This window comes from Syngnathus scovelli, unplaced genomic scaffold, assembly GCF_024217435.2.
Source record: "Syngnathus scovelli strain Florida unplaced genomic scaffold, RoL_Ssco_1.2 HiC_scaffold_30, whole genome shotgun sequence".
In the NCBI taxonomy this organism is placed as follows: Eukaryota; Metazoa; Chordata; class Actinopteri; order Syngnathiformes; family Syngnathidae; genus Syngnathus; species Syngnathus scovelli.
The window spans coordinates 921,343-993,431 of record NW_026061392.1 but is presented as its reverse complement, the minus strand read 5'-3'; the positions used below and the strand labels follow the sequence as shown (position 1 = coordinate 993,431).

Sequence of the window (72,089 nt, the reverse complement as noted above, 5' to 3'; positions counted from 1 at the left end):
TGGTGTTGTTCATTTCGGCATAATGTTGTTCAGTGCGGCATAATGTTGTTTAGTGCGGCATGGTGTTGTTCAGTGCGGGATGGTGTTGTTCAGTGCGTTATAATGTTGTTCAGTGCGGCATGGTGTTGTTCAGTGCGGCATGGTGTTGTTCAGTGCGGCATGGTGTTGTTCAGTGCGGCATAATGTTGTTCAGTGCGGCATAATGTTGTTCAGTGCGGGATGGTGTTGTTCAGTGCGGGATGGTGTTGTTCAGTGCGGCATGGTGTTCAATGCGGAATGGTGTTGTTCAGTGCAGGATGGTGTTGTTCAGTGCGGCATGGTGTTGTTCAGTGCGGCATAATGTTGTTCAGTGCGGCATGGTGTTGTTCAGTGCGGCATGGTGTTGTTCAGTGCGGCATGGTGTTGTTCAGTGCGGCATGGTGTTGTTCAGTGCGGCATGGTGTTGTTCAGTGCGGCATGGTGTTGTTCAGTGCGGCATGGTGTTGTTCAGTGCGGCATAATGTTCAGTGCGGCATAATGTTGTTCAGTGCGGCATAATGTTGTTCAGTGCGGCATGGTGTTGTTCAGTGCGGGATGGTGTTGTTCAGTGCGGGATGGTGTTGTTCAGTGCAGGATGGTGTTGTTCAGTGCGGCATGGTGTCTTTCAGTGCGGCATGGTGTCGTTCAGTGCGGCATGGTGTCTTTCAGTGCGGCATGGTGTCGTTCAGTGAGGCATGGTGTTGTTCAGTGCGGCATGCATGGTGTTGTTTAGTGCGGCATGGTGTTGTTCAGTGCGGGATGGTGTTGTTCAGTGTGGCATGGTGTTCAGTGCGGCATGGTGTTGTTCAGTGCGGTATCGTGTTGTTCAGTGCGGTATCGTGTTTCTCAGTGCGGTATCGTGTTGTTCAGTGCAGTATCGTTGTGTTGTTCGTATTGTGTTGTGTTGTTCGTAATGTGTTGTGTTGTTCGTATTGTGTTGTGTTGTTCGTATTGTGTTGTGTTGTTCGTATTGTGTTGTGTTGTTCATATTGTGTTGTTCATATTGTGTTGAGTTGTTCGTATTGTGTTGTGTTGTTCGTATTGTGTTGCCTTTAACACTTAGCCTCTAACACTTAGCCTCTAACACTTAGCCTCTAGCATCTAGAAGGTAAATAAATAGGAAGGAAGGACTCACCGGTGACGTCTTCGCCCACGTCCAAGCGTTGTACTTTGTATTTTCATCCTTCTGACAGTGGAAAACATAGCCAACAAACACCGTGGAACCTAAACGAATGAAAGAAAACTATCATTTGGCCACAACCAACATTCACAGATACAACACAATATGACGTGCGGGGTTGAGGTTAAAGGTTGAGTGAAGGGCCCTCGTTTTAAACTACTTTTTTGAAAAGGATTGGGAACAAGTAAGACGTATTTAATTTATTTAATGGGAAGTAGTAAGAGCTATTGAATTTAATCTATGTATTATATTCTATTGTATTGTATTCTGTTGTATTCTTTTGGATTGTATTCACACTAACCCCACTAAAACTTCAGCCCACAAAAACTCACCTCTGGCGCCTAGCCTCTGGCACTTAGCCTCTAACACTTAGCCTTTAACACTTAGCCTTTAACACTTAGCCTTTAACACTTAGCCTTTAACACTTAGCCTTTAACACTTAGCCTAGAAGGTGAATAAATAGGGTTAAAGGTTGAGTGAAGGGCCCTCGTTTTAAACTACTGTTTTGAAAAGGAGTGGGAACAAGTAAGACGTATTTAATTTATTTAATGGGAAGTAGTAAGACTTATTAAATTTATTTAATCTACTTTTCTTCCCAGGCAAAATTTGATGTGCTGCAATTCCAAATTTCCAAAGTGAATGAAGGAATGAAGTCCTTTAAATTATGATTTTGTATAAATACTAGGCATTAACACAAAATCAACGGCACAAAATGGGCAGACTTTACTTGTTTGAAAAGGACTGGTTACAAGACAGACTTTTTTAATTTATTTAATGGGAAGAAGACTTAGTTTAATTGATCTATTTTTGTTCCCTGGCAAAATTCGATTTGCTGCAATTCCAAATTTCCAAAGTGAATGAAGGCAAGAAGTCGTTTAAATTATGATTTTGTTTAAATACTAGGCATGGACACAAAATCTACGGCACAAAATGGGCAGACTTTACTTGTTTGAAGAGGACTGGTTACAAGACAGACTTTTCTGATTTATTTATTGGGAAGAAGACTTATTTAGTTTATTTAATCTATTTTTGTTCCCTGGCAAAATTGGATTTGCTGAAACTGTATTTTGCCAAATCTTGCCTTGAGACCTGATAGGAAGTATTAAACGCTTAGTTAAATCAATACAAGTTGGTAGTAAGAGCGAGTAATGTTGGTTGAACCGATGAATGAAGGTTGAAAGCAATTTAAATTATGACTTTGTATAAATACTAGATATTAACAGAACATCTACTGCGCGAAATGGGCAGAGTTTACTTGTTTGAGAAGGAGTGGCTTATTCAAAACTAAGATTTATTTAATCTGTTTGTTCCCAGGCAAAATTGGATGTGATGCAATTCCAAATTTCACCACATGACGGTGCCCAATTTCGACTTCATAGGACATATTAAACACTTAGCTTGTTATTATGTTCAAGGTAATCAGATTTGTTTATTATTCTAATGGCCTCTTCAAAACTATTCTGGATTACTACTTTGGATCTATTCTACATTACTTGGCAACAACATACTCTGTAACAGATTAGGCAGTATAATCATATATGTTAACTTGAGAGTGCCCACACTCAATCTACTTATTGTGATGTGTTAAATCAATTACTGTTAGACATTATTTGTCTGATAATCTACCAAATCTTTGAATTGAAGAATTTGTGATTTAATTAATAGCTTGTTGTTATGTTCAGGGTAATCAGACTTGTATATAATTCTAATGGCCTTCTTTTGAAAACTATTCTGAATTACAACTTTGGATCTTATATTACTTTGCAACAATCTACTCGGTGACAGATTAGGCAGTATAATCACATATGTTAACTTCAGTGCCCACACTGTATTTATTTATGGTTATTTGTTAAATCAAGTACTGTTAGACATGAAATAGGAAGTGTTTAACATAAATGTTATGGCTACTCACCATTGTAGCTCGCTCCTGGTCAATGATACGAGCCTCTTCTTGCAGTGGAAAACTTGCAGCCAACAAACACCGTGGAACCTAAAGGAATGAAATTAAACATTAACATTTCGCCTCGACCAATTTTCACACGTACAACGCAACGCGGCTACACTTCTGCTATTACAAACGTAAATCTCCTTAAACACAATGAGTGTTACTTACCGTGTACGCTCTAGACGGTCCAGTTGCAAGCAGAAAATAAAGATATTTCTGTTGATAATCGTCGCTGCTCAGTGGCTCACGGCCATCGCGCCAACAGATTTGAATTTTGGCGGAGGTTCCGGCAATTACGTCATATCCGCGGCACATGACTGCGACGTAATACCCGCTTATCTGAAACGGCAGTTAAAAGTAGAGTTACATCAAGTTTTCTTGGAACCTAAACGAATGAAAGAAAACTATCATTTGGCCACAACCAACATTCACAGATACAACACAACGTGCGGGGTTGAGGTTAAAGATTGAGTGAAGGGCCCTCGTTTTAAACTACTGTTTTGAAAAGGAGTGGAAACAAGTAAGACGTATTTAATTTATTTAATGGGAAGTAGTAAGACTTATTAAATTTATTTAATCTACTTTTCTTCCCAGGCAAAATTTGATGTGCTGCAATTCCAAATTTCCAAAGTGAATGAAGGAATGAAGTCCTTTAAATTATGATTTTGTATAAATACTAGGCATAAACACAAAATCGACGGCACAAAATGGGCAGACTTTACTTGTTTGAAAAGGACTGGTTACAAGACAGACTTTTTTAATTTATTTAATGGGAAGAAGACTTATTTAGTTTAATTGATCTATTTTTGTTCCCTGGCAAAATTCGATTTGCTGCAATTCCAAATTTCCAAAGTGAATGAAGGAAAGAAGTCGTTTAAATTATGATTTTGTTTAAATACTAGGCATAGACACAAAATCTACGGCACAAAATGGGCAGACTTTACTTGTTTGAAGAGGACTGGTTACAAGACAGACTTTTCTGATTTATTTAATGGGAAGAGGACTTATTTAGTTTATTTAATCTATTTTTGTTCCCTGGCAAAATTGGATTTGCTGAAATTGTATTTTGCCAAATCTCGATTTGAGACCTGATAGGAAGTATTAAACGCTTAGTTAAATCAATACAAGTTGGTAATAAGAGCGAGTAATGTTGGTTGAACCGATGAATGAAGGTTGAAAGCAATTTAAATTATGACTTTGTATAAATACTAGATATTAACAGAACATCTACTGCGCAAAATGGGCAGAGTTTACTTGTTTGAGAAGGAGTGGTTTATTCAAAACTAAGATTTATGTAATCTGTTTGTTCCCAGGCAAAATTGGATGTGATGCAATTCCAAATTTCACCACATGATGGTGCCCAATTTTGACTTCATAGGACATATTAAACACTTAGCTTGTTATTATGTTCAAGGTAATCAGATTTGTTTATCATTCTAATGGCCTCTTCAAAACTATTCTGGATTACTACTTTGGATCTATTCTACATTACTTGGCAACAACATACTCTGTAACAGATTAGGCAGTATAATCACATATGTTAACTTGAGAGTGCCCACACTCAATCTACTTATCGTGATGTGTTAAATCAATTACTGTTAGACATTATTTGTCTGATAATCTACCAAATCTTTGAATTGAAGAATTTGTGATTTAATTAATAGCTTGTTCAGGGTAATCAGACTTGTATATAATTCTAATGGCCTTCTTTTGAAAACTATTCTGAATTACAACTTTGGATCTTATATTACTTTGCAACAATCTACTCGGTGACAGATTAGGCAGTATAATCACATATGTTAACTTCAGTGCCCACACTGTATTTATTTATGGTTATTTGTTAAATCAAGTACTGTTAGACATGAAATAGGAAGTGTTTAACATAAATGTTATGGCTACTCACCATTGTAGCTCGCTCCTGGTCAATGATACGAGCCTCTTCTTGCAGTGGAAAACTTGCAGCCAACAAACACCGTGGAACCTAAAGGAATGAAATTAAACATTAACATTTCGCCTCGACCAATTTTCACACGTACAACGCAACGCGGCTACACTTCTGCTATTACAAACGTAAATCTCCTTAAACACAATGAGTGTTACTTACCGTGTACGCTCTAGGCAAAATTGGATGTGATGCAATTCCAAATCTATCTGAAACGGCAGTTAAAAGTAGAGTTACATCAAGTTTTCTTTTTTAATCAACACAATCATTTACAACCGTTGACCAGAAAGAATCGTCGAAATTCGACGTCCCCCACAAACGCCACGCTCACTCGCTTTTCAGGGCAACAAAAGTACTTCTTTTTAAAAACGATGAGTTGTACTTACCGTGTACGCTCTGGACGGTCCAGTTGCAAGCAGAAAATAAAAATATTTCTCTTGTTAGTCGTATGTTACCATCCGCTGTGTCTTTGTCAACATCGCCGCCGTTTTCCTACTTCCTGCTGCGAGCCACGCCCACGGATTTAAATTTGGGCGGAAGCTCTTTCCATTGGCGTCGTTTTCGCGTATAGCAAATCCGATTGGTTGGGAAGGGGGCACGGTTATGCAGCCGAGGGGTCCTGTGATCGGTGGGATGTAAAGTAGGCGTCGACGTCACGTCCGCGTCACGTGACCACGACGTGGCAGACGTCATATAGCAACCGCTGTTTTGTTTAGTAGACTTACAGTTGTTATGCATTGACATAATGGCGCACACACCAAATAGATTTAAATAAATTAAATAATTCTTCTGCCCACTCTCTTTTAAACAAGTTAACTCTCCCCGCGGATTTGAATTCCGGCGAAAGTTACGCCCATCGACGTCACGTATGTCACGTGACCACGACGTGGCAGATGTCATATAGCAACCGCTGTTTTGTTTAGTAGATTTACAGTTGTTATGCATTGGCATAATGGTGTGCACTCAAAATAGATTTAAATAAATTAAATATTTCTTCTGCCCACTCCCTTTTAAACAAGTTAACTCTGCCCACGTCCATTGACGATTGTCTGCTCAATCCCACCTGAGCAGACAAAATAGCTACATTCTTCAGTCACTCATCCGTCTGGCATTACTGGACCAACCCCCCCCCCCCCCCCCCCCCGAACGTGGCTGGGAAAATGCGGAGAAAAGCAAATGTCATTTTCCAGTCAACCAAAGAATTTGTGGATGAAAATGACACAACATTCCAAAGCTGTCCACGCGTTTGTCTCTTCTAGAATGTCAAGTGGGTGGAGGAGAAGCAGCTGCTGCGTCAGAGCAATCAGCAGTTGGCCGAAAAGGTGACGGAAAGAAAGGCGCTGGGCGGAGTCGCTTGGCGTCACACCTGTCGGGAAGCCCCGCAGATGAGGTCTGACTGTCTTTTCAGGTCAGGCGGATGGAGGCGGAAGAAGCGCGTCTGAAAGAGCACATCCAGGATATCCGAGACCAAAACGAACTGCTTGAGTTCCGCATCCTGGAGCTGGAGGTGGGAAGACTCGCACAAGCGTGTTGAGGCCAGAGATGTGACGGACGGACGGACGGACGGACGGACGGATGCATGCCTCTGCCTTTCAGGAGAGGGAGTGGCGCTCCCCCGTCTTGAAGTTTCTGCAAGTCCGTTTCCCAGACGGCCTCAGCCCTTTGCAGATCTACTGCGAGGCCGAGGGCGTGAGCGTACTGTTAGGTTACGGATTCTAGTTATTGATCTGACTCCAAATTGCGATCAACACTTAACACATAAATTGCTATGTCCTAATCCACACACTGGCGCACCTAACAATTTTGCGAGTTCGTTCTGTCAAAGAGAAGACCAGTAGATCAATCAGACCAAATTTACCAATTATTTATTCCTGACAGAGCGCACTAATACAGGCCTGGGTCCCGGGTCCCTCACACTAAAACTCGTGCGTTTTTGTGACCACCAAAAGACGACACATTCTTCCGGGTTGCCCAGTTTTAAAGAAACACAATATGAATATTAAAGCATGCAAAATATTGTGAGATGATTGGTCGATGGCCATCTCCTCCCCGGTCCAGGTGTCGCTGAGGTCAGACAGTTGGGTTTTTCCCTCGTAGGCCGGTCTCATAGACGTGCTGTTGTTCTTGTTCCTAACCGACCTTGAGATGATCTCCTCCGGTACTCCCTATCCGGGCCTATTCCACAACACTTTGAAGAAAACAAGTTCATGCAGTTTGTCTGCACATTCCTCGCCCCCCACCAATCCACACGTGCACTCTAATACTAGATATTATATTAATATGATTATAAGTTTAACACAAACTTAAAAAATATGTTTGCAAACTCCCAAAAGCACATTTCCCTTTATTCCCTCTCATGACCTCATTTATGAGGTCATCACCCGTTACCCTAGCAAACAGCTACCAGCGCGCTGTCGATCCTTCCTTCCCCCCGCTGCTCATGTTGAGTCACCAGGGCATATTGGCCCATCGGTGGCAACGGGCCAACGGTTTTCTCGATCAACCGGACAGTGAGTGACCTAATACATGGAATACAACAACAATCGCATAAAATCATAATTGTAATAAAAATAGCTACAGCAACAAGCACAGACATGATGAGGCCTTTCCAGCTTCCGAACGTTTTCATCCAATCAGACCAAATATCGGTGTGTACGCCTGAATGATCTTTCATCTTTTTGTTCAGTGTCCTTAGTCCTTCCAACGCCCTGGTCAGTCGGCCTCCTGGTGCCGTGTTGTTTGGGATGAAAGTACAACATGCATCACCAAACATTCCACACACACCATGTTCCTTAGCCAATAGCATGTCCAACGCAATTCTATTTTGGAACGCCATTAACGACGTTGCAGCCAATTGTTCATGAACTGCGGCAAATGATTCAGCTGTATAATTACCCAGTCGTTGGACATTGTAATGAACGTAATTAATACGGTCTACATTTTTACTGGGGGTGATCCATAGGAAGATACTTTCGAATCCCGAGGACACTTGATTAGCGAGTTTATACTTATCTGGCACACCCCGGGGCACTCCTATAGTGCCAATATATGTTGGATGGTCGTCGCTCAACCACGGGGGCAAAATGTCTCTTTTGGCTCGCTTCAGGAGCCCCGCCAGTGGGGACTCCAGGTTCCAATTGAGATTCTGTATTTCAATGGGGACAACCACCACAGGCATTATCAACGACACGAGGGCACAGATACCTGATGCATTCTTCGGCAAGCGATCCTATAATTTGTCATCTCCACACCACAACCAGATGTCACTGGTCTTCCTCTGCTCCTTCCATCATTGCTGGGTGAATTCTGGCATGTCCTGTTAAAGCTTGAAAGCAAGTGAATTTGGAAAAAAACTTTGTATATCACAATTACAAATTGAAACCTACTCACCCATTTCTATTTTACCACTCCCCCCTTTTGACACATTCACCCAATGTGTCATTACGTAGCAAAAGGAACCTGCAAAGCGTCCCCTCTCATCACCACACTCATTGTAGCCAGGCCTGCGGAACCTCTAGTTACCATCTGGGCCCCGGGACCATCACCCCAAGTCCTTGAAACTTGACTGTCCACCACACACACTCGGCAACACAAACAAAAATCATCGCACTGCTGTCAGTGAGCTTATAGCCCGGCTGACAGCGGACATTTGTACACACAAAAACAGACATCAAGTATCAAAATAAAAACAGTCATAAAATGAATCCTGGCGCCCGCGGATCATGTCCTGAAAACCACGTCATCAACAAGTTCATCATAAAAACCAAAAGGGCAAGGGTTAACATATTCTTGTAAATCCAACACAAACTTTCCACGAATGCAATCGACAACCTGCAAGAATGAAAACAAGTTACGCAAGCAACGCGCAATCCGCTCCTTGGCTGGTGGCTGATGCTGCAAAAAAAAAAAAAAAAAAAAAAAAAAAAAAAAAATCAAGTCACACAGAAAAACAAAGCAGAGCGTGCTATTGTCGCAAACACGTTCAAGCGTCAAACAATTGGTCACTGTCCACCTAGTCCGTCACCCCGTCGGGTGAGCTCAAAGTCGTCACACGTCAAATCGTCCAAAGTCTTGCTGTTCGATACTAGTTCTGTCTTGTCTGACCATATCACTGAAATGGGCCTTCTCCATCACATCGTTTTGTTGTCGATGGTGCCCCTGATTTGATCATTGAGCCATGGTTCCGGTCAGAACTCATCATTTACCAGTTCCAGACCCTCCAGTCTGTACCACCCCTTCAGGTGAGAGGAATTTTATCCTCAATTGCAAACACATCACCCCAACTTCAGACCTCTCTGGCCAATCATACTGCGCACACACAGTCATAGATGATCACATGCGCACACACCCATCCACACACTCGCAGACACACACATCCGTCTCTATCACTCAGCTCTCCTCCCACACTAAGCAAAGTTAGTATGTTAGTGTGCAGGCAAACATTGACTCCTAATAGTAACTCTTCACATTTGGACATACTTGTCAACATGACCTATTGTAAAATCTCCAATTCAATTTTCCATAAACTCGCCCATCAGATTCATCGCAAATTGTCATATATGTCTATCTGGGGGGGAGACGACTGTGGGACCCGCGTGTCAGGGGAGCCTCCATAACCTCAGATTGCTCCTACAAACTCGATCTCTATTAATTATCCTAATTAAATTCAATAAAGATGGGTCCGACTATTCCCTCTGGATTTTTACATCATCATTTGGCTCTCCCCCTTTTTCCTGTTGTCTAGCTCAAATATGTTTCTCAGTCTGCTTCTCTTTATTGCCCCTCTTGGCGAGTCTAACTCGCCCCTTTTTCTCTTCCTAAAAATCCTGCCTGTCACACCATCCAGCACCTCTCCCTAGAATGGGCAGTTTTTAATGTAATTTACGTCATTGCTGTCCAGATCTTCTATCCTCAATCTCCCTTGCTGTCAATCCCTGTTAAAATGCCAAAATGCCCCTGTTCCTCTTGACCGAATCCACTTTAGTCCAAATGTCCTATTCTAAAATGTATCTAACTCGACTTCTACTTCTTAAGCCTGACGAGCCAAAATATCAGATCTCGCTCTTGTTTCTTACCGTTTTAGCCTATTTGTTTTATCCAAATCTGTTCAATCTCTGACTATGATGCTTTTCTCTGTAGCTCTACGCATTATTCAATTTTTATCAAATCTCCTCAGTTCTGTCAAACTCAGTGCACAATGAAGCTCCTGTCCACCTTGACCCGAGCTCCACCCAGTTTGGTAACGCCACAGCAAGGAGTGCGATTTGGCCGTCGGACACTTCCAACACCCCTGCGTCCCAGAGGCCACACAGAGTGTCTTCCATGCCTTGGTCCGCCTCTTTCGGCCAACGATATTGAGGCCGTTTGATAGGCTGCGTCTCATCCATTTGGAGATCAATAGGGGCCACCGAATGACAAAACCCGACATCAAATGGACCCTGGGACCACAGTGTGTCGGGCAAGGCCGCCAGCATTACTTCAGCGTCCTCATGATCAGTAAACTCCCTACCGTGTGTGCGGGACACCATAATCTCCTCCAGCAATCCTGTGTCTGCCATGGGTTGTTTAATTTGGTATGCATTCTGAGACTCAGACCAGTACAAATTAGGAATGTGAGTTTTCCGCCAATCAGTCTGTTGCAACAACTGCTTGACCATTGAGCCCAATTGTCTGGCCTCGTGTCCTGGGGCAAGAGCCAGCGAAATGTGTGGCACCCCTTTCTCTGTCATTTTGAACCACTGCATTTGTTCATATGTCAATTCAGTTGCCGCTGCGACTCCCTCTTTACCAATCAAAATGCACGATGAAGTTAAATCCCACATGTGCCCTTCAATTTCTTCAAACAAATCCCGATATACATCATCACTTTTTCGGTCATAAAATAGAGTGCAATGCAAAGGATCAACAGGTGGGTGGTATGGCGCCAGTGAGCAGATCCAGGCTTCCACAGTAGGTAGGTCGAGAACACACCGCCACCAGCAGGGGTCTCTGGCTCCAGCCTGGCCCAGTAGATGGTTGCAGTTTCTGCTTCTGCCGGTAGGGGCGCCATCAGCCACTGACCATGTTGTTGTAGCTGCTGTGAGCACTGGATGCTGATGCCATCTGGAAATTGAATAATCACTCCCTCTGGCCCACACAGAATTCTGGCTTGAACGGCTGACAGCAAGTCCCTTCCCATCAAATTGATCGGAGTGTCTGTGGAATGGATGTATTTGTACCACAGTCTACACCCTGTCCGGGTGATCACAGTTTCAAGTGGTTTGGTAAAAGGCAGAGTACGTGGTTGTCCCGAGAAGCCGACTAAAGTTGTTGTTTTCTTTGACAGTGAGGATACAGGAAGGGCAGTGTTTATTGATGAATAAGTTGCTCCTGTGTCCACCGGCATCTTCACAGGTTTTTCTTTCCACTGTCACATGAAGCATTGGCTCCGCCGGGCCACTGCTTTCCTGGCTCCCTGGGCAGCCCTATTCAAATTCTCCACACCAGAGATCATCATGTTGGTAGTACTGACCTCCGTGCGTTTGTGGGCGGGTGGCTCCGCGCGGTCGATACTGTGGGCATTCTTTTGCCCAGTGGTCGGTTTCGCCGCAGATGAAACATGCGTTGGGCGAATGGGGTTTGTATGCTGCCCTCCCCGGGTAAGCAGGTGCACTCCCTCTGTATCCGCCCCGGAACTGGCCCCTTCCGCGCCCCACCACCTGAAGAGCCTGTGACATTTGCATTTCCTTTTTCTGTGATTTAGACTGTTTAGCTTCACCATGCATTTTTGCCAACTGTAATTTCAACAACTGTTTAGATAATGCGTCTGTCTCGTTTTCAACTTTAGCTTGTGACTCAGTGAACATTCTGCAGTGATGCAAAACATGACGTTTAAATCGTTCTTCGGCACAAACCAGAATGTCAGGGTCTGACATTAGCTGCTTCTTCACATCTGGCGGAAGTCCATCCAGCAGCGCCGTTCGGAAGAGCACCTCTGCCTCGTGCGTGAGAGCCGGATGTCGACCTGTGGTTTCAATCCAACTCTCCACACATGTTACATAATGTTGTGCAGGTGACATTTTCACATCATAAGGAAACAGATCGGTGGGTTGTGGGAAAGTCAATTTAATGTTTTCAAACAGGGGCGCTGCTACTTGTGGCAAGGGCACCTCCCTCCCCAGTCTCGCTGTGCCTGCTGCTTCCTCAATTGCCTGCAGTTGCACCGGGGAGCATGCTCCTGCCAACATCTGGCGCATGTCACCGAGTGTACAGCTCTGCCCACTCATCAGAGCCAAAAATTTGTTCAGCCACACCTTGCCTCCTCTGTGAAGTGGGGGCATATTTTCCATTATCGCGGTCACATCACGGAGCACCATGGGCTCGTAGTGCTGACCGCCCGATGTGGTCACCAGCGGACACATCAATTCATTTTTCTGCACCTCGGCCTGTGTCATCTGTCCCTGACCACTCCGCAAATTATATTTTCTCCGTGTCTCTCTCTCTCTCTCTCTCTGTTGCCCATTTTAACATCTGCGCTTCCTGTCTACGCTGCTCATCGGCTTGATCAATTTTCTTTTTTAGCTCCTCATTCTCGGCAGTAAGTCTATGCCAGCTTTCTCCTTTCGTCACATTGGACGGTTGAAGGCTCAGACCGGGGGTGGAGGTGTCCACGCGGGATGTGTCCACGCGGGATGTGTCCCCCTCCCGGGCCCGTCGCCTCTCTTTATTTACTGCTTGTTCAATCAATTGTACAATACTCTGATCCGCCCTTTCGCCTTCGCCCTCGACATCCACTACCATCCTGCCACCCAGCGTCACCACCGGAACCATTACTCCGGGGTCGCCGTACGGCAGCGGTCCAACATAGCTCACTCCGAGTTTTGGGGCACTCGGGTGTGTCACATCATGCAAAGATGGATAAATGCCCTTGTATTTATTTCTTTCCTTGTCTATTTTCACCGCTTTCTCTACCCTTCTTTCTCATGCTCTTGTTAGCCTGCCATTGTCCAAATCAAAAATGTTTTTTTCTTTTAACTGTCTTTCTTTTGAACCTCTAAATCGCTCGTGTTGCTAACCTAACCTAACCTTAAAGAAAGGACAAACAGATTACTCCCAATAGCTCCTCATTATTTGCGAGTTAGCCCCCCTTTCTTGAACATTCTCTGATCCATGCCGTCTTCCTCCTCACACTGTGTGGATGCAGCACACAGGGTGTGCACATAAACGCACACACCGAGCGCGCACACAACCGCACGTACACACACACACACACACACACACACACACGCATACGCACGCACGCACGCACGCACGCACGCACAATCCATCTCTCATGTAGCTTCTTTGCCACTTTCTATCGGTCAATACCACTCACAATTTGCGCTTCCACATCAGCATATACATTCCTTCAATCTCACTGCTTCAAACATTCACTGAGAAACTCACACTGTCCCTGCCCCGCCCGGGCTATAGCACCCCCCGTGCGAGGGGGTCGCGGCATCAATGTTGACCGGTTACAGGCTGGCCATTTCCTGCAACAATCATGATGCCGGCCCACCGCCCGCACGAGCATAGCACAGGCCCACGCGCACAGCCCAGACCCGCGACTACGCGCGAGTGCAGGCACGCTCATCAGTCGCAACCTCTCAAAGGGCAGGCCAACTTTGCTGTTGCGCCCTTCATCATGTTCACATTCGACATCTTTCAATGTCTTCTACACAACATTTGTTGTCTCTTATTCTCATCCTATCAAGCCACCGTTCTAGTAACTTTCTGTCACACACCTTATTTTCTCTACTGCCACACCTTGCTCATCTTAGTTTCTCTAACCAACTTAACTTAAACACACCATTCTTCCATAGAACACACATCACTCACACACACTCATATACACACCCACTCATGAGGATCCTCTGCGCGCACACTCTCTCTCCCCCCAATTTGGTTCATTTTGGATGTTTTAGCGGTCTGATCTCTCACAGGAGGAACTGTTACCACCGGATATTTTTTGAGGAGGCCTCACTTCCCCTCGGGGATCTCTTTATTAACCCCAGCTATTTGAATACGATCGTCACCGCACCCTTGTCCGCCACGACGAAGCACTAGGTCCCTGACCTATCCTTAGTACGCGTAAGTCCCTGACTTTACCGTACACGTTACACACGTAAGTTCCAAACTTATTCACCGTATGTATCTTAACTTCATGCACACCTTATTTGATCTGAACGACAGTCTCCTCTTAAATTTCCTCTTTCAATTTGCAGCATTTTGACTTATAGTAACAGGTATTCTGCTTACCTTATCGGTGATGAGCTCAGGGTTTAGGAGACGTCGTACCAGCTCAACGTTGTGCGCTTATTCCAAACGGTTCGCCGACCGGGAGACAGTGTCCCTGACACTGTCCGGTGTCTTGGCTAAAGACCACGAGTTGTCAATTACCCTTCTCTTGACATCACGTCCGCGGTCACCAAGAAATTGTTAGGTTACGGATTCTAGTTATTGATCTGACTCCAAATTGCGATCAACACTTAACACATAAATTGCTATGTCCTAATCCACACACTGGCGCACCTAACAATTTTGCGAGTTCGTTCTGTCAAAGAGAAGACCAGTAGATCAATCAGACCAAATTTACCAATTATTTATTCCTGACAGAGCGCACTAATACAGGCCTGGGTCCCGGGTCCCTCACACTAAAACTCGTGCGTTTTTGTGACCACCAAAAGACGACACATTCTTCCGGGTTGCCCAGTTTTAAAGAAACACAATATGAATATTAAAGCATGCAAAATATTGTGAGATGATTGGTCGATGGCCATCTCCTCCCCGGTCCAGGTGTCGCTGAGGTCAGACAGTTGGGTTTTTCCCTCGTAGGCCGGTCTCATAGACGTGCTGTTGTTCTTGTTCCTAACCGACCTTGAGATGATCTCCTCCGGTACTCCCTATCCGGGCCTATTCCACAACACTTTGAAGAAAACAAGTTCATGCAGTTTGTCTGCACATTCCTCGCCCCCCACCAATCCACACGTGCACTCTAATACTAGATATTATATTAATATGATTATAAGTTTAACACAAACTTAAAAAATATGTTTGCAAACTCCCAAAAGCACATTTCCCTTTATTACGTAAGGCGTCCCTCGCAACCCTAACCTTAACCCGAGGTCCCAGAACACCTTACATTGCTCCTTGCGCCTTTCCCCCGGACATCGTCATCAGTGATCTGATGAAGAAGCTGGACATCCTGGGCTATAACGCCGTAAGTGTATGTCGAACTCCTTATGTTCGCACTCCACGAGACTCGGCGGCTCAAATGTGACTTTTGGAAGGCTTTGCGCTGAAAGAAGCTTGTTGACGCTGTGCCTTTGGGCTCTTGCAGAATCTCACCAACGAGGAGCAGGTGGTCGTGATTCACGCCAGGACCCTTCTCACCCTAGCCGAGCAGGTAACGCGCACGTCCACGCACGCTCTCGCATTCTGCTTATGTGACAGCAGCCTTTCCTCAGTGGTTAGAATACATCAAAGTGACCAAGTCAGCACTTCAACAGAAGATGTTGGACATTGAAAGTGAGAAGGTAGACAGACACGCGACATCAGCCAAGGGGAACTCCGGCAATGTGCCCCAACAATTCTGACCTTGAGCTGTGCTAGGATATGTTCTGCAAGCAGAAGGGCTACCTGGATGAAGAGTTGGACTTCAGGAAGTGTTCCATGGACCAGGCTCATAAGGTAAGCCGCCCTCAAATCTCCCGCCGGACCACTGATGGACGAGGATTGCGGCCCAGAGGATCCTGGAGCTGGAGGCCATGTTGTACGAGGCGCTACCGCAGCGGGACTGCCCCGCCACGGACGGCGAAAAAGCCAGCCACGCTGGCGTGAATGACGTGCTGACGGCGGATCAGAGAGAAGAGCTTAGGAGCGCCGTGGACCAATGGAAGCGAGCCCTGATGTGCGAGTTGAGGGAGCGCGACGCTTGCATCCTCCAAGAGAGAATGGATCTGCTGCACAGCGCGCAACAGGTAAGGGCCCAAAGCCAGCCCGGCACTTACTTGCACGCTTACTGGCTTTTGAATGCCACTTTCCATTTGTCCGTCCTAGAGGAACAAAGAGCTGAAAGAATTCATCGAAGCTCAGAAGAGACAAATCAAACAATTGGAGGAGAAGTTTCTGTTTCTCTTTCTATTCTTCTCCTTGGCCTTCATTCTGTGGCCCTAACACCAGCTGGTGAGTGAGCTCCAGCGGCACCGCACTCGACACCTCCGATACACTGCCAGCCGGTCTCAGACGTTGGCAGACGCTCCGATGCCAACGTATACCCCCCGCCACGGTGACAGAGGCACCGCGTCACACCGGCGCTCATCCAATCAGAAGGCAGGAAAAGCAAATTCACATGCAGGGCACTTTTGAACCAGAAGAGAGCGCCACAAAAAACGGTTGTTGCCCCAAACGCGCACTAAAAAGGGTCAGAATAACAAGAGTCCCACTGGCCAGCCGGGGCCACCCGTCCAGCTGTTTCTTCAGGGGGGAAAAAAATTGGAGTCACCGGTGAGTACATTTTGCATTTAGCTCTGCTTTTCTGCTTCTGTCTTCAAGTGTGTGGCATCCTGCGATCAAAGATTCAGCCAACCCCAAAGCGGTTGACCTCAACGTCCCACCACCATGCCTACCAGAGCAGGTGACGTGATGCTTTGGACATCCTTCCGTCTCAGATGCCCAAAAGTACTCTTTGCCACATCTGCGGCAATACGGTGTCTTTTCAAAGGTGCAAATAAATCCAGCGTGGGCGGAACACGCACGTCTTCGGTTTTTCCCGCTTTGTTTGTGTGACAGCTGTTGTGAAAATTTTATACAAATAAAGTTGTATAGTACAGGTTTGGCCAAGCCGCAACTCCCGAACCGCATGCGGCTCTTTTATGTTCATATCAACATTTGTGTGTGTGTGGGGGGTTGTGCGTGTTGGCTTCACTTGAGTTCAATTTGGTATTTTGGTCAAAAGCGCATGTGGTGAAATTCCACAAAGTAGGATGGGCAAACACATTTCTTTAAACTATGAGTGTCAATTGGGCTCTCGAAATGGCAGGGAAAAGATGCACAGCAAAACGAAAATACGTAGATGAACACAGGACGTTTTAATCAGAGTGGGAAAGTTTCTATTTTTTGTTGAACGTGATGGCAAACCATTCTGCCTGATACGTCAGACCTCAGCGCATTTCAAAGATTCAAATCTTCAGCGCCATGCACTTCAGCTCACTCCATGCTAACATTGATCAGGCGTCGAACCCGCAACATCATGCTTAAGAGGTGGCCATGCTAACCAGTGCGCCATTATGTCAACGCATAATAACTAAGTCTACTGATCAAAACAGCGGTTACTATATGACGTCACTACGTCGTGGTCACGTGACGCAGACAAGACGTCAATGGACGTGGGCAGAGTTAACTTGTTTAAAAGGGAGTGGGCAGAAGAAATATTTAATTTATTTAAATCTATTTTGAGTGCACACCATTATGCCAATGCATAACAACTGTAAATCTACTAAACAAAACAGCGGTTGCTATATGACATCTGCCACGTCGTGGTCACGTGACATACGTGACGTCGATGGGCGTAACTTTCGCCGGAATTCAAATCCGCGGGGAGAGTTAACTTGTTTAAAAGAGAGTGGGCAGAAGAATTATTTAATTTATTTAAATCTATTTGGTGTGTGCGCCATTATGTCAATGCATAACAACTGTAAGTCTACTAAACAAAACAGCGGTTGCTATATGACGTCTGCCACGTCGTGGTCACGTGACGCGGACGTGACGTCGACGCCTACTTTACATCCCACCGATCACAGGACCCCTCGGCTGCATAACCGTGCCCCCTTCCCAACCAATCGGATTTGCTATACGCGAAAACGACGCCAATGGAAAGAGCTTCCGCCCAAATTTAAATCCGTGGGCGTGGCTCGCAGCAGGAAGTAGGAAAATGGCGGCGATGTTGACAAAGACACAGCGGATGGTAACATACGACTAACAAGAGAAATATTTTTATTTTCTGCTTGCAACTGGACCGTCCAGAGCGTACACGGTAAGTACAACTCATCGTTTTTAAAAAGAAGTACTTTTGTTGCCCTGAAAAGCGAGTGAGCGTGGCGTTTGTGGGGGACGTCGAATTTCGACGATTCTTTCTGGTCAACGGTTGTAAATGATTGTGTTGATTAAAAAAGAAAACTTGATGTAACTCTACTTTTAACTGCCGTTTCAGATAGATTTGGAATTGCATCACATCCAATTTTGCCTAGAGCGTACACGGTAAGTAACACTCGTTGTGTTTAAGGAGATTTACGTTTGTAATAGCAGAAGTGTAGCCGCGTTGCGTTGTACGTGTGAATGTTGGTCCAGGCGAAATGTTAATGTTTAATTTCATTCCTTTAGGTTCCACGGTGTTTGTTGGCTGCAAGTTTTCCACTGCAAGAAGAGGCTCATATCATTGACCAGGAGCGAGCTACAATGGTGAGTAGCCATAACATTTATGTTAAACACTTCCTATTTCATGTCTAACAGTACTTGATTTAACAAATAACCATAAATAAATACAGTGTGGGCACTGAAGTTAACATATGTGATTATACTGCCTAATCTGTCACCGAGTAGATTGTTGCAAAGTAATATAAGATCCAAAGTTGTAATTCAGAATAGTTTTCAAAAGAAGGCCATTAGAATTATATACAAGTCTGATTACCCTGAACAAGCTATTAATTAAATCACAAATTCTTCAATTCAAAGATTTGGTAGATTATCAGACAAATAATGTCTAACAGTAATTGATTTAACACATCACGATAAGTAGATTGAGTGTGGGCACTCTCAAGTTAACATATATGATTATACTGCCTAATCTGTTACAGAGTATGTTGTTGCCAAGTAATGTAGAATAGATCCAAAGTAGTAATCCAGAATAGTTTTGAAGAGGCCATTAGAATAATAAACAAATCTGATTACCTTGAACATAATAACAAGCTAAGGCGGCTCGGTGGCGCACTGGGTAGCACGTCCGCCTCACAGTTAGGAGGGTGCGGGTTCGATTCCACCTCCGGCCCTCCCTGTGTGGAGTTTGCATGTTCTCCCCGGGCCCGCGTGGGTTTTCTCCGGGCACTCCGGTTTCCTCCCACATTCCAAAAACATGCTTGGTAGGCCGATTGAAGACTCCAAATTGTCCCTAGGTGTGAGTGCGAGTGTGATTGGTTGTCTGTCTCTGTGTGCCCTGCGATTGGCTGGCAACCAGTTCAGGGTGTCCCCCGCCTACTGCCCGATGACTGCTGGGATAGGCTCCAGCACGCCCGCGACCCCCGTGGGGACTAAGCGGTTCAGAAAATGGATGGATGGATGGATAATAACAAGCTAAGTGTTTAATATGTCCTATGAAGTCGAAATTGGGCACCGTCATGTGGTGAAATTTGGAATTGCATCACATCCAATTTTGCCTGGGAACAAACAGATTAAATAAATCTTAGTTTTGAATAAGCCACTCCTTCTCAAACAAGTAAACTCTGCCCATTTCGCGCAGTAGATGTTCTGTTAATATCTAGTATTTATACAAAGTCATAATTTAAATTGCTTTCAACCTTCATTCATCGGTTCAACCAACATTACTCGCTCTTACTACCAACTTGTATTGATTTAACTAAGCGTTTAATACTTCCTATCAGGTCTCAAGGCAAGATTTGGCAAAATACAGTTTCAGCAAATCCAATTTTGCCAGGGAACAAAAATAGATTAAATAAACTAAATAAGTCTTCTTCCCAATAAATAAATCAGAAAAGTCTGTCTTGTAACCAGTCCTCTTCAAACAAGTAAAGTCTGCCCATTTTGTGCCGTAGATTTTGTGTCCATGCCTAGTATTTAAACAAAATCATAATTTAAACGACTTCTTGCCTTCATTCACTTTGGAAATTTGGAATTGCAGCAAATCGAATTTTGCCAGGGAACAAAAATAGATCAATTAAACTAAGTCTTCTTCCCATTAAATAAATTAAAAAAGTCTGTCTTGTAACCAGTCCTTTTCAAACAAGTAAAGTCTGCCCATTTTGTGCCGTCGATTTTGTGTTAATGCCTAGTATTTATACAAAATCATAATTTAAAGGACTTCATTCCTTCATTCACTTTGGAAATTTGGAATTGCAGCACATCAAATTTTGCCTGGGAAGAAAAGTAGATTAAATAAATTTAATAAGTCTTACTACTTCCCATTAAATAAATTAAATACGTCTTACTTGTTCCCACTCCTTTTCAAAACAGTAGTTTAAAACGAGGGCCCTTCACTCAACCTTTAACCCTATTTATTCACCTTCTAGGCTAAGTGTTAAAGGCTAAGTGTTAAAGGCTAAGTGTTAAAGGCTAAGTGTTAAAGGCTAAGTGTTAAAGGCTAAGTGTTAGAGGCTAAGTGCCAGAGGCTAGGCGCCAGAGGCGAGTTTTTGTGGGCTGAAGTTTTAGTGGGGTTAGTGTGAATACAATCCAAAAGAATACAACAGAATACAATACAATAGAATATAATACATAGATTAAATTCAATAGCTCTTACTACTTCCCATTAAATAAATTAAATACGTCTTACTTGTTCCCAATCCTTTTCAAAAAAGTAGTTTAAAACGAGGGCCCTTCACTCAACCTTTAACCTCAACCCCGCACGTCACATTGTGTTGTATCTGTGAATGTTGGTTGTGGCCAAATGATAGTTTTCTTTCATTCGTTTAGGTTCCACGGTGTTTGTTGGCTATGTTTTCCACTGTCAGAAGGATGAAAATACAAAGTACAACGCTTGGACGTGGGCGAAGACGTCACCGGTGAGTCCTTCCTTCCTATTTATTTACCTTCTAGATGCTAGAGGCTAAGTGTTAGAGGCTAAGTGTTAGAGGCTAAGTGTTAAAGGCAACACAATACGAACAACACAACACAATACGAACAACTCAACACAATATGAACAACACAATATGAACAACACAACACAATACGAACAACACAACACAATACGAACAACACAACACAATACGAACAACACAACACATTACGAACAACACAACACAATACGAACAACACAACGATACTGCACTGAACAACACGATACCGCACTGAGAAACACGATACCGCACTGAACAACACGATACCGCACTGAACAACACCATGCCGCACTGAACACCATCCCGCACTGAACAACACCATGCCGCACTAAACAACACCATGCCGCACTGAACAACACCATGCCTCACTGAACGACACCATGCCGCACTGAAAGACACCATGCCGCACTGAACGACACCATGCCGCACTGAAAGACACCATCCCGCACTGAACACCATGCCGCACTGAACAACACCATCCTGCACTGAACAACACCATCCCGCACTGAACAACACCATGCCGCACTGAACAACATTATGCCGCACTGAACAACATTATGCCTCACTGAACATTATGCCGCACTGAACAACACCATGCCGCACTGAACAACACCATGCCGCACTGAACAACACCATGCCGCACTGAACAACACCATGCCGCACTGAACAACACCATGCCGCACTGAACAACACCATGCCGCACTGAACAACATTATGCCGCACTGAACAACACCATGCCGCACTGAACAACACCATCCTGCACTGAACAACACCATTCCGCATTGAACACCATGCCGCACTGAACAACACCATCCCGCACTGAACAACACCATCCCGCACTGAACAACATTATGCCGCACTGAACAACATTATGCCGCACTGAACAACACCATGCCGCACTGAACAACACCATGCCGCACTGAACAACATTATAACGCACTGAACAACACCATCCCGCACTGAACAACACCATGGCGCACTAAACAACATTATGCCGCACTGAACAACATTATGCCGAAATGAACAACACCATGCCGCACTAAACAACACCATGCCGCACTGAACAACACCATGCCGCACTGAACAACACCATGCCGCACTGAACAACACGATCCCGCATTGAACACCATCCCGCACTGAACAACACCATGCCGCACTGAACAACACCATGCCGCACTGAACAACACCATGCCGCACTGAACAACACCATGCCGCACTGAACAACACCATTCCGCACTGAACAACACCATGCCGCACTGAACAACATTATGCCGCACTGAACAACACCATGCCGCACTGAACAACAACATGCCGCACTGAAAAACATTATGCCGCACTGAACAACACCATGCCGCACTGAACAACACCATCCCGAACTGAACAACACCATGCCGCATTGAACAACACCATGCCGCACTGAACAACACCATCCTGCACTGAACAACACCATCCCGCACTGAACAACACCATGCCGCACTGAACAACACCATGCCGCACTGAACAACACCATGCCGCAATGAACAACATTATGCCGCACTGAACAACATTATGCCGCACTGAACAACATTATGCCGCACTGAACAACATTATGCCGCACTGAACAACATTATGCCGCACTGAACAACATTATGCCGCACTGAACAACATTATGCCGCACTGAACAACACCATGCCGCACTGAACAACACCATGCCGCACTGAACAACACCATGCCGCACTGAACAACACCATGCCGCACTGAACAACACGATCCCGCATTGAACAACACCATGCCGCACTGAACAACACCATCCTGCACTGAACAACACCATCCCGCACTGAACAACACCATGCCGCACTGAACAACATTATGGCGCACTGAACAACATTATGCCGCACTGAACAACACCATGCCACACTGAACAACACCATGCCGCACTGAACAACACCATGCCGCACTGAACAACACCATGCCGCACTGAACAACACCATCCCGCACTGAACAACACCATGCCGCACTGAGCAACACCATGCCGCACTGAACAACACCATCCCGCACTGAACAACACCATGCCGCACTGAACAACACCATTCCGCACTGAACAACACCATGCCGCACTGAACAACATTACGCTGCACTGAACAACACCATGCCGCACTGAACAACACCATGCCGCACTGAACAACACCATGCCGCATTGAACAACACCATGCCGCATTGAACAACACCATGCCGCACTGAACAACACCATCCTGCACTGAACAACACCATGCCGCATTGAACAACACCATGCCGCACTGAACAACACCATCCTGCACTGAACAACACCATCCCGCACTGAACAACACCATCCCGCATTGAACAACACCATCCTGCACTGAACAACACCATGCCGCACTGAACAACACCATGCCGCACTGAACAACACCATTCCGCACTGAACAACACCATGCCGCACTGAACAACACCATCCTGCACTGAACAACACCATCCCGCACTGAACAACACCATGCCGCATTGAACAACACCATCCTGCACTGAACAACACCATCCTGCACTGAACAACACCATGCCGCACTGAACAACACCATGCCGCACTGAACAACACCATGCCGCACTGAACAACACCATGCCGCACTGAACAACATTATGCCGCACTGAACAACATTATGTCGCACTGAACAACACCATGCCGCACTGAACAACACCATGCTGCACTGAACAACATTATGCCGCACTGAAAAACACCATGCCGCACTGAACAACACCATCCCGCACTGAACAACACCATGCCGCATTGAACAACACCATGCCGCACTGAACAACACCATGCTGCACTGAACAACACGATCCTGCATTGAACAACACCATGCCGCACTGAACAACACCATCCTGCACTGAACAACACCATCCTGCACTGAACAACACCACCCCGTACTGAACAACACGATCCCGCATTGAACAACACCATCCCACACTGAACAACACCATGCCGCACTGAACAACACCATTCCGCACTGAACAACACCATGCCGCACTGAACAACACCATGCCGCACTGAACAACACCATGCCGCACTGAACAACACCATGCCGCATTGAACAACACCATGCCGCACTGAACAACACCATCCTGCACTGAACAACACCATCCCGCACTGAACAACACCATGCCGCATTGAACAACACCATGCCGCACTGAACAACACCATCCTGCACTGAACAACACCATCCCGCACTGAACAACACCATGCCGCACTGAACAACATTATGGCTTACTGAACAACATTATGCCGCACTGAACAACACCATGCCGCACTGAACAACACCATGCCGCACTGAACAACACCATGCCGCACTGAACAACATTATGCCGCACTGAACAACACCATGCCGCACTGAACAACACCATGCCGCACTGAACAACACCATGCCGCACTGAACAACACCATGCCGCACTGAACAACACAACGTCGCACTGAACAACACGACGCCGCACAGAACAACACGACGCCGCACAGAATAACACAATACCGCACAGAACAACACAATACCACACAAACAGTTTTAGATAATATTACGTCGCAGTCATGTCACGCGGACATGACGTCAATAGGCGGAACTCACGGCAAAATTATAATCCGTGGGCGTGGCTTGCAACAGGAAGTAGGAAAGCGGCAATTCTGGCAAACAAGACACAGCGGTTAGTAACACGATGACTTACAAGGCAAATATTTTTGTTTTCAGCTTGCAACTTGACCGTCTAGAGCGTACAAGGTAATTACAACTGTTTTTTTTTAGCCCTGAAAAGCGAGGGAGTGTGGCGTTTGGGAGGAATGTCGAACTCGGCGTCTGCTTCCAGCCACAGACGCCAAATTTCGACGATTATTTCGACTGGTCAACGGTTGTAAATTATTGCGTTGACTAAAAACTTTATTTAACTCTACTCTTAACTTTGCCGTTTCAGATATGCGGGTATTACACCGCGGAAATGACGTCAATAGGCTGAACTCTCGCCAAAATTCAAATCTGTGGGCGCAATGGCCTTGAGCGAGACACCGGATACAAACACGACGATTATCAACAGAAATATCTTTATTTTCTGCTTGCAAGTGGACCGTCTAGAGCGTACACGGTAAGTACAACTCATTGTGTTTAAAAAGATTTACGTTTGTGTAGTTTGCGTTGCGTTGTATCTGTGAATGTTGGTTGAGGCTAAATGTTAATGTTTAATTTCATTCCTTTAGGTTCCACGGTGTTTGTTGGCTGTATGTTTTCCACTGCAAGAAGAGGCTCGTATCATTGACCAGCAGGAGCTACAATGGTGAGTACCCCTTTCGTCTTCCATTTATGTTAAACACTTCCTATTTCATGTCTAACAGTACTCGATTTAACAAATAACCATAAATAAATACAGTGTGGGCAGTCACGTTAACATATGTGATTATCCTGCCTAATATGTCTATCACAAATATGTCACTAATCACTAATATGTTTATTTGTTTATCACAACACCTTTGGACCTTCAGCAATCGATTATTTCCCTTCATCTACATAGAGACAGAACGATGGTGTCTTAAACATCTCATTCATTTCACCAAATAACTTCACGCAGGTGGATAACGGCCGTCTCGGTCACGCTATGTTGCGTGATGCAGTTTTGAAGAACCAAATGCATTTATTCAATGAATAAGTCAAGCTAGTTCTATGTTTATGATGTTGTAAGTTACGGTACCGATTGAAGTTGAGTTCGAAGCCAGTGGAAAACAGCGCTGCGTTTGTGCTCTCCAGGTACAAATGTTGTGATCTCTGACTGACGACCGGGCGAGACTCGAGTAAGAGATGTCCAAACGAGCTCCGGCAGGGCGGGCCAAGGCGGAGCGAACGGACGCCCTTCAGGCCGCCAATGACGAGCTGAGAACCAAACTGATGGACGTCCAGTTAGAACTTCAGCAGGAGAAGAACAAGGTGAAAACCTCAACAGACAGACACTGCCTGCCTCCCTGCCTGCCTCCCTGCCTGCCTCCCTGCCTGCCTCCCTCCCTCCCAGTTTTCCCGATGTAGATTAGACATGCGTGTGCCATGACTGTGTCAGCCTACATCAACAAATGCACCGAGGACGTCAGCACCACTAAGAATATCATCACCCGGGGCAACCAACGACCCTGGATGACTGAGGAGGTACGTCAAACGCTACGAGCGCGGAACTCTGCCTTCAAGTCTGGCGACAAGGAGACACTGAGGACAGCGAGAGCCAACTTGAACCGTGCCATCAGGATAGCGAAGCGAGACCGCAGTCGAAAATTTCAGGATCGTTTCCACGACGTCAAAAACATCAGGAGTATGTGGCAAGGCATACGGGCGATTACAGACGACAACTCACCCTCCCCCCCCGGTGGGTGTAGTTGATGCTGACTTTCTAAATGGTCTAAATAACTTCTTTGGGAGGTTCGAGGCACTAAACGGCACTCCAGCAGTTAAAACTGTCCCCCATCAGGAAGAGGAGGTACTCTGCCTTGACTCCGCCGATGTGTTGAAGACCCTGAGGAGAGTCAACCCCTGTAAGGCCCCTGGCCCGGACAACATTCCTGGGCGTGTGTTCAGGGAATGTGCAAGTCATCTGGCTGGGGTCATCACAGACATTTTTAACACCTCGCTGGGCCAAGCCACAGTGCCGGCGTGCTTTAAGACTGCCTCCATCATTCCGGTGCCGAAGAAACCTCAAATCACCTCATTTAATGATTACCGGCCTGTTGCACTGACTCCGGTTATGATGAAGTGCTTCGAAAGGCTGCTTAAAGGTCACATCGTTTCCAGACTCCCCCTATTATTTGACCCGTTCCAGTTTGCCGACCGGCAAAACCGCTCCACTCAGGAAGCCATCTCCTCCGTTCTTCACCTGAGCCTGGCTCACCTGGAGGAGAAGAACACCCATGTGCGGAGGCTGTTCCTGGACTTCAGCTCAGCGTTTAACACCATCATCCCACAGCATCTGGTAGGAAAATTGGAACACCTGGGCTTCAACACCCCCCTTCGCAACTGGCTGCTAGACTTCCTCACCAACAGACCTCAGTCAGTCCGGGTCGGACAGAACACCTCTGATGTCATCACCCTCAGCACAGGCTCCCTTCAGGGCTGCGTCCTGAGCCCCCTGCTGTGCACCCTGATGACACACGACTGCGTCCTCAGGTTCACCACCAATCACATCGTGAAGTCAGCAGACGACACAACGGTGGTGGGGCTCATCAGAGACAACAACGACCTGGACTACAGAGAGGAGGTGGAGCAGCTGGTGGGCTGGTGCAGAGAAAACAGCCTGATCCTGAATGAGGAGAAGATGAAGGAGATCATCGTCGACTTCAGGAAAAAACAGCCTCACCACGCTCCACTGATCATCAACAGCTCAGCTGTGGAGGTGGTCAGCAGCACCAAATTCCTGGGGGTCCACATCACAGAAGACCTCACCTGGACTATGAACACTACGGCACTGGTCAAGAGGGCACAGAAGCGCTTGTACTTCCTGCGGAGGATGAGGAGAGCCCACCTGCCCCCACCCATCATGAGGACGTTCTACAGGAGCACCATAGAGAGCATTCTGACAAGCTGTCTCTCTGTGTGGTGTGGAGGCTGCACCGCCTCCGATTGGAAGAACGTGAGGAGAGTGGTGAGGACAGCAGAGAGGATCATAGGGGCTCCTCTTCCCTCCATTCAGGACATTTCATCATTTCATTCATCTTTATACTTATTTTTAATATATATATATATATATATATATATATATATATATATATATATATATATATATATATATATATATATATATATATATATATATAGTATATGTATATATATATATATATATATATATTTTCATAGGATATGTTACTTCTATTCAACTGCAATATCACTACTTTGTTGTAAGACGTATGCAACGGAATTTCGTTTTGTATGCACCATGTGCAGACAAGATGACAATAAAGTTTGTCTAAGTCTAAGTCTAAGTCATGTCAGGTCAGCTGTCTGGAGAGAGAGAGAAGTCAGGACCTGCGGGCGGAGCACCACCGTGCCACCGCCGCCATGACGGAACTCAAAAGCAAACTCCATGAGGAGAAGCAGAAAGAGTTAGCCATTACCAGGGAGACATTACTGCGGCAGCATGAAATGGAGCTGATGAGAGTGATCAAAATCAAAGATGGAGAGATCCAGCGACTGAATGCCTTGGTCCTCAGCCTGAGGGACGGCTCCATGGACAAGGTGATCCGCTCTATCCGTGTCTGACTATCCGCACGCCACGTCGGGCTTCGATGCGGCCGCTACCGTATTGTGTAGCTTGTCCCCAGTAAGCGTCGCGGCGCTCCGTTGCGGTCTCAACGGCCCGGTGTGGCGCAATGTCTGCTCAGGTGAGGAGGGGGGGCGCTTTGCTGGCGGAGGTGGAGGAGACGCGGCGGTGTCGGGAGACCGAGCGGTGTCGCCTCCACCAGGAGCGCGGAAGAAGCCCTGGCAGCGGCCCAGCAGGCCTGGCAGTCCCGAGCGGCCGAGCTCCGATCGGCTCATCACCAGCATCGGGAGGAGATGAGCCGAACCAAGAGAGACTGCGAGAGGGAGATCCGCCGACTGGTAGGACTGATCAGATGCGCGGTGCGTGGCTATGTTCCCAATTTCGTTGTACACCTGCAGTGCAATGACACCTAAGGCATTCTATTCTATTCTATTTCACAAGAAGAAAATGTCCGGTTGCTCGCTTCGCTTTTGTCACAGCAAAGGTGTTCTAGTCGATTCAAGAAAAAAATTGGCCGGTTGCTCTCTTTGTTTTTGTCACAATTCTGGCAAATGAGTTTGCCCGCCTGCCTGAGCGCTCCCCGTTTGTACATCCAGACGGATGAGATCAAGCTGAAAGACAGAGCGGTTAGTGTTTTGGATGAAGCCCTGGGGCCGGCCACGTCCACCGCCTTCAGCTGCAGACTCAGGCTGCCGAGCAGCAGATCGCTGCCCTGAGGGATTCCCAAAGGGCGGGCCTAAACTACCCTGGAAGTGGGGTCAACGCCGCTACTAGCAATCCTCTTCATTGCATAAGCCACCTCATCACACACTTGCAGTACGCATGACTTAGTTCGTTGCTGGAGGAAGGTAGCACAAAAACAGTTTTGAACTTTGAACGAGTGCTTGTGTGTGTGTGTTGCGGGGCGTTTTCAGTCTCAGGAGGCTCGGGACACGCGACGGTTTCATCTGAAAATCGCTGAGCTCAGCGCAGTCATCAGGAAACTGGAGGATCGAAACGCCCTGCTTTCTGAAGAGCGCAATGAACTGGTAATTTATTGACGGCACGCTTGAAGGTTTGCGCTACGTTTGATGCGCGCCATCCAGCGAGGCACCCATTGCGCTTGCTTATTAGTTGAGCGGCGCGGCGAGTCGGTTGCCTGGTAGATGTCTTTTATTGGGAGCCAAAGCCACGATTCCGTTCAAACCGATGCAAAAGGAATGGATACGTTCTGGCCCGCGTGTTGTGCGTCTTTCACATCCCGCACTTCATGCTTGCAGCTAAAGCGACTGAGAGAAACAGAAAGCCAGTTTCTGCCACTCCTGTACAAAAACAAACGCCTGAGCAGGAAGAATGAAGAACTCTCGCTGGTGCTGTGTCGCCTTGAAAACAAAGTGCGCTTTGTCACCCAGGAGAACGAGGAGATGGCAAGCTTGGTAAGTCGACGCGGACAACGGCGGCGTGCCAACAGAGTCCACTGCATTTGTGTTCCACAGAGAAGGCCTAGTTCGCTCAATGACCTGGACCGCGGTTGCGGCCAGCAGGACGGTGAAATGGAGTTCCTTCAAGTTGTGGAGCAGCGGCACATCATCGACGACTTGTCCAAGGTCTTCAGGCAGGCGACTCGGTGCACGTACGGCAGCGCCGCGCTCGCTCGCTGTCGCCAGGAAACCTTTTCCGTCCAAAGCTTGGCCGGCGGCCGCCATCCAAAAAATTGGCCCCTTAAATTCCGACCTTTCAAGCAGGAGCATTGTGCGCACGCGTTTGAACACGCTTTAGACTTGTTTTGCCGTTTTCAGCAGCTCAAAGCTCCCGTTTTGTCAGCGCCTTTGCCACTCGCTGTGCGCTGAAAACGACGGACTTGCCCGGCTGCTCAGCCCGTCAACCATGAGCCGCGAGCGCGACGTCATTGTCCGTAGGCAGCTAGTGGCAAAATGCACCCTGTTAGAGTTGCGCTCGCTCCAACTTATTTTGCAAGAACCACACGGGAGACAAGTAAGTTCTTTTGGACACCTGCAGGTGGAGAGTCCATCCGTTGTACGAATGAAGTCTGACTCTCGGCTCCTGCACGAGCATTTTAATTAAGAGAAACAGGGTGGGTGTAAGAGTGGATTGAATAGAGGAAGCCCTTGACCTCTAGTCAAAACATAGCAAGGGGTGTTTTACGACTTTGTGTAGGAAGGGATAAGCGATAGGGATAAATAAGGGATAAATAATATTATTTATTACAGGTCGCAGTCAAAGTCAAAGCAACACAATGATACGATAAAGATAATCTGGAAAACCCTGACACACCCTGTAGTTGTCACTTTTGGAAAAGACGAGCGTCCCTCCAATCATCGCCGTTGACGTGTTTTTCAGGCTCTGGAGACAGGAGCTCATGTCAGAAATGTCATTGTGAGTCGCGTTTGTTTCTGCGCCGGAGCCGTTCGTTCCCTTTGCATCCAAAGAATCTCAAAGGCGGATTATTTGTGTCGACAGGAGAGAGATTTGCTGCTACGATACCGACGTCGAGAATCTCTGAGGAGGAACAAAGCGTGAGGTCCTGCAAGGTGAGTCTGTTTGTTTGCGGCTGCTTGGTGTTGCGCAAGATGAAATGGCCTTTTTCTCGCTATCGTTCCTCTCGTCGATTCATCGTGAGGTGTCGCTTCAGTTTGTTCAGAGAGATGTTTGCTTCCGCGCCCGCAGGTCATCGAAACATTTTACGGCTACGACGAAGACGTGTTGGTGGACCCGGACGGATCGTCCTTGTCTTTTCACACCGACAGAACCCCCGACACGGAACCCGAAGAGGTAGCCCGCCATTTCTGCCAGCGTATTGGCACCAAACATTCCTCTTCAGCCTGGAATCGGACTCGTCTTTGCGTCGCGGGTGCTTTGTCGCCGGTCTGACTGATTCTGGTATTAGTGCTGTGTTGCATTGGTGTGTGCATGAAGAGGCGGAGCTTCGCTACCGCCAGCTGACGCAAGAATATCAAGCGCTGCAACGAGCCTACGCTCTGCTAGCCCAGACCAGCGAAGGGGACTACGACGCCGAGAAGGAGATCAAGGTGGCGCCCCTTCCCGCAACCCCCGGCCGGGTCGCAGCCTCCCCGTTCTCACCCAGCCTCGGGTGTTCTCTGGTCTGAAAGGAGGAGGAGGAGCCTCCCTCCTCCTCCTTTCAGACCAGAGAAAAGCTGATGGTAGAAATGGGTCACTATCAAAGCAGAGTAGCAGATCTGGAGTCAGCGCTGAAGCAACAAGGACAGGTAAGCTCATCAATGAGCACACCTTTTTCTCAGACAAAATAGCTACATTCTTCAGTCACTCATCCGTCTGGCATTACTGGACCAACCCCCCCCCCCCCCCCCCGAACGTGGCTGGGAAAATGCGGAGAAAAGCAAATGTCATTTTCCAGTCAACCAAAGAATTTGTGGATGAAAATGACACAACATTCCAAAGCTGTCCACGCGTTTGTCTCTTCTAGAATGTCAAGTGGGTGGAGGAGAAGCAGCTGCTGCGTCAGAGCAATCAGCAGTTGGCCGAAAAGGTGACGGAAAGAAAGGCGCTGGGCGGAGTCGCTTGGCGTCACACCTGTCGGGAAGCCCCGCAGATGAGGTCTGACTGTCTTTTCAGGTCAGGCGGATGGAGGCGGAAGAAGCGCGTCTGAAAGAGCACATCCAGGATATCCGAGACCAAAACGAACTGCTTGAGTTCCGCATCCTGGAGCTGGAGGTGGGAAGACTCGCACGAGCGTGTTGAGGCCAGAGATGTGACGGACGGACGGACGGACGGACGGACGGACGGATGCATGCCTCTGCCTTTCAGGAGAGGGAGTGGCGCTCCCCCGTCTTGAAGTTTCTGCAAGTCCGTTTCCCAGACGGCCTCAGCCCTTTGCAGATCTACTGCGAGGCCGAGGGCGTGAGCGTACGTAAGGCGTCCCTTGCAACCCTAACCTTAACCCGAGGTCCCAGAACACCTTACATTGCTCCTTGCGCCTTTCCCCCGGACATCGTCATCAGTGATCTGATGAAGAAGCTGGACATCCTGGGCTATAACGCCGTAAGTGTATGTCGAACTCCTTATGTTCGCACTCCACGAGACTCGGCGGCTCAAATGTGACTTTTGGAAGGCTTTGCGCTGAAAGAAGCTTGTTGACGCTGTGCCTTTGGGCTCTTGCAGAATCTCACCAACGAGGAGCAGGTGGTCGTGATTCACGCCAGGACCCTTCTCACCCTAGCCGAGAAGGTAACGCGCACGTCCACGCACGCTCTCGCATTCTGCTTATGTGACAGCAGCCTTTCCTCAGTGGTTAGAATACATCAAAGTGACCAAGTCAGCACTTCAACAGAAGATGTTGGACATTGAAAGTGAGAAGGTAGACAGACACGCGACATCAGCCAAGGGGAACTCCGGCAATGTGCCCCAACAATTCTGACCTTGAGCTGTGCTAGGATATGTTCTGCAAGCAGAAGGGCTACCTGGATGAAGAGTTGGACTTCAGGAAGTGTTCCATGGACCAGGCTCATAAGGTAAGCCGCCCTCAAATCTCCCGCCGGACCACTGATGGACGAGGATTGCGGCCCAGAGGATCCTGGAGCTGGAGGCCATGTTGTACGAGGCGCTACCGCAGCGGGACTGCCCCGCCACGGACGGCGAAAAAGCCAGCCACGCTGGCGTGAATGACGTGCTGACGGCGGATCAGAGAGAAGAGCTTAGGAGCGCCGTGGACCAATGGAAGCGAGCCCTGATGTGCGAGTTGAGGGAGCGCGACGCTTGCAATCTCCAAGAGAGAATGGATCTGCTGCACAGCGCGCAACAGGTAAGGGCCCAAAGCCAGCCCGGCACTTACTTGCACGCTTACTGGCTTTTGAATGCCACTTTCCATTTGTCCGTCCTAGAGGAACAAAGAGCTGAAAGAATTCATCGAAGCTCAGAAGAGACAAATCAAACAATTGGAGGAGAAGTTTCTGTTTCTCTTTCTATTCTTCTCCTTGGCCTCCCTGTGCGTGTTGGCTTCACTTGAGTTCAATTTGGTATTTTGGTCAACTATGAGTGTCAATTGGGCTCTCGAAATGGCAGGGAAAAGATGCACAGCAAAACGAAAATACGTAGATGAACACAGGACGTTTTAATCAGAGTGGGAAAGTTTCTATTTTTTGTTGAACATGATGGCAAACCATTCTGCCTGATATGTCAGACCTCAGCGCATTTCAAAGATTCAAATCTTCAGCGCCATGCACTTCAGCTCACTCCATGCTAACATTGATCAGGCGTCGAACCCGCAACATCATGCTTAAGAGGTGGCCATGCTAACCAGTGCGCCATTATGTCAACGCATAATAACTGTAAGTCTACTGATCAAAACAGCGGTTACTATATGACGTCGCTACGTCGTGGTCACGTGACGCAGACAAGACGTCAATGGACGTGGGCAGAGTTAACTTGTTTAAAAGGGAGTGGGCAGAAGAAATATTTAATTTATTTAAATCTATTTTGAGTGCACACCATTATGCCAATGCATAACAACTGTAAATCTACTAAACAAAACAGCGGTTGCTATATGACATCTGCCACGTCGTGGTCACGTGACATACGTGACGTCGATGGGCGTAACTTTCGCCGGAATTCAAATCCGCGGGGAGAGTTAACTTGTTTAAAAGAGAGTGGGCAGAAGAATTATTTAATTTATTTAAATCTATTTGGTGTGTGCGCCATTATGTCAATGCATAACAACTGTAAGTCTACTAAACAAAACAGCGGTTGCTATATGACGTCTGCCACGTCGTGGTCACGTGACGCGGACGTGACGTCGACGCCTACTTTACATCCCACCGATCACAGGACCCCTCGGCTGCATAACCGTGCCCCCTTCCCAACCAATCGGATTTGCTATACGCGAAAACGACGCCAATGGAAAGAGCTTCCGCCCAAATTTAAATCCGTGGGCGTGGCTCGCAGCAGGAAGTAGGAAAACGGCGGCGATGTTGACAAAGACACAGCGGATGGTAACATACGACTAACAAGAGAAATATTTTTATTTTCTGCTTGCAACTGGACCGTCCAGAGCGTACACGGTAAGTACAACTCATCGTTTTTAAAAAGAAGTACTTTTGTTGCCCTGAAAAGCGAGTGAGCGTGGCGTTTGTGGGGGACGTCGAATTTCGACGATTCTTTCTGGTCAACGGTTGTAAATGATTGTGTTGATTAAAAAAGAAAACTTGATGTAACTCTACTTTTAACTGCCGTTTCAGATAGATTTGGAATTGCATCACATCCAATTTTGCCTAGAGCGTACACGGTAAGTAACACTCGTTGTGTTTAAGGAGATTTACGTTTGTAATAGCAGAAGTGTAGCCGCGTTGCGTTGTACGTGTGAATGTTGGTCCAGGCGAAATGTTAATGTTTAATTTCATTCCTTTAGGTTCCACGGTGTTTGTTGGCTGCAAGTTTTCCACTGCAAGAAGAGGCTCATATCATTGACCAGGAGCGAGCTACAATGGTGAGTAGCCATAACATTTATGTTAAACACTTCCTATTTCATGTCTAACAGTACTTGATTTAACAAATAACCATAAATAAATACAGTGTGGGCACTGAAGTTAACATATGTGATTATACTGCCTAATCTGTCACCGAGTAGATTGTTGCAAAGTAATATAAGATCCAAAGTTGTAATTCAGAATAGTTTTCAAAAGAAGGCCATTAGAATTATATACAAGTCTGATTACCCTGAACAAGCTATTAATTAAATCACAAATTCTTCAATTCAAAGATTTGGTAGATTATCAGACAAATAATGTCTAACAGTAATTGATTTAACACATCACGATAAGTAGATTGAGTGTGGGCACTCTCAAGTTAACATATATGATTATACTGCCTAATCTGTTACAGAGTATGTTGTTGCCAAGTAATGTAGAATAGATCCAAAGTAGTAATCCAGAATAGTTTTGAAGAGGCCATTAGAATAATAAACAAATCTGATTACCTTGAACATAATAACAAGCTAAGTGTTTAATATGTCCTATGAAGTCGAAATTGGGCACCGTCATGTGGTGAAATTTGGAATTGCATCACATCCAATTTTGCCTGGGAACAAACAGATTAAATAAATCTTAGTTTTGAATAAGCCACTCCTTCTCAAACAAGTAAACTCTGCCCATTTCGCGCAGTAGATGTTCTGTTAATATCTAGTATTTATACAAAGTCATAATTTAAATTGCTTTCAACCTTCATTCATCGGTTCAACCAACATTACTCGCTCTTACTACCAACTTGTATTGATTTAACTAAGCGTTTAATACTTCCTATCAGGTCTCAAGGCAAGATTTGGCAAAATACAGTTTCAGCAAATCCAATTTTGCCAGGGAACAAAAATAGATTAAATAAACTAAATAAGTCTTCTTCCCAATAAATAAATCAGAAAAGTCTGTCTTGTAACCAGTCCTCTTCAAACAAGTAAAGTCTGCCCATTTTGTGCCGTAGATTTTGTGTCCATGCCTAGTATTTAAACAAAATCATAATTTAAACGACTTCTTGCCTTCATTCACTTTGGGAAATTTGGAATTGCAGCAAATCGAATTTTGCCAGGGAACAAAAATAGATCAATTAAACTAAGTCTTCTTCCCATTAAATAAATTAAAAAAGTCTGTCTTGTAACCAGTCCTTTTCAAACAAGTAAAGTCTGCCCATTTTGTGCCGTCGATTTTGTGTTAATGCCTAGTATTTATACAAAATCATAATTTAAAGGACTTCATTCCTTCATTCACTTTGGAAATTTGGAATTGCAGCACATCAAATTTTGCCTGGGAAGAAAAGTAGATTAAATAAATTTAATAAGTCTTACTACTTCCCATTAAATAAATTAAATACGTCTTACTTGTTCCCACTCCTTTTCAAAACAGTAGTTTAAAACGAGGGCCCTTCACTCAACCTTTAACCCTATTTATTCACCTTCTAGGCTAAGTGTTAAAGGCTAAGTGTTAAAGGCTAAGTGTTAAAGGCTAAGTGTTAAAGGCTAAGTGTTAAAGGCTAAGTGTTAAAGGCTAAGTGTTAGAGGCTAAGTGCCAGAGGCTAGGCGCCAGAGGCGAGTTTTTGTGGGCTGAAGTTTTAGTGGGGTTAGTGTGAATACAATCCAAAAGAATACAACAGAATACAATACAATAGAATATAATACATAGATTAAATTCAATAGCTCTTACTACTTCCCATTAAATAAATTAAATACGTCTTACTTGTTCCCAATCCTTTTCAAAAAAGTAGTTTAAAACGAGGGCCCTTCACTCAACCTTTAACCTCAACCCCGCACGTCACATTGTGTTGTATCTGTGAATGTTGGTTGTGGCCAAATGATAGTTTTCTTTCATTCGTTTAGGTTCCACGGTGTTTGTTGGCTATGTTTTCCACTGTCAGAAGGATGAAAATACAAAGTACAACGCTTGGACGTGGGCGAAGACGTCACCGGTGAGTCCTTCCTTCCTATTTATTTACCTTCTAGATGCTAGAGGCTAAGTGTTAGAGGCTAAGTGTTAGAGGCTAAGTGTTAAAGGCAACACAATACGAACAACACAACACAATACGAACAACTCAACACAATATGAACAACACAATATGAACAACACAACACAATACGAACAACACAACACAATACGAACAACACAACACAATACGAACAACACAACACATTATGAACAACACAACACAATACGAACAACACAACGATACTGCACTGAACAACACGATACCGCACTGAGAAACACGATACCGCACTGAACAACACGATACCGCACTGAACAACACCATGCCGCACTGAACACCATCCCGCACTGAACAACACCATGCCGCACTAAACAACACCATGCCGCACTGAACAACACCATGCCTCACTGAACGACACCATGCCGCACTGAAAGACACCATGCCGCACTGAACGACACCATGCCGCACTGAAAGACACCATCCCGCACTGAACACCATGCCGCACTGAACAACACCATCCTGCACTGAACAACACCATCCCGCACTGAACAACACCATGCCGCACTGAACAACATTATGCCGCACTGAACAACATTATGCCTCACTGAACATTATGCCGCACTGAACAACACCATGCCGCACTGAACAACACCATGCCGCACTGAACAACACCATGCCGCACTGAACAACACCATGCCGCACTGAACAACACCATGCCGCACTGAACAACACCATGCCGCACTGAACAACATTATGCCGCACTGAACAACACCATGCCGCACTGAACAACACCATCCTGCACTGAACAACACCATTCCGCATTGAACACCATGCCGCACTGAACAACACCATCCCGCACTGAACAACACCATCCCGCACTGAACAACATTATGCCGCACTGAACAACATTATGCCGCACTGAACAACACCATGCCGCACTGAACAACACCATGCCGCACTGAACAACATTATAACGCACTGAACAACACCATCCCGCACTGAACAACACCATGCCGCACTAAACAACATTATGCCGCACTGAACAACATTATGCCGAAATGAACAACACCATGCCGCACTAAACAACACCATGCCGCACTGAACAACACCATGCCGCACTGAACAACACCATGCCGCACTGAACAACACGATCCCGCATTGAACACCATCCCGCACTGAACAACACCATGCCGCACTGAACAACACCATGCCGCACTGAACAACACCATGCCGCACTGAACAACACCATGCCGCACTGAACAACACCATTCCGCACTGAACAACACCATGCCGCACTGAACAACATTATGCTGCACTGAACAACACCATGCCGCACTGAACAACAACATGCCGCACTGAAAAACATTATGCCGCACTGAACAACACCATGCCGCACTGAACAACACCATCCCGAACTGAACAACACCATGCCGCATTGAACAACACCATGCCGCACTGAACAACACCATCCTGCACTGAACAACACCATCCCGCACTGAACAACACCATGCCGCACTGAACAACACCATGCCGCACTGAACAACACCATGCCGCAATGAACAACACCATCCCGCACTGAACAACATTATGCCGCACTGAACAACATTATGCCGCACTGAACAACATTATGCCGCACTGAACAACATTATGCCGCACTGAACAACATTATGCCGCACTGAACAACATTATGCCGCACTGAACAACACCATGCCGCACTGAACAACACCATGCCGCACTGAACAACACCATGCCGCACTGAACAACACCATGCCGCACTGAACAACACGATCCCGCATTGAACAACACCATGCCGCACTGAACAACACCATCCTGCACTGAACAACACCATGCCGCACTGAACAACACCATGCCGCACTGAACAACACCATGCCGCACTGAACAACACCATCCCGCACTGAACAACACCATGCCGCACTGAGCAACACCATGCCGCACTGAACAACACCATCCCGCACTGAACAACACCATGCCGCACTGAACACCATTCCGCACTGAACAACACCATGCCGCACTGAACAACATTACGCTGCACTGAACAACACCATGCCGCACTGAACAACACCATGCCGCACTGAACAACACCATGCCGCATTGAACAACACCATGCCGCATTGAACAACACCATGCCGCACTGAACAACACCATCCTGCACTGAACAACACCATGCCGCATTGAACAACACCATGCCGCACTGAACAACACCATCCTGCACTGAACAACACCATCCCGCACTGAACAACACCATCCCGCATTGAACAACACCATCCTGCACTGAACAACACCATGCCGCACTGAACAACACCATGCCGCACTGAACAACACCATTCCGCACTGAACAACACCATGCCGCACTGAACAACACCATCCTGCACTGAACAACACCATCCCGCACTGAACAACACCATGCCGCATTGAACAACACCATCCTGCACTGAACAACACCATCCTGCACTGAACAACACCATGCCGCACTGAACAACACCATGCCGCACTGAACAACACCATGCCGCACTGAACAACACCATGCCGCACTGAACAACACCATGCCGCACTGAACAACATTATGCCGCACTGAACAACATTATGTCGCACTGAACAACACCATGCCGCACTGAACAACACCATGCTGCACTGAACAACATTATGCCGCACTGAACAACACCATCCCGCACTGAACAACACCATGCCGCATTGAACAACACCATGCCGCACTGAACAACACCATGCTGCACTGAACAACACCATGCTGCACTGAACAACACGATCCTGCATTGAACAACACCATGCCGCACTGAACAACACCATCCTGCACTGAACAACACCATCCTGCACTGAACAACACCACCCCGTACTGAACAACACGATCCCGCATTGAACAACACCATCCCACACTGAACAACACCATGCCGCACTGAACAACACCATTCCGCACTGAACAACACCATGCCGCACTGAACAACACCATGCCACACTGAACAACACCATGCCGCACTGAACAACACCATGCCGCATTGAACAACACCATGCCGCACTGAACAACACCATCCTGCACTGAACAACACCATCCCGCACTGAACAACACCATGCTGCATTGAACAACACCATGCCGCACTGAACAACACCATCCTGCACTGAACAACACCATCCCGCACTGAACAACACCATGCCGCACTGAACAACATTATGGCTTACTGAACAACATTATGCCGCACTGAACAACACCATGCCGCACTGAACAACACCATGCCGCACTGAACAACACCATGCCGCACTGAACAACATTATGCCGCACTGAACAACACCATGCCGCACTGAACAACACCATGCCGCACTGAACAACACCATGCCGCACTGAACAACACCATGCCGCACTGAACAACACAACGTCGCACTGAACAACACGACGCCGCACAGAACAACACGACGCCGCACAGAATAACACAATACCGCACAGAACAACACAATACCACACAAACAGTTTTAGATAATATTACGTCGCAGTCATGTCACGCGGACATGACGTCAATAGGCGGAACTCACGGCAAAATTATAATCCGTGGGCGTGGCTTGCAACAGGAAGTAGGAAAGCGGCAATTCTGGCAAACAAGACACAGCGGTTAGTAACACGATGACTTACAAGGCAAATATTTTTGTTTTCAGCTTGCAACTTGACCGTCTAGAGCGTACAAGGTAATTACAACAGTTTTTTTTTAGCCCTGAAAAGCGAGGGAGTGTGGCGTTTGGGAGGAATGTCGAACTCGGCGTCTGCTTCCAGCCACAGACGCCAAATTTCGACGATTATTTCGACTGGTCAACGGTTGTAAATTATTGCGTTGACTAAAAACTTTATTTAACTCTACTCTTAACTTTGCCCTTTCAGATATGCGGGTATTACACCGCGGAAATGACGTCAATAGGCTGAACTCTCGCCAAAATTCAAATCTGTGGGCGCAATGGCCTTGAGCGAGACACCGGATACAAACACGACGATTATCAACAGAAATATCTTTATTTTCTGCTTGCAAGTGGACCGTCTAGAGCGTACACGGTAAGTACAACTCATTGTGTTTAAAAAGATTTACGTTTGTGTAGTTTGCGTTGCGTTGTATCTGTGAATGTTGGTTGAGGCTAAATGTTAATGTTTAATTTCATTCCTTTAGGTTCCACGGTGTTTGTTGGCTGTATGTTTTCCACTGCAAGAAGAGGCTCGTATCATTGACCAGCAGGAGCTACAATGGTGAGTACCCCTTTCGTCTTCCATTTATGTTAAACACTTCCTATTTCATGTCTAACAGTACTCGATTTAACAAATAACCATAAATAAATACAGTGTGGGCAGTCACGTTAACATATGTGATTATCCTGCCTAATATGTCTATCACAAATATGTCACTAATCACTAATATGTTTATTTGTTTATCACAACACCTTTGGACCTTCAGCAATCGATTATTTCCCTTCATCTACATAGAGACAGAACGATGGTGTCTTAAACATCTCATTCATTTCACCAAATAACTTCACGCAGGTGGATAACGGCCGTCTCGGTCACGCTATGTTGCGTGATGCAGTTTTGAAGAACCAAATGCATTTATTCAATGAATAAGTCAAGCTAGTTCTATGTTTATGATGTTGTAAGTTACGGTACCGATTGAAGTTGAGTTCGAAGCCAGTGGAAAACAGCGCTGCGTTTGTGCTCTCCAGGTACAAATGTTGTGATCTCTGACTGACGACCGGGCGAGACTCGAGTAAGAGATGTCCAAACGAGCTCCGGCAGGGCGGGCCAAGGCGGAGCGAACGGACGCCCTTCAGGCCGCCAATGACGAGCTGAGAACCAAACTGATGGACGTCCAGTTAGAACTTCAGCAGGAGAAGAACAAGGTGAAAACCTCAACAGACAGACACTGCCTGCCTCCCTGCCTGCCTCCCTCCCTCCCAGTTTTCCCGATGTAGATTAGACATGCGTGTGCCATGACTGTGTCAGCCTACATCAACAAATGCACCGAGGACGTCAGCACCACTAAGAATATCATCACCCGGGGCAACCAACGACCCTGGATGACTGAGGAGGTACGTCAAACGCTACGAGCGCGGAACTCTGCCTTCAAGTCTGGCGACAAGGAGACACTGAGGACAGCGAGAGCCAACTTGAACCGTGCCATCAGGATAGCGAAGCGAGACCGCAGTCGAAAATTTCAGGATCGTTTCCACGACGTCAAAAACATCAGGAGTATGTGGCAAGGCATACGGGCGATTACAGACGACAACTCACCCTCCCCCCCCCCGGTGGGTGTAGTTGATGCTGACTTTCTAAATGGTCTAAATAACTTCTTTGGGAGGTTCCAGGCACTAAACGGCACTCCAGCAGTTAAAACTGTCCCCCATCAGGAAGAGGAGGTACTCTGCCTTGACTCCGCCGATGTGTTGAAGACCCTGAGGAGAGTCAACCCCTGTAAGGCCCCTGGCCCGGACAACATTCCTGGGCGTGTGTTCAGGGAATGTGCAAGTCATCTGGCTGGGGTCATCACAGACATTTTTAACACCTCGCTGGGCCAAGCCACAGTGCCGGCGTGCTTTAAGACTGCCTCCATCATTCCGGTGCCGAAGAAACCTCAAATCACCTCATTTAATGATTACCGGCCTGTTGCACTGACTCCGGTTATGATGAAGTGCTTCGAAAGGCTGCTTAAAGGTCACATCGTTTCCAGACTCCCCCTATTATTTGACCCGTTCCAGTTTGCCGACCGGCAAAACCGCTCCACTCAGGAAGCCATCTCCTCCGTTCTTCACCTGAGCCTGGCTCACCTGGAGGAGAAGAACACCCATGTGCGGAGGCTGTTCCTGGACTTCAGCTCAGCGTTTAACACCATCATCCCACAGCATCTGGTAGGAAAATTGGAACACCTGGGCTTCAACACCCCCCTTCGCAACTGGCTGCTAGACTTCCTCACCAACAGACCTCAGTCAGTCCGGGTCGGACAGAACACCTCTGATGTCATCACCCTCAGCACAGGCTCCCTTCAGGGCTGCGTCCTGAGCCCCCTGCTGTGCACCCTGATGACACACGACTGCGTCCTCAGGTTCACCACCAATCACATCGTGAAGTCAGCAGACGACACAACGGTGGTGGGGCTCATCAGAGACAACAACGACCTGGACTACAGAGAGGAGGTGGAGCAGCTGGTGGGCTGGTGCAGAGAAAACAGCCTGATCCTGAATGAGGAGAAGATGAAGGAGATCATCGTCGACTTCAGGAAAAAACAGCCTCACCACGCTCCACTGATCATCAACAGCTCAGCTGTGGAGGTGGTCAGCAGCACCAAATTCCTGGGGGTCCACATCACAGAAGACCTCACCTGGACTATGAACACTACGGCACTGGTCAAGAGGGCACAGAAGCGCTTGTACTTCCTGCGGAGGATGAGGAGAGCCCACCTGCCCCCACCCATCATGAGGACGTTCTACAGGAGCACCATAGAGAGCATTCTGACAAGCTGTCTCTCTGTGTGGTGTGGAGGCTGCACCGCCTCCGATTGGAAGAACGTGAGGAGAGTGGTGAGGACAGCAGAGAGGATCATAGGGGCTCCTCTTCCCTCCATTCAGGACATTTCATCTCAGCGCTGCATGTCCCGTGCCCGTAACATCATCAATGACCCATCACACCCCCACCATGGACTGTTCTCCCTGCTGCCCTCTGGGAAGAGGTTTGCAGCATCCGCTGCAGGTCCACCAGGTTCTGCAACAGCTTTTTCCCTGCTGTCATCAGACTGTTGAACACTAGAACTGTTGAGCTCTAAACTGAACTCTGCATCACACATTCACAGAACTGTACTTTATGACACTACGGACCTCTATCTTGCACTATCTCGCACTACCAACTTTACTGAACTTGTATAAACCCTTTAAATAGAAGTTTAATACATGGTTTAGCATTCCTCTGCACACTCTTGAATACTGTTTTGCCTACTTGCACTATTGCATAATTATCACTGCTGCACTTTATACTTATTTTTAATATATATATATATATATATTTTTTCATAGGATATGTTACTTCTATTCAACTGCAATATCACTACTTTGTTGTAAGACGTATGCAACGGAATTTCGTTTTGTATGCACCATGTGCAGACAAGATGACAATAAAGTTTGTCTAAGTCTAAGTCATGTCAGGTCAGCTGTCTGGAGAGAGAGAGAAGTCAGGACCTGCGGGCGGAGCACCACCGTGCCACCGCCGCCATGACGGAACTCAAAAGCAAACTCCATGAGGAGAAGCAGAAAGAGTTATCCATTACCAGGGAGACATTACTGCGGCAGCATGAAATGGAGCTGATGAGAGTGATCAAAATCAAAGATGGAGAGATCCAGCGACTGAATGCCTTGGTCCTCAGCCTGAGGGACGGCTCCATGGACAAGGTGATCCGCTCTATCCGTGTCTGACTATCCGCACGCCACGTCGGGCTTCGATGCGGCCGCTACCGTATTGTGTAGCTTGTCCCCAGTAAGCGTCGCGGCGCTCCGTTGCGGTCTCAACGGCCCGGTGTGGCGCAATGTCTGCTCAGGTGAGGAGGGGGGGCGCTTTGCTGGCGGAGGTGGAGGAGACGCGGCGGTGTCGGGAGACCGAGCGGTGTCGCCTCCACCAGGAGCGCGGAAGAAGCCCTGGCAGCGGCCCAGCAGGCCTGGCAGTCCCGAGCGGCCGAGCTCCGATCGGCTCATCACCAGCATCGGGAGGAGATGAGCCGAACCAAGAGAGACTGCGAGAGGGAGATCCGCCGACTGGTAGGACTGATCAGATGCGCGGTGCGTGGCTATGTTCCCAATTTCGTTGTATACCTGCAGTGCAATGACACCTAAGGCATTCTATTCTATTCTATTTCACAAGAAGAAAATGTCCGGTTGCTCGCTTCGCTTTTGTCACAGCAAAGGTGTTCTAGTCGATTCAAGAAAAAAATTGGCCGGTTGCTCTCTTTGTTTTTGTCACAATTCTGGCAAATGAGTTTGCCCGCCTGCCTGAGCGCTCCCCGTTTGTACATCCAGACGGATGAGATCAAGCTGAAAGACAGAGCGGTTAGTGTTTTGGATGAAGCCCTGGGGCCGGCCACGTCCACCGCCTTCAGCTGCAGACTCAGGCTGCCGAGCAGCAGATCGCTGCCCTGAGGGATTCCCAAAGGGCGGGCCTAAACTACCCTGGAAGTGGGGTCAACGCCGCTACTAGCAATCCTCTTCATTGCATAAGCCACCTCATCACACACTTGCAGTACGCATGACTTAGTTCGTTGCTGGAGGAAGGTAGCACAAAAACAGTTTTGAACTTTGAACGAGTGCTTGTGTGTGTGTGTTGCGGGGCGTTTTCAGTCTCAGGAGGCTCGGGACACGCGACGGTTTCATCTGAAAATCGCTGAGCTCAGCGCAGTCATCAGGAAACTGGAGGATCGAAACGCCCTGCTTTCTGAAGAGCGCAATGAACTGGTAATTTATTGACGGCACGCTTGAAGGTTTGCGCTACGTTTGATGCGCGCCATCCAGCGAGGCACCCATTGCGCTTGCTTATTAGTTGAGCGGCGCGGCGAGTCGGTTGCCTGGTAGATGTCTTTTATTGGGAGCCAAAGCCACGATTCAGTTCAAACCGATGCAAAAGGAATGGATACGTTCTGGCCCGCGTGTTGTGCGTCTTTCACATCCCGCACTTCATGCTTGCAGCTAAAGCGACTGAGAGAAACAGAAAGCCAGTTTCTGCCACTCCTGTACAAAAACAAACGCCTGAGCAGGAAGAATGAAGAACTCTCGCTGGTGCTGTGTCGCCTTGAAAACAAAGTGCGCTTTGTCACCCAGGAGAACGAGGAGATGGCAAGCTTGGTAAGTCGACGCGGACAACGGCGGCGTGCCAACAGAGTCCACTGCATTTGTGTTCCACAGAGAAGGCCTAGTTCGCTCAATGACCTGGACCGCGGTTGCGGCCAGCAGGACGGTGAAATGGAGTTCCTTCAAGTTGTGGAGCAGCGGCACATCATCGACGACTTGTCCAAGGTCTTCAGGCAGGCGACTCGGTGCACGTACGGCAGCGCCGCGCTCGCTCGCTGTCGCCAGGAAACCTTTTCCGTCCAAAGCTTGGCCGGCGGCCGCCATCCAAAAAATTGGCCCCTTAAATTCCGACCTTTCAAGCAGGAGCATTGTGCGCACGCGTTTGAACACGCTTTAGACTTGTTTTGCCGTTTTCAGCAGCTCAAAGCTCCCGTTTTGTCAGCGCCTTTGCCACTCGCTGTGCGCTGAAAACGACGGACTTGCCCGGCTGCTCAGCCCGTCAACCATGAGCCGCGAGCGCGACGTCATTGTCCGTAGGCAGCTAGTGGCAAAATGCACCCTGTTAGAGTTGCGCTCGCTCCAACTTATTTTGCAAGAACCACACGGGAGACAAGTAAGTTCTTTTGGACACCTGCAGGTGGAGAGTCCATCCGTTGTACGAATGAAGTCTGACTCTCGGCTCCTGCACGAGCATTTTAATTAAGAGAAACAGGGTGGGTGTAAGAGTGGATTGAATAGAGGAAGCCCTTGACCTCTAGTCAAAACATAGCAAGGGGTGTTTTACGACTTTGTGTAGGAAGGGATAAGCGATAGGGATAAATAAGGGATAAATAATATTATTTATTACAGGTCGCAGTCAAAGTCAAAGCAACACAATGATACGATAAAGATAATCTGGAAAACCCTGACACACCCTGTAGTTGTCACTTTTGGAAAAGACGAGCGTCCCTCCAATCATCGCCGGTGACGTGTTTTTCAGGCTCTGGAGACAGGAGCTCATGTCAGAAATGTCATTGTGAGTCGCGTTTGTTTCTGCGCCGGAGCCGTTCGTTCCCTTTGCATCCAAAGAATCTCAAAGGCGGATTATTTGTGTCGACAGGAGAGAGATTTGCTGCTACGATACCGACGTCGAGAATCTCTGAGGAGGAACAAAGCGTGAGGTCCTGCAAGGTGAGTCTGTTTGTTTGCGGCTGCTTGGTGTTGCGCAAGATGAAATGGCCTTTTTCTCGCTATCGTTCCTCTCGTCGATTCATCGTGAGGTGTCGCTTCAGTTTGTTCAGAGAGATGTTTGCTTCCGCGCCCGCAGGTCATCGAAACATTTTACGGCTACGACGAAGACGTGTTGGTGGACCCGGACGGATCGTCCTTGTCTTTTCACACCGACAGAACCCCCGACACGGAACCCGAAGAGGTAGCCCGCCATTTCTGCCAGCGTATTGGCACCAAACATTCCTCTTCAGCCTGGAATCGGACTCGTCTTTGCGTCGCGGGTGCTTTGTCGCCGGTCTGACTGATTCTGGTACTAGTGCTGTGTTGCATTGGTGTGTGCATGAAGAGGCGGAGCTTCGCTACCGCCAGCTGACGCAAGAATATCAAGCGCTGCAACGAGCCTACGCTCTGCTAGCCCAGACCAGCGAAGGGGACTACGACGCCGAGAAGGAGATCAAGGTGGCGCCCCTTCCCGCAACCCCCGGCCGGGTCGCAGCCTCCCCGTTCTCACCCAGCCTCGGGTGTTCTCTGGTCTGAAAGGAGGAGGAGGAGCCTCCCTCCTCCTCCTTTCAGACCAGAGAAAAGCTGATGGTAGAAATGGGTCACTATCAAAGCAGAGTAGCAGATCTGGAGTCAGCGCTGAAGCAACAAGGACAGGTAAGCTCATCAATGAGCACACCTTTTTCTCAGACAAAATAGCTACATTCTTCAGTCACTCATCCGTCTGGCATTACTGGACCAACCCCCCCCCCCCCCGAACGTGGCTGGGAAAATGCGGAGAAAAGCAAATGTCATTTTCCAGTCAACCAAAGAATTTGTGGATGAAAATGACACAACATTCCAAAGCTGTCCACGCGTTTGTCTCTTCTAGAATGTCAAGTGGGTGGAGGAGAAGCAGCTGCTGCGTCAGAGCAATCAGCAGTTGGCCGAAAAGGTGACGGAAAGAAAGGCGCTGGGCGGAGTCGCTTGGCGTCACACCTGTCGGGAAGCCCCGCAGATGAGGTCTGACTGTCTTTTCAGGTCAGGCGGATGGAGGCGGAAGAAGCGCGTCTGAAAGAGCACATCCAGGATATCCGAGACCAAAACGAACTGCTTGAGTTCCGCATCCTGGAGCTGGAGGTGGGAAGACTCGCACAAGCGTGTTGAGGCCAGAGATGTGACGGACGGACGGACGGACGGACGGACGGACGGATGCATGCCTCTGCCTTTCAGGAGAGGGAGTGGCGCTCCCCCGTCTTGAAGTTTCTGCAAGTCCGTTTCCCAGACGGCCTCAGCCCTTTGCAGATCTACTGCGAGGCCGAGGGCGTGAGCGTACGTAAGGCGTCCCTCGCAACCCTAACCTTAACCCGAGGTCCCAGAACACCTTACATTGCTCCTTGCGCCTTTCCCCCGGACATCGTCATCAGTGATCTGATGAAGAAGCTGGACATCCTGGGCTATAACGCCGTAAGTGTATGTCGAACTCCTTATGTTCGCACTCCACGAGACTCGGCGGCTCAAATGTGACTTTTGGAAGGCTTTGCGCTGAAAGAAGCTTGTTGACGCTGTGCCTTTGGGCTCTTGCAGAATCTCACCAACGAGGAGCAGGTGGTCGTGATTCACGCCAGGACCCTTCTCACCCTAGCCGAGAAGGTAACGCGCACGTCCACGCACGCTCTCGCATTCTGCTTATGTGACAGCAGCCTTTCCTCAGTGGTTAGAATACATCAAAGTGACCAAGTCAGCACTTCAACAGAAGATGTTGGACATTGAAAGTGAGAAGGTAGACAGACACGCGACATCAGCCAAGGGGAACTCCGGCAATGTGCCCCAACAATTCTGACCTTGAGCTGTGCTAGGATATGTTCTGCAAGCAGAAGGGCTACCTGGATGAAGAGTTGGACTTCAGGAAGTGTTCCATGGACCAGGCTCATAAGGTAAGCCGCCCTCAAATCTCCCGCCGGACCACTGATGGACGAGGATTGCGGCCCAGAGGATCCTGGAGCTGGAGGCCATGTTGTACGAGGCGCTACCGCAGCGGGACTGCCCCGCCACGGACGGCGAAAAAGCCAGCCACGCTGGCGTGAATGACGTGCTGACGGCGGATCAGAGAGAAGAGCTTAGGAGCGCCGTGGACCAATGGAAGCGAGCCCTGATGTGCGAGTTGAGGGAGCGCGACGCTTGCAATCTCCAAGAGAGAATGGATCTGCTGCACAGCGCGCAACAGGTAAGGGCCCAAAGCCAGCCCGGCACTTACTTGCACGCTTACTGGCTTTTGAATGCCACTTTCCATTTGTCCGTCCTAGAGGAACAAAGAGCTGAAAGAATTCATCGAAGCTCAGAAGAGACAAATCAAACAATTGGAGGAGAAGTTTCTGTTTCTCTTTCTATTCTTCTCCTTGGCCTTCATTCTGTGGCCCTAACACCAGCTGGTGAGTGAGCTCCAGCGGCACCGCACTCGACACCTCCGATACACTGCCAGCCGGTCTCAGACGTTGGCAGACGCTCCGATGCCAACGTATACCCCCCGCCACGGTGACAGAGGCACCGCGTCACACCGGCGCTCATCCAATCAGAAGGCAGGAAAAGCAAATTCACATGCAGGGCACTTTTGAACCAGAAGAGAGCGCCACAAAAAACGGTTGTTGCCCCAAACGCGCACTAAAAAGGGTCAGAATAACAAGAGTCCCACTGGCCAGCCGGGGCCACCCGTCCAGCTGTTTCTTCAGGGGGGAAAAAAATTGGAGTCACCGGTGAGTACATTTTGCATTTAGCTCTGCTTTTCTGCTTCTGTCTTCAAGTGTGTGGCATCCTGCGATCAAAGATTCAGCCAACCCCAAAGCGGTTGACCTCAACGTCCCACCACCATGCCTACCAGAGCAGGTGACGTGATGCTTTGGACATCCTTCCGTCTCAGATGCCCAAAAGTACTCTTTGCCACATCTGCGGCAATACGGTGTCTTTTCAAAGGTGCAAATAAATCCAGCGTGGGCGGAACACGCACGTCTTCGGTTTTTCCCGCTTTGTTTGTGTGACAGCTGTTGTGAAAATTTTATACAAATAAAGTTGTATAGTACAGGTTTGGCCAAGCCGCAACTCCCGAACCGCATGCGGCTCTTTTATGTTCATATCAACATTTGTGTGTGTGTGGGGGGTTGTGCGTGTTGGCTTCACTTGAGTTCAATTTGGTATTTTGGTCAAAAGCGCATGTGGTGAAATTCCACAAAGTAGGATGGGCAAACACATTTCTTTAAACTATGAGTGTCAATTGGGCTCTCGAAATGGCAGGGAAAAGATGCACAGCAAAACGAAAATACGTAGATGAACACAGGACGTTTTAATCAGAGTGGGAAAGTTTCTATTTTTTGTTGAACGTGATGGCAAACCATTCTGCCTGATATGTCAGACCTCAGCGCATTTCAAAGATTCAAATCTTCAGCGCCATGCGCTTCAGCTCACTCCATGCTAACATTGATCAGGCGTCGAACCCGCAACATCATGCTTAAGAGGTGGCCATGCTAACCAGTGCGCCATTATGTCAACGCATAATAACTAAGTCTACTGATCAAAACAGCGGTTACTATATGACGTCACTACGTCGTGGTCACGTGACGCAGACAAGACGTCAATGGACGTGGGCAGAGTTAACTTGTTTAAAAGGGAGTGGGCAGAAGAAATATTTAATTTATTTAAATCTATTTTGAGTGCACACCATTATGCCAATGCATAACAACTGTAAATCTACTAAACAAAACAGCGGTTGCTATATGACATCTGCCACGTCGTGGTCACGTGACATACGTGACGTCGATGGGCGTAACTTTCGCCGGAATTCAAATCCGCGGGGAGAGTTAACTTGTTTAAAAGAGAGTGGGCAGAAGAATTATTTAATTTATTTAAATCTATTTGGTGTGTGCGCCATTATGTCAATGCATAACAACTGTAAGTCTACTAAACAAAACAGCGGTTGCTATATGACGTCTGCCACGTCGTGGTCACGTGACGCGGACGTGACGTCGACGCCTACTTTACATCCCACCGATCACAGGACCCCTCGGCTGCATAACCGTGCCCCCTTCCCAACCAATCGGATTTGCTATACGCGAAAACGACGCCAATGGAAAGAGCTTCCGCCCAAATTTAAATCCGTGGGCGTGGCTCGCAGCAGGAAGTAGGAAAATGGCGGCGATGTTGACAAAGACACAGCGGATGGTAACATACGACTAACAAGAGAAATATTTTTATTTTCTGCTTGCAACTGGACCGTCCAGAGCGTACACGGTAAGTACAACTCATCGTTTTTAAAAAGAAGTACTTTTGTTGCCCTGAAAAGCGAGTGAGCGTGGCGTTTGTGGGGGACGTCGAATTTCGACGATTCTTTCTGGTCAACGGTTGTAAATGATTGTGTTGATTAAAAAAGAAAACTTGATGTAACTCTACTTTTAACTGCCGTTTCAGATAGATTTGGAATTGCATCACATCCAATTTTGCCTAGAGCGTACACGGTAAGTAACACTCGTTGTGTTTAAGGAGATTTACGTTTGTAATAGCAGAAGTGTAGCCGCGTTGCGTTGTACGTGTGAATGTTGGTCCAGGCGAAATGTTAATGTTTAATTTCATTCCTTTAGGTTCCACGGTGTTTGTTGGCTGCAAGTTTTCCACTGCAAGAAGAGGCTCATATCATTGACCAGGAGCGAGCTACAATGGTGAGTAGCCATAACATTTATGTTAAACACTTCCTATTTCATGTCTAACAGTACTTGATTTAACAAATAACCATAAATAAATACAGTGTGGGCACTGAAGTTAACATATGTGATTATACTGCCTAATCTGTCACCGAGTAGATTGTTGCAAAGTAATATAAGATCCAAAGTTGTAATTCAGAATAGTTTTCAAAAGAAGGCCATTAGAATTATATACAAGTCTGATTACCCTGAACAAGCTATTAATTAAATCACAAATTCTTCAATTCAAAGATTTGGTAGATTATCAGACAAATAATGTCTAACAGTAATTGATTTAACACATCACGATAAGTAGATTGAGTGTGGGCACTCTCAAATTAACATATATGATTATACTGCCTAATCTGTTACAGAGTATGTTGTTGCCAAGTAATGTAGAATAGATCCAAAGTAGTAATCCAGAATAGTTTTGAAGAGGCCATTAGAATAATAAACAAATCTGATTACCTTGAACATAATAACAAGCTAAGTGTTTAATATGTCCTATGAAGTCGAAATTGGGCACCGTCATGTGGTGAAATTTGGAATTGCATCACATCCAATTTTGCCTGGGAACAAACAGATTAAATAAATCTTAGTTTTGAATAAGCCACTCCTTCTCAAACAAGTAAACTCTGCCCATTTCGCGCAGTAGATGTTCTGTTAATATCTAGTATTTATACAAAGTCATAATTTAAATTGCTTTCAACCTTCATTCATCGGTTCAACCAACATTACTCGCTCTTACTACCAACTTGTATTGATTTAACTAAGCGTTTAATACTTCCTATCAGGTCTCAAGGCAAGATTTGGCAAAATACAGTTTCAGCAAATCCAATTTTGCCAGGGAACAAAAATAGATTAAATAAACTAAATAAGTCTTCTTCCCAATAAATAAATCAGAAAAGTCTGTCTTGTAACCAGTCCTCTTCAAACAAGTAAAGTCTGCCCATTTTGTGCCGTAGATTTTGTGTCCATGCCTAGTATTTAAACAAAATCATAATTTAAACGACTTCTTGCCTTCATTCACTTTGGATATTTGGAATTGCAGCAAATCGAATTTTGCCAGGGAACAAAAATAGATCAATTAAACTAAGTCTTCTTCCCATTAAATAAATTAAAAAAGTCTGTCTTGTAACCAGTCCTTTTCAAACAAGTAAAGTCTGCCCATTTTGTGCCGTTGATTTTGTGTTAATGCCTAGTATTTATACAAAATCATAATTTAAAGGACTTCATTCCTTCATTCACTTTGGAAATTTGGAATTGCAGCACATCAAATTTTGCCTGGGAAGAAAAGTAGATTAAATAAATTTAATAAGTCTTACTACTTCCCATTAAATAAATTAAATACGTCTTACTTGTTCCCACTCCTTTTCAAAACAGTAGTTTAAAACGAGGGCCCTTCACTCAACCTTTAACCCTATTTATTCACCTTCTAGGCTAAGTGTTAAAGGCTAAGTGTTAAAGGCTAAGTGTTAAAGGCTAAGTGTTAAAGGCTAAGTGTTAAAGGCTAAGTGTTAGAGGCTAAGTGCCAGAGGCTAGGCGCCAGAGGCGAGTTTTTGTGGGCTGAAGTTTTAGTGGGGTTAGTGTGAATACAATCCAAAAGAATACAACAGAATACAATACAATAGAATATAATACATAGATTAAATTCAATAGCTCTTACTACTTCCCATTAAATAAATTAAATACGTCTTACTTGTTCCCAATCCTTTTCAAAAAAGTAGTTTAAAACGAGGGCCCTTCACTCAACCTTTAACCTCAACCCCGCACGTCACATTGTGTTGTATCTGTGAATGTTGGTTGTGGCCAAATGATAGTTTTCTTTCATTCGTTTAGGTTCCACGGTGTTTGTTGGCTATGTTTTCCACTGTCAGAAGGATGAAAATACAAAGTACAACGCTTGGACGTGGGCGAAGACGTCACCGGTGAGTCCTTCCTTCCTATTTATTTACCTTCTAGATGCTAGAGGCTAAGTGTTAGAGGCTAAGTGTTAGAGGCTAAGTGTTAAAGGCAACACAATACGAACAACACAACACAATACGAACAACTCAACACAATATGAACAACACAATATGAACAACACAACACAATACGAACAACACAACACAATACGAACAACACAACACAATACGAACAACACAACACATTACGAACAACACAACACAATACGAACAACACAACGATACTGCACTGAACAACACGATACCGCACTGAGAAACACGATACCGCACTGAACAACACGATACCGCACTGAACAACACCATGCCGCACTGAACACCATGCCACACTGAACAACACCATCCCGCACTGAACAACACCATGCCGCACTAAACAACACCATGCCGCACTGAACAACACCATGCCTCACTGAACGACACCATGCCGCACTGAAAGACACCATGCCGCACTGAACGACACCATGCCGCACTGAAAGACACCATGCCGCACTGAAAGACACCATGCCGCACTGAACAACACCATCCTGCACTGAACAACACCATCCCGCACTGAACAACACCATCCCGCACTGAACAACACCATGCCGCACTGAACAACATTATGCCGCACTGAACAACATTATGCCGCACTGAACATTATGCCGCACTGAACAACACCATGCCGCACTGAACAACACCATGCCGCACTGAACAACACCATGCCGCACTGAACAACACCATGCCGCACTGAACAACACCATGCCGCACTGAACAACACCATGCCGCACTGAACAACACCATGCCGCACTGAACAACATTATGCCGCACTGAACAACACCATGCCGCACTGAACAACACCATCCTGCACTGAACAACACCATTCCGCATTGAACACCATGCCGCACTGAACAACACCATCCCGCACTGAACAACACCATCCCGCACTGAACAACATTATGCCGCACTGAACAACATTATGCCGCACTGAACAACACCATGCCGCACTGAACAACACCATGCCGCACTGAACAACACCATGCCGCACTGAACAACACCATGCCGCACTGAACAACATTATAACGCACTGAACAACACCATCCCGCACTGAACAACACCATGCCGCACTAAACAACATTATGCCGCACTGAACAACATTATGCCGAAATGAACAACACCATGCCGCACTAAACAACACCATGCCGCACTGAACAACACCATGCCGCACTGAACAACACCATGCCGCACTGAACAACACGATCCCGCATTGAACACCATCCCGCACTGAACAACACCATGCCGCACTGAACAACACCATGCCGCACTGAACAACACCATGCCGCACTGAACAACACCATGCCGCACTGAACAACACCATGCCGCACTGAACAACACCATGCCGCACTGAACAACACCATTCCGCACTGAACAACACCATGCCGCACTGAACAACATTATGCTGCACTGAACAACACCATGCCGCACTGAACAACACCATGCCGCACTGAAAAACATTATGCCGCACTGAACAACACCATGCCGCACTGAACAACACCATCCCGAACTGAACAACACCATGCCGCATTGAACAACACCATGCCGCACTGAACAACACCATCCTGCACTGAACAACACCATCCCGCACTGAACAACACCATGCCGCACTGAACAACACCATGCCGCACTGAACAACACCATGCCGCAATGAACAACACCATCCCGCACTGAACAACATTATGCCGCACTGAACAACATTATGCCGCACTGAACAACATTATGCCGCACTGAACAACATTATGCCGCACTGAACAACATTATGCCGCACTGAACAACATTATGCCGCACTGAACAACACCATGCCGCACTGAACAACACCATGCCGCACTGAACAACACCATGCCGCACTGAACAACACCATGCCGCACTGAACAACACGATCCCGCATTGAACAACACCATGCCGCACTGAACAACACCATCCTGCACTGAACAACACCATCCCGCACTGAACAACACCATGCCGCACTGAACAACATTATGGCGCACTGAACAACATTATGCCGCACTGAACAACACCATGCCGCACTGAACAACACCATGCCGCACTGAACAACACCATGCCGCACTGAACAACACCATCCCGCACTGAACAACACCATGCCGCACTGAGCAACACCATGCCGCACTGAACAACACCATCCCGCACTGAACAACACCATGCCGCACTGAACAACACCATTCCGCACTGAACAACACCATGCCGCACTGAACAACATTACGCTGCACTGAACAACACCATGCCGCACTGAACAACACCATGCCGCACTGAACAACACCATGCCGCATTGAACAACACCATGCCGCATTGAACAACACCATGCCGCACTGAACAACACCATCCTGCACTGAACAACACCATGCCGCATTGAACAACACCATGCTGCACTGAACAACACCATCCTGCACTGAACAACACCATCCTGCACTGAACAACACCATCCCGCACTGAACAACACCATCCCGCACTGAACAACACCATCCTGCACTGAACAACACCATGCCGCACTGAACAACACCATGCCGCACTGAACAACACCATGCCGCACTGAACAACACCATTCCGCACTAAACAACACCATGCCGCACTGAACAACACCATCCTGCACTGAACAACACCATCCCGCACTGAACAACACCATGCCGCATTGAACAACACCATCCTGCACTGAACAACACCATCCTGCACTGAACAACACCATGCCGCACTGAACAACACCATGCCGCACTGAACAACACCATGCCGCACTGAAAAACACCATGCCGCACTGAACAACATTATGCCGCACTGAACAACATTATGCCGCACTGAACAACATTATGTCGCACTGAACAAGACCATGCCGCACTGAACAACACCATGCTGCACTGAACAACATTATGCCGCACTGAAAAACACCATGCCGCACTGAACAACACCATCCCGCACTGAACAACACCATGCCGCATTGAACAACACCATGCCGCACTGAACAACACCATGCTGCACTGAACAACACCATGCTGCACTGAACAACACGATCCTGCATTGAACAACATTATGCCGCACTGAACAACATTATGTCGCACTGAACAACACCATGCCGCACTGAACAACACCATGCTGCACTGAACAACATTATGCCGCCCTGAAAAACACCATGCCGCACTGAACAACACCATCCCGCACTGAACAACACCATGCCGCATTGAACAACACCATGCCGCACTGAACAACACCATGCCGCACTGAACAACACCATGCCGCACTGAACAACACCATGCCGCATTGAACAACACCATGCCGCACTGAACAACACCATCCTGCACTGAACAACACCATCCCGCACTGAACAACACCATGCCGCATTGAACAACACCATGCCGCACTGAACAACACCATCCTGCACTGAACAACACCATCCCGCACTGAACAACACCATGCCGCACTGAACAACATTATGGCCTACTGAACAACATTATGCCGCACTGAACAACACCATGCCGCACTGAACAACACCATGCCGCACTGAACAACACCATGCCGCACTGAACAACATTATGCCGCACTGAACAACATTATGCCGCACTGAACAACATTATGCCGCACTGAACAACACCATGCCGCACTGAACAACACCATGCCGCACTGAACAACACCATGCCGCACTGAACAACACGACGTCGCACTGAACAACACGACGCCGCACAGAACAACACGACGCCGCACAGAATAACACAATACCGCACAGAACAACACAATACCGCACAAACAGTTTTAGATAATATTACGTCGCAGTCATGTGACGCGGACATGACGTCAATAGGCGGAACTCACGGCAAAATTATAATCCGTGGGCGTGGCTTGCAACAGGAAGTAGGAAAGCGGCAATTCTGGCAAACAAGACACAGCGGTTAGTAACACGATGACTTACAAGGCAAATATTTTTGTTTTCAGCTTGCAACTTGACCGTCTAGAGCGTACAAGGTAATTACAACTGTTTTTTTTTTGCCCTGAAAAGCAAGGGAGTGTGGCGTTTGGGAGGAATGTCGAACTCGGCGTCTGCTTCCAGCCACAGACGCCAAATTTCGACGATTATTTCGACTGGTCAACGGTTGTAAATTATTGCGTTGACTAAAAACTTTATTTAACTCTACTCTTAACTTTGCCGTTTCAGATATGCGGGTATTACACCGCGGAAATGACGTCAATAGGCTGAACTCTCGCCAAAATTCAAATCTGTGGGCGCAATGGCCTTGAGCGAGACACCGGATACAAACACGACGATTATCAACAGAAATATCTTTATTTTCTGCTTGCAAGTGGACCGTCTAGAGCGTACACGGTAAGTACAACTCATTGTGTTTAAAAAGATTTACGTTTGTGTAGTTTGCGTTGCGTTGTATCTGTGAATGTTGGTTTAGGCTAAATGTTAATGTTTAATTTCATTCCTTTAGGTTCCACGGTGTTTGTTGGCTGTATGTTTTCCACTGCAAGAAGAGGCTCGTATCATTGACCAGCAGGAGCTACAATGGTGAGTACCCCTTTCGTCTTCCATTTATGTTAAACACTTCCTATTTCATGTCTAACAGTACTCGATTTAACAAATAACCATAAATAAATACAGTGTGGGCAGTCACGTTAACATATGTGATTATCCTGCCTAATATGTTTATCACAAATATGTCACTAATCACTAATATGTTTATTTGTTTATCACAACACCTTTGGACCTTCAGCAATCGATTATTTCCCTTCATCTACATAGAGACAGAACGATGGTGTCTTAAACATCTCATTCATTTCACCAAATAACTTCACGCAGGTGGATAACGGCCGTCTCGGTCACGCTATGTTGCGTGATGCAGTTTTGAAGAACCAAATGCATTTATTCAATGAATAAGTCAAGCTAGTTCTATGTTTATGATGTTGTAAGTTACGGTACCGATTGAAGTTGAGTTCGAAGCCAGTGGAAAACAGCGCTGCGTTTGTGCTCTCCAGGTACAAATGTTGTGATCTCTGACTGACGACCGGGCGAGACTCGAGTAAGAGATGTCCAAACGAGCTCCGGCAGGGCGGGCCAAGGCGGAGCGAACGGACGCCCTTCAGGCCGCCAATGACGAGCTGAGAACCAAACTGATGGACGTCCAGTTAGAACTTCAGCAGGAGAAGAACAAGGTGAAAACCTCAACAGACAGACACTGCCTGCCTCCCTGCCTGCCTCCCTGCCTGCCTCCCTGCCTGCCTCCCTCCCTCCCAGTTTTCCCGATGTAGATTAGACATGCGTGTGCCATGACTGTGTCAGCCTACATCAACAAATGCACCGAGGACGTCAGCACCACTAAGAATATCATCACCCGGGGCAACCAACGACCCTGGATGACTGAGGAGGTACGTCAAACGCTACGAGCGCGGAACTCTGCCTTCAAGTCTGGCGACAAGGAGACACTGAGGACAGCGAGAGCCAACTTGAACCGTGCCATCAGGATAGCGAAGCGAGACCGCAGTCGAAAATTTCAGGATCGTTTCCACGACGTCAAAAACATCAGGAGTATGTGGCAAGGCATACGGGCGATTACAGACGACAACTCACCCTCCCCCCCCCGGTGGGTGTAGTTGATGCTGACTTTCTAAATGGTCTAAATAACTTCTTTGGGAGGTTCGAGGCACTAAACGGCACTCCAGCAGTTAAAACTGTCCCCCATCAGGAAGAGGAGGTACTCTGCCTTGACTCCGCCGATGTGTTGAAGACCCTGAGGAGAGTCAACCCCTGTAAGGCCCCTGGCCCGGACAACATTCCTGGGCGTGTGTTCAGGGAATGTGCAAGTCATCTGGCTGGGGTCATCACAGACATTTTTAACACCTCGCTGGGCCAAGCCACAGTGCCGGCGTGCTTTAAGACTGCCTCCATCATTCCGGTGCCGAAGAAACCTCAAATCACCTCATTTAATGATTACCGGCCTGTTGCACTGACTCCGGTTATGATGAAGTGCTTCGAAAGGCTGCTTAAAGGTCACATCGTTTCCAGACTCCCCCTATTATTTGACCCGTTCCAGTTTGCCGACCGGCAAAACCGCTCCACTCAGGAAGCCATCTCCTCCGTTCTTCACCTGAGCCTGGCTCACCTGGAGGAGAAGAACACCCATGTGCGGAGGCTGTTCCTGGACTTCAGCTCAGCGTTTAACACCATCATCCCACAGCATCTGGTAGGAAAATTGGAACACCTGGGCTTCAACACCCCCCTTCGCAACTGGCTGCTAGACTTCCTCACCAACAGACCTCAGTCAGTCCGGGTCGGACAGAACACCTCTGATGTCATCACCCTCAGCACAGGCTCCCTTCAGGGCTGCGTCCTGAGCCCCCTGCTGTGCACCCTGATGACACACGACTGCGTCCTCAGGTTCACCACCAATCACATCGTGAAGTCAGCAGACGACACAACGGTGGTGGGGCTCATCAGAGACAACAACGACCTGGACTACAGAGAGGAGGTGGAGCAGCTGGTGGGCTGGTGCAGAGAAAACAGCCTGATCCTGAATGAGGAGAAGATGAAGGAGATCATCGTCGACTTCAGGAAAAAACAGCCTCACCACGCTCCACTGATCATCAACAGCTCAGCTGTGGAGGTGGTCAGCAGCACCAAATTCCTGGGGGTCCACATCACAGAAGACCTCACCTGGACTATGAACACTACGGCACTGGTCAAGAGGGCACAGAAGCGCTTGTACTTCCTGCGGAGGATGAGGAGAGCCCACCTGCCCCCACCCATCATGAGGACGTTCTACAGGAGCACCATAGAGAGCATTCTGACAAGCTGTCTCTCTGTGTGGTGTGGAGGCTGCACCGCCTCCGATTGGAAGAACGTGAGGAGAGTGGTGAGGACAGCAGAGAGGATCATAGGGGCTCCTCTTCCCTCCATTCAGGATATTTCATCTCAGCGCTGCATGTCCCGTGCCCGTAACATCATCAATGACCCATCACACCCCCACCATGGACTGTTCTCCCTGCTGCCCTCTGGGAAGAGGTTTGCAGCATCCGCTGCAGGTCCACCAGGTTCTGCAACAGCTTTTTCCCTGCTGTCATCAGACTGTTGAACACTAGAACTGTTGAGCTCTAAACTGAACTCTGCATCACACATTCACAGAACTGTACTTTATGACACTACGGACCTCTATCTTGCACTATCTCGCACTACCAACTTTACTGAACTTGTATAAACCCTTTAAATAGAAGTTTAATACATGGTTTAGCATTCCTCTGCACACTCTTGAATACTGTTTTGCCTACTTGCACTATTGCATAATTATCACTGCTGCACTTTATACTTATTTTTAATATATATATATATATATTTTTTCATAGGATATGTTACTTCTATTCAACTGCAATATCACTACTTTGTTGTAAGACGTATGCAACGGAATTTCGTTTTGTATGCACCATGTGCAGACAAGATGACAATAAAGTTTGTCTAAGTCTAAGTCATGTCAGGTCAGCTGTCTGGAGAGAGAGAGAAGTCAGGACCTGCGGGCGGAGCACCACCGTGCCACCGCCGCCATGACGGAACTCAAAAGCAAACTCCATGAGGAGAAGCAGAAAGAGTTATCCATTACCAGGGAGACATTACTGCGGCAGCATGAAATGGAGCTGATGAGAGTGATCAAAATCAAAGATGGAGAGATCCAGCGACTGAATGCCTTGGTCCTCAGCCTGAGGGACGGCTCCATGGACAAGGTGATCCGCTCTATCCGTGTCTGACTATCCGCACGCCACGTCGGGCTTCGATGCGGCCGCTACCGTATTGTGTAGCTTGTCCCCAGTAAGCGTCGCGGCGCTCCGTTGCGGTCTCAACGGCCCGGTGTGGCGCAATGTCTGCTCAGGTGAGGAGGGGGGGCGCTTTGCTGGCGGAGGTGGAGGAGACGCGGCGGTGTCGGGAGACCGAGCGGTGTCGCCTCCACCAGGAGCGCGGAAGAAGCCCTGGCAGCGGCCCAGCAGGCCTGGCAGTCCCGAGCGGCCGAGCTCCGATCGGCTCATCACCAGCATCGGGAGGAGATGAGCCGAACCAAGAGAGACTGCGAGAGGGAGATCCGCCGACTGGTAGGACTGATCAGATGCGCGGTGCGTGGCTATGTTCCCAATTTCGTTGTATACCTGCAGTGCAATGACACCTAAGGCATTCTATTCTATTCTATTTCACAAGAAGAAAATGTCCGGTTGCTCGCTTCGCTTTTGTCACAGCAAAGGTGTTCTAGTCGATTCAAGAAAAAAATTGGCCGGTTGCTCTCTTTGTTTTTGTCACAATTCTGGCAAATGAGTTTGCCCGCCTGCCTGAGCGCTCCCCGTTTGTACATCCAGACGGATGAGATCAAGCTGAAAGACAGAGCGGTTAGTGTTTTGGATGAAGCCCTGGGGCCGGCCACGTCCACCGCCTTCAGCTGCAGACTCAGGCTGCCGAGCAGCAGATCGCTGCCCTGAGGGATTCCCAAAGGGCGGGCCTAAACTACCCTGGAAGTGGGGTCAACGCCGCTACTAGCAATCCTCTTCATTGCATAAGCCACCTCATCACACACTTGCAGTACGCATGACTTAGTTCGTTGCTGGAGGAAGGTAGCACAAAAACAGTTTTGAACTTTGAACGAGTGCTTGTGTGTGTGTGTTGCGGGGCGTTTTCAGTCTCAGGAGGCTCGGGACACGCGACGGTTTCATCTGAAAATCGCTGAGCTCAGCGCAGTCATCAGGAAACTGGAGGATCGAAACGCCCTGCTTTCTGAAGAGCGCAATGAACTGGTAATTTATTGACGGCACGCTTGAAGGTTTGCGCTACGTTTGATGCGCGCCATCCAGCGAGGCACCCATTGCGCTTGCTTATTAGTTGAGCGGCGCGGCGAGTCGGTTGCCTGGTAGATGTCTTTTATTGGGAGCCAAAGCCACGATTCCGTTCAAACCGATGCAAAAGGAATGGATACGTTCTGGCCCGCGTGTTGTGCGTCTTTCACATCCCGCACTTCATGCTTGCAGCTAAAGCGACTGAGAGAAACAGAAAGCCAGTTTCTGCCACTCCTGTACAAAAACAAACGCCTGAGCAGGAAGAATGAAGAACTCTCGCTGGTGCTGTGTCGCCTTGAAAACAAAGTGCGCTTTGTCACCCAGGAGAACGAGGAGATGGCAAGCTTGGTAAGTCGACGCGGACAACGGCGGCGTGCCAACAGAGTCCACTGCATTTGTGTTCCACAGAGAAGGCCTAGTTCGCTCAATGACCTGGACCGCGGTTGCGGCCAGCAGGACGGTGAAATGGAGTTCCTTCAAGTTGTGGAGCAGCGGCACATCATCGACGACTTGTCCAAGGTCTTCAGGCAGGCGACTCGGTGCACGTACGGCAGCGCCGCGCTCGCTCGCTGTCGCCAGGAAACCTTTTCCGTCCAAAGCTTGGCCGGCGGCCGCCATCCAAAAAATTGGCCCCTTAAATTCCGACCTTTCAAGCAGGAGCATTGTGCGCACGCGTTTGAACACGCTTTAGACTTGTTTTGCCGTTTTCAGCAGCTCAAAGCTCCCGTTTTGTCAGCGCCTTTGCCACTCGCTGTGCGCTGAAAACGACGGACTTGCCCGGCTGCTCAGCCCGTCAACCATGAGCCGCGAGCGCGACGTCATTGTCCGTAGGCAGCTAGTGGCAAAATGCACCCTGTTAGAGTTGCGCTCGCTCCAACTTATTTTGCAAGAACCACACGGGAGACAAGTAAGTTCTTTTGGACACCTGCAGGTGGAGAGTCCATCCGTTGTACGAATGAAGTCTGACTCTCGGCTCCTGCACGAGCATTTTAATTAAGAGAAACAGGGTGGGTGTAAGAGTGGATTGAATAGAGGAAGCCCTTGACCTCTAGTCAAAACATAGCAAGGGGTGTTTTACGACTTTGTGTAGGAAGGGATAAGCGATAGGGATAAATAAGGGATAAATAATATTATTTATTACAGGTCGCAGTCAAAGTCAAAGCAACACAATGATACGATAAAGATAATCTGGAAAACCCTGACACACCCTGTAGTTGTCACTTTTGGAAAAGACGAGCGTCCCTCCAATCATCGCCGGTGACGTGTTTTTCAGGCTCTGGAGACAGGAGCTCATGTCAGAAATGTCATTGTGAGTCGCGTTTGTTTCTGCGCCGGAGCCGTTCGTTCCCTTTGCATCCAAAGAATCTCAAAGGCGGATTATTTGTGTCGACAGGAGAGAGATTTGCTGCTACGATACCGACGTCGAGAATCTCTGAGGAGGAACAAAGCGTGAGGTCCTGCAAGGTGAGTCTGTTTGTTTGCGGCTGCTTGGTGTTGCGCAAGATGAAATGGCCTTTTTCTCGCTATCGTTCCTCTCGTCGATTCATCGTGAGGTGTCGCTTCAGTTTGTTCAGAGAGATGTTTGCTTCCGCGCCCGCAGGTCATCGAAACATTTTACGGCTACGACGAAGACGTGTTGGTGGACCCGGACGGATCGTCCTTGTCTTTTCACACCGACAGAACCCCCGACACGGAACCCGAAGAGGTAGCCCGCCATTTCTGCCAGCGTATTGGCACCAAACATTCCTCTTCAGCCTGGAATCGGACTCGTCTTTGCGTCGCGGGTGCTTTGTCGCCGGTCTGACTGATTCTGGTACTAGTGCTGTGTTGCATTGGTGTGTGCATGAAGAGGCGGAGCTTCGCTACCGCCAGCTGACGCAAGAATATCAAGCGCTGCAACGAGCCTACGCTCTGCTAGCCCAGACCAGCGAAGGGGACTACGACGCCGAGAAGGAGATCAAGGTGGCGCCCCTTCCCGCAACCCCCGGCCGGGTCGCAGCCTCCCCGTTCTCACCCAGCCTCGGGTGTTCTCTGGTCTGAAAGGAGGAGGAGGAGCCTCCCTCCTCCTCCTTTCAGACCAGAGAAAAGCTGATGGTAGAAATGGGTCACTATCAAAGCAGAGTAGCAGATCTGGAGTCAGCGCTGAAGCAACAAGGACAGGTAAGCTCATCAATGAGCACACCTTTTTCTCAGACAAAATAGCTACATTCTTCAGTCACTCATCCGTCTGGCATTACTGGACCAACCCCCCCCCCCCCCCCGAACGTGGCTGGGAAAATGCGGAGAAAAGCAAATGTCATTTTCCAGTCAACCAAAGAATTTGTGGATGAAAATGACACAACATTCCAAAGCTGTCCACGCGTTTGTCTCTTCTAGAATGTCAAGTGGGTGGAGGAGAAGCAGCTGCTGCGTCAGAGCAATCAGCAGTTGGCCGAAAAGGTGACGGAAAGAAAGGCGCTGGGCGGAGTCGCTTGGCGTCACACCTGTCGGGAAGCCCCGCAGATGAGGTCTGACTGTCTTTTCAGGTCAGGCGGATGGAGGCGGAAGAAGCGCGTCTGAAAGAGCACATCCAGGATATCCGAGACCAAAACGAACTGCTTGAGTTCCGCATCCTGGAGCTGGAGGTGGGAAGACTCGCACGAGCGTGTTGAGGCCAGAGATGTGACGGACGGACGGACGGACGGACGGACGGACGGACGGATGCATGCCTCTGCCTTTCAGGAGAGGGAGTGGCGCTCCCCCGTCTTGAAGTTTCTGCAAGTCCGTTTCCCAGACGGCCTCAGCCCTTTGCAGATCTACTGCGAGGCCGAGGGCGTGAGCGTACGTAAGGCGTCCCTCGCAACCCTAACCTTAACCCGAGGTCCCAGAACACCTTACATTGCTCCTTGCGCCTTTCCCCCGGACATCGTCATCAGTGATCTGATGAAGAAGCTGGACATCCTGGGCTATAACGCCGTAAGTGTATGTCGAACTCCTTATGTTCGCACTCCACGAGACTCGGCGGCTCAAATGTGACTTTTGGAAGGCTTTGCGCTGAAAGAAGCTTGTTGACGCTGTGCCTTTGGGCTCTTGCAGAATCTCACCAACGAGGAGCAGGTGGTCGTGATTCACGCCAGGACCCTTCTCACCCTAGCCGAGAAGGTAACGCGCACGTCCACGCACGCTCTCGCATTCTGCTTATGTGACAGCAGCCTTTCCTCAGTGGTTAGAATACATCAAAGTGACCAAGTCAGCACTTCAACAGAAGATGTTGGACATTGAAAGTGAGAAGGTAGACAGACACGCGACATCAGCCAAGGGGAACTCCGGCAATGTGCCCCAACAATTCTGACCTTGAGCTGTGCTAGGATATGTTCTGCAAGCAGAAGGGCTACCTGGATGAAGAGTTGGACTTCAGGAAGTGTTCCATGGACCAGGCTCATAAGGTAAGCCGCCCTCAAATCTCCCGCCGGACCACTGATGGACGAGGATTGCGGCCCAGAGGATCCTGGAGCTGGAGGCCATGTTGTACGAGGCGCTACCGCAGCGGGACTGCCCCGCCACGGACGGCGAAAAAGCCAGCCACGCTGGCGTGAATGACGTGCTGACGGCGGATCAGAGAGAAGAGCTTAGGAGCGCCGTGGACCAATGGAAGCGAGCCCTGATGTGCGAGTTGAGGGAGCGCGACGCTTGCAATCTCCAAGAGAGAATGGATCTGCTGCACAGCGCGCAACAGGTAAGGGCCCAAAGCCAGCCCGGCACTTACTTGCACGCTTACTGGCTTTTGAATGCCACTTTCCATTTGTCCGTCCTAGAGGAACAAAGAGCTGAAAGAATTCATCGAAGCTCAGAAGAGACAAATCAAACAATTGGAGGAGAAGTTTCTGTTTCTCTTTCTATTCTTCTCCTTGGCCTTCATTCTGTGGCCCTAACACCAGCTGGTGAGTGAGCTCCAGCGGCACCGCACTCGACACCTCCGATACACTGCCAGCCGGTCTCAGACGTTGGCAGACGCTCCGATGCCAACGTATACCCCCCGCCACGGTGACAGAGGCACCGCGTCACACCGGCGCTCATCCAATCAGAAGGCAGGAAAAGCAAATTCACATGCAGGGCACTTTTGAACCAGAAGAGAGCGCCACAAAAAACGGTTGTTGCCCCAAACGCGCACTAAAAAGGGTCAGAATAACAAGAGTCCCACTGGCCAGCCGGGGCCACCCGTCCAGCTGTTTCTTCAGGGGGGAAAAAAATTGGAGTCACCGGTGAGTACATTTTGCATTTAGCTCTGCTTTTCTGCTTCTGTCTTCAAGTGTGTGGCATCCTGCGATCAAAGATTCAGCCAACCCCAAAGCGGTTGACCTCAACGTCCCACCACCATGCCTACCAGAGCAGGTGACGTGATGCTTTGGACATCCTTCCGTCTCAGATGCCCAAAAGTACTCTTTGCCACATCTGCGGCAATACGGTGTCTTTTCAAAGGTGCAAATAAATCCAGCGTGGGCGGAACACGCACGTCTTCGGTTTTTCCCGCTTTGTTTGTGTGACAGCTGTTGTGAAAATTTTATACAAATAAAGTTGTATAGTACAGGTTTGGCCAAGCCGCAACTCCCGAACCGCATGCGGCTCTTTTATGTTCATATCAACATTTGTGTGTGTGTGGGGGGTTGTGCGTGTTGGCTTCACTTGAGTTCAATTTGGTATTTTGGTCAAAAGCGCATGTGGTGAAATTCCACAAAGTAGGATGGGCAAACACATTTCTTTAAACTATGAGTGTCAATTGGGCTCTCGAAATGGCAGGGAAAAGATGCACAGCAAAACGAAAATACGTAGATGAACACAGGACGTTTTAATCAGAGTGGGAAAGTTTCTATTTTTTGTTGAACGTGATGGCAAACCATTCTGCCTGATATGTCAGACCTCAGCGCATTTCAAAGATTCAAATCTTCAGCGCCATGCGCTTCAGCTCACTCCATGCTAACATTGATCAGGCGTCGAACCCGCAACATCATGCTTAAGAGGTGGCCATGCTAACCAGTGCGCCATTATGTCAACGCATAATAACTAAGTCTACTGATCAAAACAGCGGTTACTATATGACGTCACTACGTCGTGGTCACGTGACGCAGACAAGACGTCAATGGACGTGGGCAGAGTTAACTTGTTTAAAAGGGAGTGGGCAGAAGAAATATTTAATTTATTTAAATCTATTTTGAGTGCACACCATTATGCCAATGCATAACAACTGTAAATCTACTAAACAAAACAGCGGTTGCTATATGACATCTGCCACGTCGTGGTCACGTGACATACGTGACGTCGATGGGCGTAACTTTCGCCGGAATTCAAATCCGCGGGGAGAGTTAACTTGTTTAAAAGAGAGTGGGCAGAAGAATTATTTAATTTATTTAAATCTATTTGGTGTGTGCGCCATTATGTCAATGCATAACAACTGTAAGTCTACTAAACAAAACAGCGGTTGCTATATGACGTCTGCCACGTCGTGGTCACGTGACGCGGACGTGACGTCGACGCCTACTTTACATCCCACCGATCACAGGACCCCTCGGCTGCATAACCGTGCCCCCTTCCCAACCAATCGGATTTGCTATACGCGAAAACGACGCCAATGGAAAGAGCTTCCGCCCAAATTTAAATCCGTGGGCGTGGCTCGCAGCAGGAAGTAGGAAAATGGCGGCGATGTTGACAAAGACACAGCGGATGGTAACATACGACTAACAAGAGAAATATTTTTATTTTCTGCTTGCAACTGGACCGTCCAGAGCGTACACGGTAAGTACAACTCATCGTTTTTAAAAAGAAGTACTTTTGTTGCCCTGAAAAGCGAGTGAGCGTGGCGTTTGTGGGGGACGTCGAATTTCGACGATTCTTTCTGGTCAACGGTTGTAAATGATTGTGTTGATTAAAAAAGAAAACTTGATGTAACTCTACTTTTAACTGCCGTTTCAGATAGATTTGGAATTGCATCACATCCAATTTTGCCTAGAGCGTACACGGTAAGTAACACTCGTTGTGTTTAAGGAGATTTACGTTTGTAATAGCAGAAGTGTAGCCGCGTTGCGTTGTACGTGTGAATGTTGGTCCAGGCGAAATGTTAATGTTTAATTTCATTCCTTTAGGTTCCACGGTGTTTGTTGGCTGCAAGTTTTCCACTGCAAGAAGAGGCTCATATCATTGACCAGGAGCGAGCTACAATGGTGAGTAGCCATAACATTTATGTTAAACACTTCCTATTTCATGTCTAACAGTACTTGATTTAACAAATAACCATAAATAAATACAGTGTGGGCACTGAAGTTAACATATGTGATTATACTGCCTAATCTGTCACCGAGTAGATTGTTGCAAAGTAATATAAGATCCAAAGTTGTAATTCAGAATAGTTTTCAAAAGAAGGCCATTAGAATTATATACAAGTCTGATTACCCTGAACAAGCTATTAATTAAATCACAAATTCTTCAATTCAAAGATTTGGTAGATTATCAGACAAATAATGTCTAACAGTAATTGATTTAACACATCACGATAAGTAGATTGAGTGTGGGCACTCTCAAATTAACATATATGATTATACTGCCTAATCTGTTACAGAGTATGTTGTTGCCAAGTAATGTAGAATAGATCCAAAGTAGTAATCCAGAATAGTTTTGAAGAGGCCATTAGAATAATAAACAAATCTGATTACCTTGAACATAATAACAAGCTAAGTGTTTAATATGTCCTATGAAGTCGAAATTGGGCACCGTCATGTGGTGAAATTTGGAATTGCATCACATCCAATTTTGCCTGGGAACAAACAGATTAAATAAATCTTAGTTTTGAATAAGCCACTCCTTCTCAAACAAGTAAACTCTGCCCATTTCGCGCAGTAGATGTTCTGTTAATATCTAGTATTTATACAAAGTCATAATTTAAATTGCTTTCAACCTTCATTCATCGGTTCAACCAACATTACTCGCTCTTACTACCAACTTGTATTGATTTAACTAAGCGTTTAATACTTCCTATCAGGTCTCAAGGCAAGATTTGGCAAAATACAGTTTCAGCAAATCCAATTTTGCCAGGGAACAAAAATAGATTAAATAAACTAAATAAGTCTTCTTCCCAATAAATAAATCAGAAAAGTCTGTCTTGTAACCAGTCCTCTTCAAACAAGTAAAGTCTGCCCATTTTGTGCCGTAGATTTTGTGTCCATGCCTAGTATTTAAACAAAATCATAATTTAAACGACTTCTTGCCTTCATTCACTTTGGAAATTTGGAATTGCAGCAAATCGAATTTTGCCAGGGAACAAAAATAGATCAATTAAACTAAGTCTTCTTCCCATTAAATAAATTAAAAAAGTCTGTCTTGTAACCAGTCCTTTTCAAACAAGTAAAGTCTGCCCATTTTGTGCCGTTGATTTTGTGTTAATGCCTAGTATTTATACAAAATCATAATTTAAAGGACTTCATTCCTTCATTCACTTTGGAAATTTGGAATTGCAGCACATCAAATTTTGCCTGGGAAGAAAAGTAGATTAAATAAATTTAATAAGTCTTACTACTTCCCATTAAATAAATTAAATACGTCTTACTTGTTCCCACTCCTTTTCAAAACAGTAGTTTAAAACGAGGGCCCTTCACTCAACCTTTAACCCTATTTATTCACCTTCTAGGCTAAGTGTTAAAGGCTAAGTGTTAAAGGCTAAGTGTTAAAGGCTAAGTGTTAAAGGCTAAGTGTTAAAGGCTAAGTGTTAGAGGCTAAGTGCCAGAGGCTAGGCGCCAGAGGCGAGTTTTTGTGGGCTGAAGTTTTAGTGGGGTTAGTGTGAATACAATCCAAAAGAATACAACAGAATACAATACAATAGAATATAATACATAGATTAAATTCAATAGCTCTTACTACTTCCCATTAAATAAATTAAATACGTCTTACTTGTTCCCAATCCTTTTCTAAAAAGTAGTTTAAAACGAGGGCCCTTCACTCAACCTTTAACCTCAACCCCGCACGTCACATTGTGTTGTATCTGTGAATGTTGGTTGTGGCCAAATGATAGTTTTCTTTCATTCGTTTAGGTTCCACGGTGTTTGTTGGCTATGTTTTCCACTGTCAGAAGGATGAAAATACAAAGTACAACGCTTGGACGTGGGCGAAGACGTCACCGGTGAGTCCTTCCTTCCTATTTATTTACCTTCTAGATGCTAGAGGCTAAGTGTTAGAGGCTAAGTGTTAGAGGCTAAGTGTTAAAGGCAACACAATACGAACAACACAACACAATACGAACAACTCAACACAATATGAACAACACAATATGAACAACACAACACAATACGAACAACACAACACAATACGAACAACACAACACAATACGAACAACACAACACATTACGAACAACACAACACAATACGAACAACACAACGATACTGCACTGAACAACACGATACCGCACTGAGAAACACGATACCGCACTGAACAACACGATACCGCACTGAACAACACCATGCCGCACTGAACACCATGCCACACTGAACAACACCATCCCGCACTGAACAACACCATGCCGCACTAAACAACACCATGCCGCACTGAACAACACCATGCCTCACTGAACGACACCATGCCGCACTGAAAGACACCATGCCGCACTGAACGACACCATGCCGCACTGAAAGACACCATGCCGCACTGAAAGACACCATGCCGCACTGAACAACACCATCCTGCACTGAACAACACCATCCCGCACTGAACAACACCATCCCGCACTGAACAACACCATGCCGCACTGAACAACATTATGCCGCACTGAACAACATTATGCCGCACTGAACATTATGCCGCACTGAACAACACCATGCCGCACTGAACAACACCATGCCGCACTGAACAACACCATGCCGCACTGAACAACACCATGCCGCACTGAACAACACCATGCCGCACTGAACAACACCATGCCGCACTGAACAACACCATGCCGCACTGAACAACATTATGCCGCACTGAACAACACCATGCCGCACTGAACAACACCATCCTGCACTGAACAACACCATTCCGCATTGAACACCATGCCGCACTGAACAACACCATCCCGCACTGAACAACACCATCCCGCACTGAACAACATTATGCCGCACTGAACAACATTATGCCGCACTGAACAACACCATGCCGCACTGAACAACACCATGCCGCACTGAACAACACCATGCCGCACTGAACAACATTATAACGCACTGAACAACACCATCCCGCACTGAACAACACCATGCCGCACTAAACAACATTATGCCGCACTGAACAACATTATGCCGAAATGAACAACACCATGCCGCACTAAACAACACCATGCCGCACTGAACAACACCATGCCGCACTGAACAACACCATGCCGCACTGAACAACACGATCCCGCATTGAACACCATCCCGCACTGAACAACACCATGCCGCACTGAACAACACCATGCCGCACTGAACAACACCATGCCGCACTGAACAACACCATGCCGCACTGAACAACACCATGCCGCACTGAACAACACCATGCCGCACTGAACAACACCATTCCGCACTGAACAACACCATGCCGCACTGAACAACATTATGCCGCACTGAACAACACCATGCCGCACTGAACAACACCATGCCGCACTGAAAAACATTATGCCGCACTGAACAACACCATGCCGCACTGAACAACACCATCCCGAACTGAACAACACCATGCCGCATTGAACAACACCATGCCGCACTGAACAACACCATCCTGCACTGAACAACACCATCCCGCACTGAACAACACCATGCCGCACTGAACAACACCATGCCGCACTGAACAACACCATGCCGCAATGAACAACACCATCCCGCACTGAACAACATTATGCCGCACTGAACAACATTATGCCGCACTGAACAACATTATG

The 72,089-nt window shown here is 47.4% G+C and overlaps 3 long non-coding RNA genes across 3 annotated transcripts; all 3 read left to right on the top strand.

Annotated features, from left to right (window-relative positions):
• The first annotated feature begins 25,169 nt into the window (after positions 1–25,169).
• On the top strand, positions 25,170–26,734 carry LOC137840003 (uncharacterized). The gene is made up of 3 exons (XR_011086391.1): positions 25,170–25,247; positions 25,715–25,891; positions 26,019–26,734. It is a non-coding gene; the product is annotated as an uncharacterized lncRNA (long non-coding RNA).
• Positions 26,735–40,821: 14,087 nt separating this feature from the next.
• LOC137840011 (uncharacterized) lies at positions 40,822–41,916 on the top strand. The gene is made up of 3 exons (XR_011086399.1): positions 40,822–40,899; positions 41,367–41,543; positions 41,647–41,916. It is a non-coding gene; the product is annotated as an uncharacterized lncRNA (long non-coding RNA).
• A 15,892-nt stretch (positions 41,917–57,808) lies between these two features.
• LOC137840009 (uncharacterized) lies at positions 57,809–59,135 on the top strand. The gene is made up of 3 exons (XR_011086397.1): positions 57,809–57,886; positions 58,354–58,530; positions 58,658–59,135. It is a non-coding gene; the product is annotated as an uncharacterized lncRNA (long non-coding RNA).
• Positions 59,136–72,089: the final 12,954 nt, after the last annotated feature.